This window comes from Chenopodium quinoa, unplaced genomic scaffold (assembly GCF_001683475.1).
Source record: "Chenopodium quinoa cultivar QQ74 unplaced genomic scaffold, ASM168347v1, whole genome shotgun sequence".
NCBI classification, from domain to species: domain Eukaryota; kingdom Viridiplantae; phylum Streptophyta; class Magnoliopsida; order Caryophyllales; family Amaranthaceae; genus Chenopodium; species Chenopodium quinoa.
The window spans coordinates 6,438,101-6,510,189 of record NW_018744367.1 but is presented as its reverse complement, the minus strand read 5'-3'; the positions used below and the strand labels follow the sequence as shown (position 1 = coordinate 6,510,189).

General features: G+C 39.7%; 1 protein-coding gene and 1 long non-coding RNA gene across 6 annotated transcripts in view; one reads left to right on the top strand and one right to left on the bottom strand.

Annotated features, from left to right (window-relative positions):
• The window catches only part of LOC110696611, a 15,429-nt gene extending 8,912 nt beyond the window's left edge, over positions 1 to 6,517 (bottom strand). The window contains exon 1 of one of the 2 annotated variants that reach the window (XM_021873950.1): positions 5,862 to 6,517. In XM_021873950.1, the coding sequence (XP_021729642.1) occupies positions 5,862 to 6,393 (532 nt within the window). In that variant the 5' untranslated portion in view covers positions 6,394 to 6,517. The remainder of the gene's footprint in view (positions 1 to 5,861) is intronic. The other variant, XM_021873949.1, reaches the window with a different exon arrangement.
• Positions 6,518 to 57,856: 51,339 nt separating this feature from the next.
• Positions 57,857 to 63,805, top strand: LOC110696610. 4 transcript variants are annotated; one of them, XR_002506345.1, is made up of 5 exons: positions 57,857 to 58,506; positions 59,160 to 59,277; positions 60,185 to 60,309; positions 60,560 to 62,260; positions 63,229 to 63,805. It is a non-coding gene; the product is annotated as an uncharacterized LOC110696610 (long non-coding RNA). The 4 variants fall into 4 exon arrangements; XR_002506344.1 differs by lacking the exon at positions 59,160 to 59,277 and having other exon boundaries at positions 60,560 to 60,706; positions 61,881 to 62,260; positions 63,229 to 63,630; XR_002506343.1 differs by lacking the exon at positions 59,160 to 59,277.
• The last annotated feature ends 8,284 nt before the right edge of the window (positions 63,806 to 72,089 follow it).

The window sequence follows — 72,089 nt, the reverse complement described above, 5'->3', positions numbered from 1 at the left end:
TCAAGAATAACCACAGCACAGGGCCCCACAAAATAAATGGGCCTGAGTTTTAGTACATACTTCTTTTTTTAAAATAAAAAATAAATAAAAAATTTACACCATTTTCCTTTTTAGGAAGTGCAAATTAATTGCACCATAGTTATTTTAAGTATGCTCCATACACTTTTTGTTTGTGTTCACACACCAAAAACCCATCTTACCCTTACTCAAATATTTACCCTTGTTACCTCACTTTTATTTACTTTCCTTTGTTTGTGCTACATGGGCATTTTTGTTACTTAATTCCTTTCTTAACCTTTGTATCCAACCCAAGTGGTGCAATTTGTGATGAACTGATTTTCTGGGTTTATAATTCTGATTTAATATGGCTAGTAAATAAAGATTAAAGCTTGAATATCGATTGAAAATGGCAAAGGTTTACAAAAGATAGGTTTAATAGCTTAAGGTTATCAATCTTCAATAGTGAGTTTAGTTCATAACTCTCCAAATGGCTTTAGGCCATGACTCTCCAATAGGTTCACACCAAATTCTGCCTGCCTTCTTCTTTCTTCCCTCTCTATTTATACTAAGGTTACAAACTACTAACCTAATAATACTAGACTTCCCAAATTGCCCATACTACATTTGATAACTACTAACATACTAAATTACCCATAATACCCTCCCTTAAGTCAGTTCATTACAATACCGGCCCCCTAAAGTTCCACCTTGTCCTCAAGGTGGTTTAAAATCAGCACTTAGTATTCGGCCTCGACAAAGATGGTCACTCTCATCCTTGATGCCCGGCTTCCACAACCTATCGAGCTCCTCGGTGGTGAATTCTCTAAATGTCTCTAGTGAAGAAAGAAGTGTGAGATAATCTTGGGAGCTATTAGATAACTCAGAGTGAGATTGTGTTGTGTCATAGCCTTGGGAGTTACTTGTAGAATAGTAGTAAGTGGACTTTGGTTGTTGACAGTAACTAAAGCTTGGTTCCCAGCCTTGGCAGATAAAAACAATGACATTCTTGCAACAGATGCCTAGCTTCCATTGTCTTTCCAATGCCTCGTTGGTAAGGCCTCTTACTTCCCCTGCTGGCAAAGCTGTGATGAAGTGTTCCTGGATGTTGCAAGGAGCTGTCAAGGAGTATAATACAGGTTGTAGATGTTGGCTTGGAGGAATTGATCTTGATTGTGTGAAGTTAGACATGAGCTTGGAAGACTGATTGAGAAGGTTGTGCTTGAACATTGATGGAGCAATGAGTGTAGGAGTTGACAAATGGGGCTGGACGGGTTTCATGGAGGGTGTAGGCTGAGAAATTAGATGATATAAAATGGGCTAAAGATTTTCATTTGTGATTGGGTTGTCTCCTTTTGGATTAGAGTTGTAATTAGGAGGTGTAAATTGTAGTGGAAGATTGGGCTTACTTGAAATTGGGCTGGGTTGAGTGTAGGGAGTACTTGGTTTTAAAATTGATGGTGGAGAACCAACATTCGACTTCACTTTTACTGAAAAAAGAGCACTGTACCTATTAATGCTGACGTCATATTTTAAGCTATTGTCTAGAATACCTGATACGAATACAAACATGGAGAACTTTCAAGATTTACTAATTTATGCATAAGGAAAGTTTGTCCCTAAACATTGATGCAAGCCTAGCAAGCAACGCACACTTTCTTGGATATCAAAGCAAAGCTACGGTTTGTTTAGTAGCTTTTCTTGTATTTAGATTATTTCTTTGATTAGTTTACTTAGATTTTGCTTACAAGTTTTTACCTTTCACTTGAAAGGGTTTTTCTTGGTTTAAGCATTAGGATTCTTTAAAAGTTATTTTAGTTAAGTTGTTAAGATATTTTTTTAGTTAGTTATAACTGATTTTGGGCATGTGGATTTAATTAAGGAAAGTTGTTAGAGTTGCTAAAACCGTGTAGCTTGATTTCCAAGCTAAACTAGTATTCTACTTGCAATAGAATTCTAGGACAGATAGAATTTGATTTAGGATTGAATTAGGGATTTGTCCTAATCTTTCTAGATTAATTAAACTTATAAATAGGGCTGTACACACATGCAAATTTCAGAATTGAAGTTAACACTTTCTTTAATTGATTGCGATCAATTGTTGTTTTAGTTTGTTTTAGTTAAAACATTCGTATAGAGCTAGTTAATTAGGTGGATTCTTAGTTAATTACTCTTGGTTTTGGTTTAATTCTTGGTGGATTTCCTGTATAGAATTACGCTTAAACACTTATCCTTGTGTTTGTTGATTTTTGGATCGATAATCACATCATCTTGGTATCACTTAGTAATGAAGCTTCCTGTCAATTGGCTCCACACGACTTTTAATAAAACCATCACAACCAACGCCTCTTCTGTCACGACTGCACCCTTCGCCACCTATCTCTTCGGCGCACCAACTACTCGGACCACCACCAGACCCACTACCTCCGGCACCGCCCCTCACGAAAATTCTGCCACTGCAGTTTGTGTTGCCAGCCATACAAACCACCTGTAAAATTCTGCCTTGCCCCACAAAAACCACCTGTAAAATCACCTTCAAAAGTGGTCAACCCACCACCAAAACCTCTAACACCGATATACTCACATACAAACCCACCTGAACATTCGTGCAATCTACCACCAGACGTGCCGGCAAAGCCACCTTGACCCCCACCGGTAAATCCATCTCTGAAATCACCAAGCCTTCCACTAGATTTGACTCCTCTAAAACCCCCGTCAAGGTTTTCCGAACTACCAACAGTTACACCCCCTACAAATCCCTTATCATCTTCCAATATAGGGTGTACCTGCTCCTCCTCTTCATTATCTGCTTTTTCAATTTCATCTTCCAATTTTGCTTGATAGTCTTCTTCCTTCATCTTCATTGGAGAACAGGCTTTGTTAGTGATTTTGTCCAAATTTCTTTGAACATTTCTGATGATTCTCTTCATGATTTCCTCTACCTCCTTTGAGAATATCTGAGATGACACCTTCGTTTCCTCTCCGGTCAGAACTGGAGTTGGTTGCTCCTGCTAGGACATTATAGATGACGAACCGAAACAACACACCAACACTACCTTCAGAACCTGCCACTCACGTATTGGTAGCCGCCTGTGTTCACATTCAAACCACTGCAAAGCTTCGCCACTAAGCCCAATGATGGCAGCCTTCAACTTCTCCCCTTTCAATTGAAAAAAATGAAAGTAATCCTCCATTTGGAAGATCCAGTCATCTAAGTTTCTTCAATTGAATTAGTGAATATGAAGCTCTTGCCGGATGTTTCGTTCTTCACTGGGATCTGAGATGCGAATGTCTCTTTTGCGTGAGATGTATGCAAACTCCTCTTGGATCCATCTCTGCATTTGCTGTGCAGCACACTCTCCGGCGACCAGCATTTTTTTTTTTAAAGGAACAACAAAAATCAGTAGCCTGACTTCCCAGAACAGAACTGCTCTGACACCAAGAGTGATAAACTGATTTTCTGGGTTTATAATTCTGATTTAATATGGCTAGTAAATAAAGATTAAAGCTTGAATATTGATTGAAAATGGCAAAGGTTTACAAAAGATAGGTTTAATAGCTTAAGGCTATCAATCTTCAATAGTGAGTTTAGTTCACAACTCTCCAAATGGCTTTAGGCCATGACTCTCCAATAGGTTCACACCAAATTCTGCCTGCCTTCTTCTTTCTTCCCTCTCTCTATTTATACTAAGGTTACAAACTACTAACCTAATAATACTAGACTTCCCAAATTGCCCATACTACATTTAATAACTACTAACATACTAAACTACCCATAATACCCTCCCCTAAGTCAGTTCATTACACAATGAAAACATGGAGGAAGTACTCCCTCCGTTTTTTTTAGATGCATCACTTAGTAATGCGCGGAGTTTTAGGAAAGTGATATAATATTGTAAGTGGGTGAATAATTTATTATAGTAAAAGTAAGATGGGGGTCATGAAAGAGAAAGTATGTTAGGGAGAGTAGATTATTTTATTATATAAGTGGGGACCATGGGGGAGAGAGAAATGATAAAATAATTTAAGTGGGGTTTAAAATAAGAGAGAAATGATAAAATATACTATAAAGTTACCAAATATAAAAGTGATGCATTTCACCCATAAAAAAAGAAAGTGATGCATTATAAAAAAAAAAAACAGAGGGAGTATTTAATATGTTAAAATTTATTATTATCGGCGATTGTCTTAATAACATAGTATGATGTACAGCTTTTGGTCAATATTGCCACGTCCCATGATCATATACTACAAGTATTTTTATTTTTTATTTTTTTTAATAGATAAGTTCAAAGTCATCAACTTTCCTCCTGCTGTTGATTGCAATATTACCAATACATAAACCACTCCCCAAAGCATCACATATTGTCTATCCTAGACTCCTACCCTTGAAGCTTCATCCAATTAATGATTACTACCACCTTTTTCGGTGATATTAAACAAATGTTCTAGCTTCATAGTTTACTTTTCTTTCACATCAATGAAAGGATTTATAATGTAATACATATTATTAATACGCATTATTTTAGCCAAGTTAAGCCAGTAGATTCAGTGTTCTTTTCTTAATAAGATGTCAAAAAAGTTATATAACAATCAATATCTCCATTTTCCATTCTTTTTGAAATGTCTCAAATACTGTTATTTCTTTCAATTTTCAGAACATGAGAAAAGAAAAATTCAAATTAAAAAAAAAAGTTCCCTTCAACTGAAAATTGACATAATGGGAATCAATCAACAAATTAACAGAGTTGGTGGCTTCAAGTACTGAGCAAATAGTTTTTATACTTTGTATGAGTTTGGAGAGTTGTGCATTTTCTTCTTAGTTTTAAAGGGCGCAAGGCGCTAAAAGCCCTTGGAGCCTAGGCGCAAGGCGAAGGCGCGTGCCTTTTGTAGGTGAGGCGCACTTTATTCATATAGAAAAGAAATAATAATTTCTATTGAATAAGTGTAAAAATGAAATTATGAGAAAAGGTGAAAGGGCCATGTGATCAATAACAAGGGTTCTTCAAATCGAATTATAGGATATGGGATTTCTCTCTTCACTAGAATCGAAGAAAACCTGTCCATAACAAAGTCTCATGGTATAGTTCAGGGAAAATAAAGTTACACTATAACTATTGATGCTTTAAAACATAAAGCGCAAAATAAGGCGCAAGAAGCAACCTAGAAAAAAGCACAAAGGTGCACACCTTTGGTAGGTCTTTGAGCCTCAAAGAGCTAAGGCGCCAACTCTCAAGCCTCACTATGCCTTGCGCCTAGGCGCGCCTAAGTTGCACTTTATAAAACTAAGATTTTCTTTGTGAGTAAATTCATGCTTCTTGTAGTTTGGGTACCTCAATGGTTTATTATTTGGTTTGTATGTAACTTGCTTAGCTCAAAATAATAGGAATCATTTTGTAATAAAATTGTGCCTTTTTCATTTTTTCTTGGTTTCATTTGACAAAATTAGCACAGGGCCTCCATTATTTTAGACAGTCCTGTTCATACATTGCATATTCGTAATTAAACTATCCCTATTCATCAATCAAGGAACTTACTAACAATTTTCAAAATTCAAGCAGCTGAAGAATTACTAGGTAAAATCAACAACATTTCCCACATAAAATCCTTCAATCAACAATATTTCCCACATAAACCAAATAAAAATACTTTCTTCAGAGAACTAAATATTCACCAACTTCACACAAATTTTTAGCATTGAAACCACTAAAATTAAACAATTTAACTCAAACAAATATAAACCCTCCCTTTCTTGTCAGTCGAAACAAATGATTTTTACGACTTACAAATAACACCCTTTGTTGAAAATAATAAGAAACAAAGATAGTAAAAAAAAAAAAAAAAAGAGTGATCAATAAACAAACCTGGTCCAAAAGCATAGAACTCCTGCCACTCCTTTTTCATCTTCTCAAAATCATCCGAAACCGGCAAATTAACACTAACCCTAAACTTAACCCCTTCCAAATTAACCTCCATACCATCCATCTTCTCTACCAAAACAATCCGCCATTCCAGAAACTTCTTTTCTAACACTTCCTCCAACCCGCCATCACCTCCATCAAAACCCTTGATCTTCTCAGCGGCGGAAACAATAAACCCTAAATCACGAATAAAAAGGGATGCAACAGCAACGGCGTCTTCGCGCTTACGCTTCTTGAGGTCTTTGAAGCGGCGAACAATGAGGTCTTCTTCGGGGATAGTGATAGGGATAGAAAAGGAGGATTTGAGGAAGTTGATGAGGGATCGCTTTAGCTTCCATTCGTCTAAGGGTGAAACGCTGGCGTCGGCGTGGTGGATTGTGAGGCGGAGTTTGATTCGAGGAGTGAGAGTGAGGCCGTTTGTGATTTCTACTGAGTCGGTTGGTGGGATGGAGTCTAGTGGTTTGGAACTATTCATGCTTTTCGAGTGGACTTTGCGAGTGGAAGTTTTCAAGATGCAGAGTGACACTATGAGGATGAGAAGTTCAATTTTTTACTCCCTTTCTCTCTTGTTTTTCGAAAATTGATACATCAATAAATTATTTTAAAATAGGAAGTTGAAAGGACACTTATCCTTTTTCTATTTTTCCTATTTTAAAATAATTTTTTTAAATAAAAAATAAAATCAATCATTCATCTCTTTAATCCCAATCCTTTAGTCATGTGTATTCAACAAAATAATTTTTTTCGTCAGAAAAAAGAAAAAAATAAATAAATATTTATATCAATCCCAATCCTATACCAAGAAAATAAACTCACGCCTTTTTTTCCTAATTTTTATGGGGTCTTCTTCTCCAATTGGCTCTAAAAACTTCCATCATCAACCCATGCCATCTGAAAGGACTAAATTAACAACATTAACCGCATCATCAATAATACAATCAACCATTTTTGTTTTGGGGTTTTCTGTGTCCTTCGGGAGAGTTACAACACCAAGACTGGAGTCCGGACGTCTAAACTTGCAAAACAACGGAGACTCTGGATGGGGGAGTTCCGCCTCCAACGAATCAAGTTAGAACCGGGATGAAGTCTGTAATAAATGTAGAAGTAAATGCTCTTCTCGAATTACGAGAGTGAGAGTGAGAGTAAATGATCTACACTTAATGTGCTCAGTTGGATAGTATTATTGTGAATGGTTTCCAATAGGGAAACATCTCCCTATTTATAGGATCTTAAAGCATGTGCCACGTGTCCAGAGGAGATTGGTCCTCATGAACCACTCTGAAGATGCCACGTGTCGCGCTCGGATTGGGCCACGTGGCATAGGGTATTTTTACCCTAATCATTTGCCCCTCACAAATGTGACATAGCAGGCCACGTGGCATTTGTGACACTTGTCACTCAATCATTGGCTAATGGCAATAACCGTTCGCCTTCTAGGATAGTTTACCTTGGTGACCCTTCGCATCACCCTCCTTTATATAGTCGTTCACCCCCCCCCTCATTTCGTCATTTTCCAAAGTTCAGAAAGAGAGAGACTCAGCTGGCTTCTAGAGAGAATTAGAGTGAAAAACCCGTCTGCTCTCACATTTAATCACATCCGGTAATACGTCTGTGATTTGGCAGACAGCACAGCTTCTTAGAAACCGCCTGAGGGGTTTGCAAGCAATCTCTTCATTATTCCAAAAGCACATACGGGTATACCGTATGTGCATCACTTAACTCAAGCTTCACTAACCGCTTGAGTACAGCCTAGCAAATTCAGCTACTTTCAGAGAGGGTACATCCGGTCAAGCGCCTGTGCCCCTTGCAAACCATCATCTAATTTCTACCTGCTACTTCAGCCGGTCAACATTTTGCTTCTTTCAGCTTACTTTTGAGGTATCGTCTCTACCTCCCTCAGTTCTTTCATGCATTTTCGTTTGTGCCTTATCTTCTTTTTCTTTTATAAAAGTAAATGGATTCACCAAATACACACACGGCACACCACGATGTAGAGGGCAACCGGTCCCTTGGTACGGCTGAGTCTAGGACTGAGGGAGCCTCCTCTGGGTACTAGAATTCCCCTTGTCAATCTCCCAATCCGACCATCTTCGTGTCTGTGCAGGACACTATGGCTAGAACTAAAAAGACGGTTGTAGACCCGGAGTATAGAGGGGAAAGCTCCAAAGAAGGTCCGCCTGAGATGGATCAGGCTGAGATGACAAGGGGATCTCCGAGAGGTACCCCAAGCACCCCCAGCGATGGAATTCTGGAGTCTGATAGCGGAGGCGGTGAAGATGTCGCCTCTATCTCCGAAGCCGAGAAGAGAGAGCCCTCCAATCAGGGAGACAGTAGTGAGGCCGCCTCTAGATCACGGTCTAAGCAAAACAGCAGCAGCTATCTTACACCGGTTGTAGTGAGCGAGGAAGAGGAAAGGCCCACCTGGAATAATAGGGGTGATCCCCTCCGAATTCAGGTCTCAGCCAGAGACAGGGCCAACATGGAGAAGCATCTGGCAACCTTTATCCACAAACGGCCTTTAGGACCGAGCTATACCATCCGGGTACCGCCTGAGCTGACCACCATAGCTTGGGAAGACAACCAGCACAATGCAAACGGATATTTTGGCTGCTATGAGGCGACCTTTCTAGCTGGTCTCCGCTTCCCTCTACACAACACAATAAAGGTCATCCTAAGAGAGTATGGCCTAGGCGTGTGGCAGTTAACCCCCAACTCTTAGGTTAACATCTTAGGCTACATCGCTGCCTGCGAAATGCAGAGCCTCCATCCCGGTTGGGAGGCCTTTGCCCACATGCATTACTTAAGCCGAAGTCCAGGCGGGTGGAGGGCATGGTATACTCTGATGACCTTAGACAAGCTGTCTAAGTGGCCAGATTGGAAAAATCGCTTCTATCTGGTCTCGGCCCCCACAAAGCAAGAGAACTCCGAGCTCCGGATCTACAACCGAAAGCCGAGCCTGCTAAGGCAAAAGTGCAAGTTGCCCCAAGTCCCGGATGAGGACTATGAGAGAATAATAGAGGCGGGGTTCTTTGAACTAACTACCACCTCCCTCTCATCCGGTGAATTAATAAGCATACCCAAGAATTGGGTACCCAAACACGAATTTATGAGGGATAAGGCCTTCTTGTCCGCTTACGGACTGAGCACTCAGTTCAAGAAATGTATGCCTCGAATGCATCCGGCACATTTTATGCCGCCTTTGTCACTTTTACTTGTGAAATTTTGGCATAATGGTCTAATCAGACGGTTTCTTTTTGCAGTGAACGCTTTAAGGATGTTTCTAGAAAGCAAAACCCCCGCAAGATCCGCCGCAGACATCCGCAAAGAAAATGCGGAAAAGAAGAAACCTTCCCTGGCGGCTAAAAACCATGTAAAAACGCCTGTCTCACTCTTTTCGAGCACTCATCAATATTAATTTACACCAGCTGACTGTAAAGACTTTAATTTTTACTCAGGATAAAAGCAAGGCGCCTCGATCGCTCACAAAGTTGATTAGGCCAAGGCCGGGGGGGGGGGGAAGTTGCTGCCCCCAGCAAGTCTCAAAAGACGTCTGCCCAAGCGGCACCGAGTCGCGTGACTGTTGAGGCAAGAGTGTCAAAAACACCAGCATGGGATTCGATCTCACCGCCCGGCAACCGGATGCCTCTGAGGCTCCCAAAACTACGGGTGTAGAGACACCTATAGTTATCGTGTCCCAAGGTACAGCAGATCCCTTCAACCCTCTAGTGCTTAGCAGACCCATGTGGGTCAAGTCACACTTTCAGCCAGCCAGAAGATTCTTCTAGCAGTCGACAATCTATAGGAGGAGCGTATGTAGCTTTCTCACCGTCTCTTTCTGGTGCAGATCTCTCCCCCCGGTGGCCGGACGTACAACAATACTCCTGGGCCATGTTGAAGGCCATCCCCACGGAGGAGAAGGAAGCGATCCCAGGGATCGGTGTCTTTAACGCCGATCGGGTCCTAGCTGGCCTAGCTGAGGTATGAGTTTTCATATTTCCTCTCTCCTTTCTTTTTTTTTTACTAACTTCTAATCCCGGCTGTGGTCATGCAGTCAATGCTGCGCGTGGAGGGGCTGAAAAAGGCCTATGCCAGGAAGCAAGAGGAGGTAAGACGGGTCAAAAGAGAGGCATTTGAGACCCATAACGTTGCTCAATATTCCATGATAGTGCACGAACTTGAAACTAATATTCAAATCATGCAACAGGCGGACTCCATCAAACGACTTCAGAAAACCCTCGATGAGACCAACACCAAACTCTTCAATCTTCAGGAGGCGTACAAAAATTCTGAAGATGAGCTTAAGAAGGCGGAGGAGGCTCTCGAATCTTTAAAGGGCGCCAAGAAAGAGAACTTCTCCCTCAAAGCTAAAAATGAACGCCTAAAGAAGGAGGCGGCTACTGCCAGCAAAATTTTTGAGACCACTCTTCATGCTGAGCAGAGCCGGATCATCGAGGAGAATGAGCAAGACTGTGAAAGCCGCATGAAAATGGCCTAGTCCCTTGTGCATCCAGAGACGGAGTACGCCGTCTGGGAGCAGGCCTACAAATATGCAGATCTTGCCATTCTGGCCAAAGTGGAGAACAAGCCGGAGCTTGAGCTGTATGAGGAGTGGGCAAAGAAGGAGATTGAGGCCATGCAAGCTGATGCGGGCTCTAATGGGGATGAGGAGGAGAACCAAGCGGAAAATCAGGAGAATCCTGCCTCAAAACCAGCCGCCACAGACGCGCCTTGCCTGCCTCCTCATGCTTAAGCTTTCTTATTTTTATTCCCTTCTCCGGCCTGCTCGGCGTGTATCTTTGTAATCTAACAATGTTCTTTCTTTTCTCCTGGATGTGCATCCGGTTAAAAATTTGCTCTCGGCCTTCTGGTCGGGTTTGATTAATGATTATTTGCCGACTGTGTCGGTTTTACAAGTTTGATTTCTAATTAATTAATTTTTTTAATATATAATTCCGTTGAATTTTCGCATGTTGCATTTTTACTAATTTTCGCCAAGTAGCTGCCTCCATGCGGTCATCCAGATGTCCTAGATATACTTGCCCCTGGACGGATGTATGCTTGGTTGATTATTGTGGAATTTTAAACTGAGTAGACATCCGTCTACCAAACATTCGGGATAATTATGAAAAATACCGGCTGCGATTCACCTTGTAAACCAGTTTTGGCTAGTTAGTTCAATGTTAGACAGACGGGCATAGACTGTGTGTAGGTACTTTGAACAGAAGCGACTTAGCCACTAAGGTTAGGCGTAAATCTTTAAATTAGCCGTCTGTGGTGCCGTTGAGCAACAGACTGTTTTATCCAACCAAATCAATAGTCTCTGGTTGTATTGGAACAGGCGGGAGACAAGTTGCCAAGGCTTCATTTAAATTTTCAAACGGTTGAGTTATCTTAATCTAGACACTCTGTTAGGCCGCTTGTATTTTTGTTTATAGAGCAATGTACCACCCAAATGGGAGATGCTCTCTTCGAAGAATTCACCCCGATGAGGTGTCGCCGGGTGCATAATGTTGGAGTAGGCACTTAGCTGTAACATCTGGCCATTGGCCTCCTGAGTATGGTCATAAAAGAACGACCTAGCCGCTTGATCCTTGGACTTAGCTTAATGTTGCTCATGTAGGAGCAGATATAGAAAAAATTAAACATACCCGATTGCGCATTGCACAGATGATTTACATATACAGAAAGCAAGTAAAATGTTCTGCAAACAAATCTACTTCATTGATATACTTTATTTACAAAAAATTACACAAATCTAAGAAGTAGTACTTTTTCAAGTTATCCACATTTCAAGTTCTGGCTAGCTGCCTAGCTATCGTCTGGTGTCTCCAGGCGGTAGGTGCCGCCTCTAACTTCCTCATAGATCCAGTAGGGGTCTTCCCAATTAGGAGTTAACTTTCCTTGCTCATTGGCCCTACCGGTTGCCTCCATTTTTCACAACCAAAGTCCCCCACTTTTAGGGGCCGCTTGTGCACTCGTTTATTGTAGGCTCTGGTCATTCTCAGATGGTATATCTCATGATGCAAGACGGCATTGCCCCTATGCTCAGGGAGCGAATCCAATGCTAGACGCATGGCCTCCTAGTTGGCCTCTTCATCATAGAGCATGACTTGGAGTGTTGGCTCGTAGTGTTTAATAGGTAGGACAGCTTCAGTGTCGTATGTCATGAGAAACGGGGTTTCCCCGATTTCCCCCTTTTTAGTTGTTCTCATGGTCAACAAACGGGGTTTTCTATGTCATTCGGGAGAGTTACAACATCAAGACTAGAGTCCGGACGTCTGTACCTGCAAAACAACGGAGACTCCGGATGGGGGAGTTCCGCCTCCAACGATCAAGTTAGAACCGGGATGGAGTCTGTAATAAATGCGGAAGTAAATGCTCTTCTCGAATTACGAGAGTGAGAGTAAATGATCTGCACTTAATGTGCTAAGTTGGATGGTATTAATTGTGAATGGTTTCCAATAGGGAAACATCTTTCTATTTATAGGATATGAAAGCATGTGCCACGTGTCCAGAGGAGATTGGTCCTCATGAACCACTCTGAAGATGCCGCATGTCGCGCTCGGATTGGGCCACGTGGCATAGGGTATTTTTACCCTAATCAATTTTCATTGGCGTCTTTTGGCTTCTCTCAATCTAACTATATAATGTTTCCATCTTTATTAATATTTATATGATAGTTATCAATTAAATATATTGAACTTTATCCTGTTTAAGCATTCTACTATATATTTGAAGATCAAGGTACAATCATTTTATTTATTTATTTTTCTATATTATTTTGCTTATCGGTTAATTAGTATGGTCGACATATCAATTTTAAAAATTTCAATCATTCAAATTTTAATTGCCTGATTTGGTTCATGTTTATAGTAATTTCAAGTTTTCAAAGTCATAAATATTTTGGAAGCTTCAAATTGTGGTACGAATTCAAATTTATTGAAGAGTTGCAGTCTAATTTTTCACCAGGTTATTTTAAAATTAAGAACTTTTCCCTATTTTCTAAATTGGAAATCACTTTCTTCATTCTTCCCCTCTCCATTCTCTTCCACTTCCCTAATTCTGTAATTGATACATTCTAAATTATACTTTGTTGCAGAGCCCTTAAGACGATTGTTTAGTTTCGTATATTAATTGCTATAAATTTCTTATTCAATTTATTCGTCAAAATCAAAGTTAGTTTTTTGCTTTAATTTCGTTATAATGATTTAGTAGGAATATATGGTTGAACGATGTTATTGATGTATAAAAAATTGATTTTGGGGCCATCTGTTAGTATATTATTTTAATGGATGAATTTTGTTTCTGCAGTATTAATCATACTTTGGATGGGATTTTTTGGTTCAAGACTGTATTTGACGATAACATTGATTCAATTTTTTCACTACTTTGCATGTAGTTGTTGAAGGTTTCATTTTTTTAGTATTTTTGTTCACTTTTCAACTAATTTAAACTGCATTTTGATGTTAATCTTTACTTATACTTTCACTTATAATGCATTGTTTGATTGTTTTTGATAGTCGTGGATCCATTCTAGGTTGCGATTTTACTTGGTGATTGAATATTGGTGTCTCTTTTCTTGCAAAATGCTGAAAATCAATATTGAGGTTTTAGATGAATATTTTGCATGTGAGTTTTTGCGCTTATTGTGAGTTTGGAGTATAAAGTTGAAATCCCGTATTATTTTATTAATGTTGTGTGTCAAAAAATAAAAATATTTTATTAATGTTTATTTTATTGTCTATTTTTTAAAAAAATAGAATTAATAACTATTATATATAAAGTTTATTTTAAACAAACAAAAACTACAATACAAAAAACAGTCGTGCATTCCTATAAAAAAAAGTTCTACATCACACGGGTATAAAACTACTTCTTTGTTTACATCTCTTCCCTTACTTAATTACCAACCCTTGAACCCTTGTCCTTGTGCAACCAAGGCCTTGTTCTTTTGAGCTTTTGGGCAGAGTAGGCAGGCAGAGCAGGTTTCAACATTATTATTATTATTATTATTATTATTATTATTATTATTATAATTCTTCTTCTTCTTCTTCTTCTTCTTCTTCTTATTATTATTATTATTATTATTATTATTATTATTATTATTATTATTATTATCGCATTATTATTATTATATTATTATTATTATTATTATTATATTATTAATAATAATAATATTGTTATTATTGTTATAATTATTATTATTACTATTATTATTATTATCGCATTATCTTATTATTATTATTATTTTAATATTATTATTATCATTATTATTATTATTGTTTGGGGGTAAAAAACCCCTAACAATCGGACCACTGTTAACGCAACATGTGTCCCAATAGCCTGCTGACACGTGTCACCAAACCCTAGAAAGGGATTGAACTCCTTCTCTATAAATAGAGGAGCCATCCTCATTTATAAACAACAGAAAAAACACAATACACAAAAAAGAGAACATACATTGAATCCACATTCAATATTCTCAAAAACCAAGCAATCCTCATTGCAAAATCCTCCTGACTCGGGAGGGGTTATTTCTTTCCGCACTATACTCCTCAAACACGTTCTAACTTGATCGTCGGAGGCGGAACTCCCACCTTGGGAGTCTCCATTATTTTGCAGGTACAGGCAGCTGGAGGTCAGTCTCGGTGTTGTAACTCTCCCGCAGGACACATCAAAAAACCCCGAAACATGTGGCGCCGTCTGTGGGGAGAGTACCACTGAGATGGCTTCACAGCAGTCCGTACTACCTCTTGACAGGAGGAGGACTACGGTTGAGTTCAAAAACCGAGTGCCTCTTCCCTATCCTAAGCGTCTGAGCCGGCTTAAACGCCGTCCTACCCAAACATAAAAAAAAAGTGGAGATATTATACAATAAAGAGGGAGTGGGCCGGCCAAATGGGCCAACTACATCATCCTATAACCTTTTAGTGAAAGGACTGCACTCATGTCTCATTTACTACAAGACAGCTGGCTTGTCCATGCATTTTATTCACAAAATTCCACTAGTTCATTAAACTAGTGGAGTTACATTTTCTACGAGTTTGATTTTGTAAATTTGAGCTACCAGCTTGCTTGCATTATGATGGTGGCCGACACTATGCAAAAAAATAAGAAAAAGAGCATGGAGCACTCAAATACATATTATACATGTGTAACATGGTATTATATTACTAAGCCACACGACATTACTTCATTAACCATGGCATCAAAGCTCACAAGCATGACATCATGCCGGTTGTGAGGGATGATGTGTCACGCTATCATGGTTCAAGGAGTCAGCCAGCTTCATGCCTCTTGACAAGTAGCATGCACACGGCTTTTTCAAGCTATTATTGACAATAAATTCACATGGCTCCTTGAGAGCAATATTCCACCTTTACACTTACAATGAAGCTGACTATGTATGAGAACTAAGTATCCATCAAAACCGGATGATTAAGCCATTAAGAGTAGCCGACAAACACCATCTCTCATACGAAACAGCCAGCCTTGATTTGAAGAGCATACAGCCGGCATTATTTCATTCCATTGGCCACGTTATGAGCTCTTAATAGCAAAGGGGTCAGCCGTCATTAGCATGCATGAGTTGGGCACCCAAGCACCCGGCTGTGTACACTTTTAATAGTCAAGTCATACATCCGGATGGGGGTGCTAGAGCTGTTGCTGCTCTATGCCATTATCAATAGGGTCAGCCGGTATCTGGATAGGAAATCAACGTGATCATTTGGAAGCTTAAGCATGCTTGCAATGAGCTTATTTCGAGCACACACATGCGGCAATTCCGTTTGTGTGCAAACCGTCTGTGTGTGCATGGCTGTTTGCCTTCCGCAAATAACTCGCGCACACAGCCAGGAAGCAAACCCCCTCATAATGTGAACAAAACCGGCTGTTAGCACAGGCGCTACATCAAGGTAGCAATTCAAGCGGCACCCAAGTACCCGGTTGTGTGTACTTTTGTAAAAGACCGGTTGAGCATCATGCGTATGGGCGTCAAGCATGTGGTACAATGCTATCAAGCGACATTGTGCTCATTGGTAGCCAAGAAGCCAGCAAGCACCTCATTGCATATACAGGTGGCACTTAGTGCGCATAAGAGGTTCAACATAGCAGCAAGCCGGTTGTGCAATTTGCATAAGAAGTCCGGCATTACACCTAAGAATTATCCTAGCCATGCATCCGGCACGTCAAGGACCGGCTGTAGGTGCTAGAGCTGCTGCTACTCTATGCTATTATCAATAGAATTAAACCGGCAATAAATCGGATGTATGAATTCAAGACAAGCCAAGCTTCAGCCAGCTCCACCTATGCATCCGGCACAGCTACGCATGGGTTAGGCGGTCCTCAACCGGCTGCACTTCTTGAAGAGGAGGCTGGTTGTGACCCACTAGGTGGCGAAGCAGTCTAGCTATGCTCAGCACACTCGTTCACCGGCTACATGAATAGCCTCATTATTAAGCTGGACAGGCGGCAATTTGCTCCATTCCAGCCAGGCGGCCTTCTATACAAAAAATAAATGCGCCTGACCAAGGCCCTAAGCCGAGGGTGTTCAATTGCGAAGCAGCATAACAGCCGGCCAACCACGCCTCTGGCTGTATACTCATGTTTCACCCTCTTGTCAAAGTTGATTGAGCATGGTTGGACGGCACTCATGCGGCCTACAAACCGGCTGTGTGCTCTTGCATAGAAGGTCGGTTGGGGCTCTTGCAAATAGGCTTCATCAAGCTTTGAATGCAAGAAAATGTGAGGCCCCTAGCAAACCCACCATCCATGCATGCGGCATGAATAAACCGGATGTATGTGCAGTGGTTGCTTCGGTTTTGAGGTTGTCAATAGGGTCAGCCAGTAATAGGACCGGATGCTTGTTCATTACAAGCAATAGGTCAAGGAGTGAATGGTTTGGGTTTTGCCATATACATGTGGTTAACGCAAGCTCGCGAGAAATGATGCGGTACTCCCTTAATCCGACTGAGCATACGTTTGCAAGACCGAGGCTAGCTCTAACCACACACCCGACAATTTTTTATGGCTGTGTGTGTATGGATTAATAATTGTTCAAATAATGAACACTTGATGGCAGCAGCCGCTCGAACTAAGCTTCAAGCTGCTGATGCAGCCAGCCCAATCCAAATCCCCAAGCATTCATCCTGCACCAAGCACCACTCCCCAGTTGTGTGCACTTGTGTAGAGGGCCGGTTGGGGATCATGCAAATGGGCATTATCAAAAATTATTACACCCCGGCTCGTCGCTCCAAGCACATACAACCGGTATCCCTCTTGACTGAAATAAAGCTGGTTGTGAGTGCATGTACAAAAAAAAAAAAAAAAAAAAAAAAAGAGGACCGGATGTATGTATAGCAAGCTGCCCTTGTTCCATGCCTTTGTCGCAAGACCCAGTCGGCAAATCAAGCACCCATCCCCTGACCAGGCAGCATCCGGTTGTATGTGCAAGCAATGTGATGCTCCCGGCAGGCACCGCAACCAACCAGGCGGCTAGCCTTCTCCAACCAGTTGTGTATAAAACGGGTGTGGGTGTATAATCAATGTTAGCCGGCTGTGTGTAGGCCAAGCAACCACGAAGGAGCCAACTGCCCAAGGAAATTAGACTAATCCGCCTGTACATGCGTGATTGAAGCCATGAGCAAACGGTTGTATATGCATGAGCGGAGTCTCGTTAATTAAATGCAAATCCCAACAAGCATGCTAAAGCATTATTGTTATTAAAATAAATGATTAATCATTATTAAAATAATGGATTGATCATTATTATGATTATTTTACTATTAGTCAAATGGTTAGTCATTGCAATGATTATTCTAATCATTAAAAAAAAAAAGTAACTGGCTGTGTATATTCGAGGTAAGCCTTGAAATTTCCGGATGGATAGTGTATGTATGCATTACGGTATTGAAACCGGTATTTGGTACATCTTTGCTAAGCCTCCTGTATATATGGAGCCTGAGCAACAAGCTTACCGGTTGGGTGTGTCACACCATGGAAACCGGCTGAGTGTACAAAGGTCAATACAACCTCATGAGAAGTGTGGGGCTAGAAGCTTTTCTGCGTTTGTAGGGTTTGAAGCATTGCCTCCTGTGAAGCCTTGTCTTCTGTATGCATTGCCTCCTGTGAGGCCTCGCCTTCTGTATGCATTTCCTCCTGTGAAGCCCTGCCTTCTGTATGCATTGCCTCCTTTGAAGCTCTGTCTTCTGTATGCATTGTCTCCTGTCAAGCTCGCCTTCTGTATGCATTTCCTCCTGTGAAGCCCTGCCTTCTGTATGCATTGCCTCCTTTGAAGCTTTGTCTTCTGTATGCATTGCCTAATGTCAAGCTCGCCTTCTGTATGCATTTCCTCCTGTGAAGCCCTGCCTTCTGTATGCATTGCCTCCTTTGAAGCTCTGTCTTCTGTATGCATTGCCTCTTGTCAAGCTCGCCTTCTGTATGCATTTCCTCCTGTGAAGCCTTGCCTTCTGTATGCATTGCCTCCTTTGAAGCTTTGTCTTCTGTATGCATTGCCTCCTGTCAAGCTCACCTTCTGTATGCATTTCCTCCTGTGAAGCCCTGCCTTCTGTATGCATTGCCTCCTTTGAAGCTGTTTTCTGTATGCATTGCCTCCTGTGAAGCTCGCCTTCTGTATACATTGCCTCTTGTGAGGCCTCGCCTTCTGTATGCATTTCCTCCTGTGAAGCCCTGCCTTCTGTATGCATTGCCTCCTGAGAAGCCCTGCCTTTTCAGTATGCATTGCTTCCTGTGAAGCCCTGCCTCTTGTATAAGTGTTGCCTCATGTATGCCTTCTGTATGCATTGCCTCCTGTGAAGCCCTGCCTTCTGTATGCATTGCCTCCTGAGAAGCCCTGCCTTTTGTATGCATTGCTTCCTGTGAAGCCCTGCCTCTTGTATAAGTGTTGCCTCCTGTATGGGTTGGCTACACAAGTGTTTACCAAGCCGAACCAAGGAAAGGTTGGATGAAGGTAGCCTGAGTCTCGCTCTCCAGCCTCCTGTGGTCACGCGCTACAGCAGCTTGATTATACTTAATAAAACCGTTTGTATATATGGGTCGAAATTAAGCTACTCAAATCAAACCGTCTGGGGTATCATCAAGTAGAGCCTCAGAAGAATGCCTGGGTACTTCAACAAATTATTGCTCTTTTCTCTGAGGCTTGGTTTTGTGAGTTAGCAGGAGGCATTTCAATGCCGACCATCATGTTGGCATCCTCCACCGGAAGGTATCATTCTAACAAACTCAATACGAGTATTGTGTACATCCTTACTTAGCTTTCAATACCGCATTTTACTTGGGTTTTTGAAAACATTTTATATTGGTTCAAGTCTCCTTAAAGGCAGCATACCGATCGCAAGAGGTCTAAAAAAGTATGCTGAGCAGGCTTAAGTAGAACCATCGCCTGTGCAATGTGCAGGCGGCAAAATTTAAAACAATCCGTCTGCCCTAGCAGGCGTCCGACGACGCCCATACGGGCGAATTCGTCGAAGAGAACATCTCCCTTCCGGGTAGTACATTGTTCTAGCGATCAAACGAAGGCTAATGGCCGGATGATCCTATTGAGGCCAATGCCGGAGTCATGCCATAACCAGCGTTGCTAAAAGCATCCCCTACGGTTATGCGATCGTATGATCAAGCGAAGGCCAATGGCCGGATGATCTTCCTTCATATATAAAAAGCCCTATGCAAAAACATAGGCGGCAAATGTAAAAAATGGCATCCGGCGACGCCCATGTGGGTGAATTCGCCGAAGAGAACAATTCCCTTCCGGGTGGTACATTGTTCTAGCGGTCATAACTCAACGGCTTTAAACCGGCTAAGGTTAAAGATAACTCACGTTTGAATGATCCATTGTAACCAAGATATAAACCGGCTGTCACTACAAAGCAGTACAAAAGGCATTTGAAATCTTGGTCATACCATAACCAGCGTTGCTTTGAAGCATCCTATACGGTTATGCCCTCGTATGATCAAACAAACGGCCAATGGCCTAATTGATCAAAATAAAAGCCAACGACCATATAATATTACATGCAAAACCTCCACGTGATGGCCGACAGTCCGCCTAGGATGGGGCTATTAGCATAGTGGGGCTAAAAGCAATAATCGTCGACATATGTCTAGTTCAGCGGCAATCATTATTATGATTTGATTAACTCGGAAAATGTCATACCATTCAAGGTATCAAATTTTCCAAGTCAATCAAATCTCTCCCCAAATTGAACTAGACAAATGCCGACAAAAGAGGCTCAAGCAGTCACGTTTTCGAAAGAAGCAATCCCACTGCTAAGTGAGATTACTCCTTCCGAGGGGCTAATGTTTGGGGGTAAAAAACCCTAACAATCGGACCACTGTTAACGCAACATGTGTCCTAATAGCCTGCTGACACGTGTCACCAAACCCTAGAAAGGGATTGAATTCCTTCTCTATAAATAGAGGAGCCATCCTCATTTATAAACAACAAAAAAACACAATACACAAAAAAGAGAACATACATTGAATCCACATTCAATATTCTCAAAAACCAAGCAATCCTCATTGCAAAATCCTCCTGACTCGGGAGGGGTTATTTCTTTCCGCACTATACTCCTTGTTTCGGGGTTTTCTGATGTCCTGCGGGAGAGTTACAATTCCGAGACTGGAACCGGACGCCTGTACCTGCAAAATAACGGAGACTCCTGAGAGCTCCGCCTCCAACGGTCAAGTTAGTACCTGATTAAGGAGTAATTAATACAGAAATTAAAGTAATGAGATCTCTCTAGGTGAGAGTGCTTAGTGTTGGTAATCTGCGTCGTTAGCGAGATTAGCCGGTTGTTAATAACTCTGTTCTTCTCTGCTTGATTTCTTGATTATTCGATTGTTTGATTAATAAGGATTAATTGAGTATTTATAGCCTTGAGAAGCGTGCAACTCTCTAGGTTTAAGGTAAACCTAGGGCTGATCGGGCCTCTAGACTGGATTGGGCCTTGATGGTCGGTTTTCCCATTTGGCATGGGGGGACACGTGGCGTGTCTAAAGTGGTCCGTAGAGGACGTATCTGTGATTGACACGTGGCAGGCTCCTGTTGTCCTTCGTGAAGGACACGTGGCGGAACCTGGTTGGTCCACTTGTCAGACGGTGATTGGTGGATAAAAATCCCCTAATCATTTGCCCCTCACAGGTGGCACGTGACTGGTTACGTGTCGCCTGTGACAGGTGTCGCACGGTGATAGGCGACGGCCTGTTACAGGTGTCACCTTGCAAACGGCCGAGAGATTTTCCCGCCCAAATTTTGAATTTGGAAGCGACCTTTCGCCTTCTCACCTTGCCTATATAAGGAAGTGCTGACTTCGGTCATTTTCACATTTGAGAACTTTGCGAGAACATTCGGACCCCTGAACTTGCTCTGACATTTCGGACTTTTTTCTGCCTACCGCCTGTTCTGACAAGCCGACTGACCCGAACTTCCAGGACTTCATCAACCGTCACTCGTTCAGGTAACTCAGTTCTCTTACTCTTAATTTTCTTTTTATTTTTTGAAATGGCACCACGGAAGCACACGACACGACCTAAGTTAGTGATCAGCCGGTCACCGGGGACGGCTGAATCTAGGACTAGGAGTGCCGCCTGCCCTTTTCTGGACCCATCTTTGCTCTTTATACAAAGTCCGACTGTATCTGTGTCTATGCAGAACGTGATGGCCAGAACGAAACAGACTGCTAAGATATCAAACTCAGACGGCTCCTTCCAAAGGGTGCTCCTTAGTGAAACATCTGACCAGGCGCCAGATGTAGAACGAGGCGACTGTCAAGCCGACAGTTCTGAGAGAGGGGCCAAGGTGTTCCCTTCCCATCTTACCGTTGACATGTCTAACTTTCCTTCTGCTCCTTCTAAGGGAGAGGAGGCGGGCCCCTCTAGGAGAGGGGAGGTGATAAGCCTTCTTATCATGGGTTGAGAGAAGCATTTTAGGGTGTGTTTTGATGCTTTATATGTACTTTTGTTAGCTTTTGTGAGTTTTGGGCTGTGATCTCACTTATGTGCAAAAGGCGGGATTTATGAGTATAAGTGAGTGAGTGAGCTCGGGAACCAATGAAGAGTTATGTAAGAAGGATGGACCTTGGCTCGTGATTTGAGAGTTGTGATGGAGCATGGAAGAGCAAGGAAGAAAGCTTGAGGAAAAGGTGAAGCAAAGCAAGAAGAAGAAGCAAGGAAAGAAGGCGAAAACAGCAGGAACCGCTGCCAGGGCCGCTGGCAGCTGGCCAGAGCCGCTGGCAGCGGGTATACCAGAGTGAGGGGCTGCCAGAGCAGCTGCCAGCGGGTCCAGAGCAGCTGGCAGCGGCTCTGGCAGAAATTCGGGCTGTTTTGGTTAATTTTCAGCAATTTGGCTTTGTTTTGGCTCGTGTTTTGGATATTATTTTATTATTATTATTGTGTTATGTTATTAAAATATAGAAACATATAAATAGCTTAGTTTTAATTAAGTTTGAAGTGAGAAAAAGGAGAATTAAGTTTTGAGAAAAAAAAGCTTTCTAGGGTTTTCTTGGAATTTTCAGAATTCTTTGTTTTTGTTTGGAATTAGAATCCATGGAAGCTTAATCTTCCGGATTCTTGGTTAAAGATTGAAGCTTTTAGCTACGAATTGTGAGATCTTTCTTCTCTTAATATCTATTGAATATATATTGTTCCTTGAATTAATTTCATGATTTGCTTTAATCAATTGCTAGGTTAGAATTATTTGATTCGCTTGCATCTAATTAATCTTTCCAAAGTAGCAACTTTAGGTTATTGATGCATGCTTTTGGTTGATAACTTGAAGAGGGAATAATATTATTGAAGAAATTAGACCGCTTGTGTTAATTTATTCAATCCTTGTTGATTTCTCCGTTTATTTTCTTCTTGTGGATAATTTAGAGCGCTTGTCTTGAATTGTGCATTGGAAAGGGTTAGAAAGGAGCGCTTTGCTATTTCTAACTATTTATGAGAATTTAGAATCTAGGAATTCTACAACAAGGTGTTCAATAGAGCTTGATTGAGGAGACTTCTATGATCAATTTGTATGTTCATTAGTGGATTTCGCATAACCAAGACCGTTCTTCTCATTGATTACCTATTCATTACGTTCGTTGTTCTTACTTAGTTCATTTATCATCATTGCTCGTGAAAACCCCCCTCGTTACTTAGGTTACTACCGTCCTAGAGTATTTCCACTTAGGTTTCCAGTTATTAGTCCCTTTTTCCTTGTGGATTCGAACTCGACTTCCCTAACTACGTTTATTTGCAGTTAGCTTAGTTGTGATATTTTTGGTTGCATACGACTGAGGCACACCAAATTTTGGCGCCGTTGCCGGGGACTTAGGCGTTACCGTTTAATTGTTTATCTTAGTAGAATTTATTTTAGGATTGTTCTTAGCTATTTTTTTCTTTGTTTGTTCGCTAGGGTATGATAAGTACCCGTTCTGCTAACAAAGAAGTTTTGCAGTTTGATCCAGAAATTGAAAGAAATATTTCCAGGTTGTGAAGAGAGGCAAGAACAAACCCCAGTGAATCAACATACATCTTCAACATTCAAGAAGAGGAAGTGATGGCAGAAAATCGAACACTGAGAGAGCTAACAGCTCCTAACTTGAACCAACAGCCGTTGTGCATCGCATATCAGCAGTTGGAGGAAGGTGCTAATGTTGAGATCAAATCTGGTCTAATTCATCTATTGCCGGCATTCCATGGCATGAAGGGTGAAGATCCAAATAAACATCTGGCAGAATTTCATGTGGTATGTACTAGCATGAAACCGATTGGGATGACTGATGAGCAAATTCAGTTGAGAGCATTTCCTTTTTCTCTCAAAGATGCAGCGAAGGATTGGTTTTATTATCTTCCCCCAGGGAGCATAACAAATTGGGCAGGTTTGAAGAAGTGTTTCTTAGAGAAGTATTACCCAGCCACTATTTCTGCAAGCCTTAAGAAAGCTATCAGCAATGTGGATCAGAAGGAAGATGAGTCCTTGTATGAGTATTGGGAGAGATTCAAGAGATTGTGTGCTAGTTGTCCGTACCATGGGTATTCCGATCAAGACCTCATCCTATACTTCTATGGAGGTCTAACAGATGATGATTTGAGGATGGTGAATGCAGCAAGTGGTGGAGGGCTAGTGAATAAGACTCCAGGAGATGCAACTAGGCTGATTGCAGAGCTAGCAGAGAATTCTAGGCAGTTTAGTCAGAGAACTCCCACGCGCCGGGTGAATGCAGCAAATTCAAATACAACTGAGTTAGAGAGTCAAGTAGCTGATTTGACTTCTATGATGCGTGAGTTCATGGTGAACTCAAGGAATCCACAGCAACTGAATGCTTGTGGTTTATGCACCTCCACAGGACATCCCACTGATGCATGTCCTCAATTACAAGAGGAACAGAATGAGCAGGCCAATGCAATGGGTTTCCAAGGGCAAGGTCCTCAGAGAAGATATGATCCATATTCGAATACATACAATCCAGGATGGAGGGATCATCCAAATTTGAGATATGGGAATTCCCAGGGGAACCAACAACAACAGCAAAATGCTCAAGGCCAGCAGCAATATCAGCAATATAGGGCACCATTGGCCAAACCTCAAGGCCAAAGCTCAAATTCGAATGATATGTCAACTGATGAAATGATTAGATCACTAACTTCTAATGTTTCTACTATGCAGCAAAACATGGTGCAATTCCAGCAAGAGACTAAATCCAGTATTCAGAATTTGGAAAGTCAAGTGAGTCAAATTTCAAGTGCAGTGAGCAGACTTGAAGCTAAGGATTCGGGAAAACTTCCATCTCAAACGGAGTTGAATCCTAAGCAACAAGCCAACGCTATTACATTGAGAAATGGCAAGGAGCTGAAAGAGACTGAAATTGCAACTAAGAGGGCTGAAGAGTTGATTGGAGCTGAGGAGAAGGAAGTGGAACATGAAGCTGTAGCAAATCCTCCCACTTTTCCATCTTATGAACCCACACCACCTTTTCCTGAAGCTTTGAAAGAAACGAAGAGGTATGAGAAGGACAAAGATATCTATGAAACATTCAGCAAGTGTGAGGTAAACATTCCCCTTTTGAATTTAATAAAGAGTGTTCCTCGATTCGCTAAATTTTTGAAAGAACTTTGTACTATTAAGAGGAAGCACAGGTTAGGAGGGAAGGAAAAAGTGAAAGTCAGTGCTCATGTTTCTGCAGTTTTCCAAAAGAAACTTCCTGAAAAATGCAGTGACCCTGGTATGTTTACTGTTCCAGTTACAATAGGGGACACCACTTTTCGTAGAGCAATGTTGGATTTGGGTGCATCAATTAATGTTATTCCATATTCACTGTTCAAATCTTTGGAACTTGGACCCTTACATGACACCGGGGTAGTGATTCAATTAGCTGATAGATCAAATGTTTATCCTAAGGGAGTAGTGGAAGATGTGCTTGTGAAAGTTGATGAACTAATTTTTCCTGCTGATTTTTATGTGCTTGATATGGAACATGATAGACAAGCAGTACCCATCTTGTTAGGAAGACCTTTCTTGAAAAGTGCTAGGACTAAAATTGATGTTTTTACTGGTTCTTTGACTATGGAGTTTGATGGACAAGAAATTGTGTATAACATCTATGATTCCATGAAATACCCTGTTGACACTCATTCTTTGTGTTCCATTGATATCATTGATCCTATAGTGCAGGATGTCTTCAATGTTGAGGGCGAGGATGCGCTCCTCACTTCCATTTCTAATGATTTATCTGCTGATTGTTTGGATATTCCTTTGCCTAATAGTGTGCAGATGATGATAGCAGAGTTGAATGGTCATTCCAAGCTTCCACTTAGACCACCAGGTTCGACACCTACCCCATTGACAGTGCCTACTGATAAACTCTTACCTTCTGTTTTGCAGGCACCCCAGGTGGAGCTAAAACCACTTCCTGATCATTTGAAATATGTGTTCCTTGGTCAGAACGATACTTTACCTGTTATAATTTCAAGCAAATTGACCAAGGAGCAAGAGGACAAGTTGGTGACAGTGCTGAAAGAGCACAAGTTAGCTATTGGATGGACCATTGCAGACATTAAGGGAATAAGTCCATCCACTTGCATGCATCGTATTCTGTTAGAAGATGATGCCAAACCTGTGAGGCAACCTCAGCGTCGCCTAAATCCTCCCATGATGGACGTGGTAAAGAAGGAGATCATAAAATTATTGCAAATAGGAATGATATTTCCTATATCTGATAGTAAATGGGTCAGTCCTACGCAGGTGGTTCCTAAGAAAAGTGGTGTGACTGTGGTAGAAAATCAACAGGGTGAAAGGGTTCCTACTAGAGTTCAAAATGGTTGGCGAGTTTGCATTGATTATCGTAGGTTGAATGCAGTAACTAGGAAAGACCATTTCCCTTTACCTTTTATTGACCAAATGATTGAAAGACTTGCAGGGAAATCCTATTACTGTTTCCTTGATGGGTATTCTGGGTACTTTCAAGTGCCCATTGCACCTGAAGATCAGGAAAAGACAACTTTTACATGTCCTTTTGGCACATTTGCTTATCGCCGTATGCCTTTTGGCCTATGTAATGCACCTGCAACCTTTCAGAGATGCATGATGAGCATCTTTTCTGAGTTTGTTGAGCATTTCATGGAGGTATTTATGGATGATTTCACTGTGTATGGTGATTCTTTTGATAAATGCTTGCATCACTTATCTATGGTCCTCAAAAGATGTATTGACTCTAACCTTGTCTTGAATTCTGAGAAATGTCATTTTATGGTCCAACAGGGCATTGTGTTAGGTCATGTAGTTTCTTCTAGAGGTATTGAGGTTGATAAGGCTAAGATTGACACTATTCAGTCTCTTCCTTATCCTACTAATGTGCGTGAAGTGCGTTCTTTTCTTGGCCATGCAGGTTTCTATCGTAGGTTCATTGAGGGATTCTCAAAGCTTGCAAATGCTATGTGCAAATTGCTGCAGAAAGATGTGAAATTCCACTTTGATGATGATTGCAAGAAGGCTTTCGACGAATTGAAGGCTAAGCTCATTTCTGCCCCTATCATTCAAGCCCCAGATTGGTCTCGACCATTTGAGATAATGTGTGATGCGAGTGATTATGCAGTTGGAGCTGTTTTAGGCCAGAAAGTAGGGAGGGCATCTCATGTGATCTATTATGCCTCAATGACCCTCAATTCAGCCCAACGAAACTACACTACCACAGAAAAAGAGTTGTTAGCTGTAGTATTTGCTCTAGAAAAGTTTCGATCTTATTTGCTTGGTACTAAAGTAATTGTTTTCACTGATCATGCAGCTCTTCGCCACTTGATGACGAAGAAAGAGGCCAAACCAAGACTAATAAGATGGATTCTGCTCTTATGTGAGTTTAGTTAGAAATCAAGGACAAGATAGGCGCGGAAAATCTAGTTGCTGATCATTTGAGTCGTTTGACCCATATTGTTGATCAACCATCATTCCAATATCAAATCCTAGGAGAATTTCCGGATGAATCTCTATTTGCTCTTAAGGATTTGCGCCCTTGGTTTGCTAACATTGTGAATTTTCTAGTTTCTCAACAGTTTCCTCCAGGTTTCACAAAGTCTCAAAAGGACAAGCTTCGAACTGATGCGAAGTACTATGCATGGGATGATCCATACTTGTGGAAGTTCTGCTCCGATCAAATCATTCGCAGATGCATTCCCGAAAATGAGGTGATCCCCATTCTCACCTTCTGTCATTCTCATGCTTGTGGAGGACACTTTGGAGCCAAACGCACAGCAAGGAAGGTTCTCGACTGTGGTTTTTACTGGCCAAGTTTGTTTCGAGATTCCTATGGATTTTGTAAATCCTGTGATAATTGCCAGAGAGTAGGTAACATTTCCCAGAAAAGTGAAATGCCCCAATCCTCTCTTCTATATTGTGAAATATTCGATGTTTGGGGTATAGATTTCATGGGACCATTCCCTATTTCTTACGGTTTTACTTATATACTTCTTGCTTGTGATTATGTGTCGAAGTGGGTGGAAGCAATACCCACTAGGACTGATGACTCTAAAGTGGTTTCAGGTTTTATCAAAGCTTACATATTTTCTAGGTTTGGAATCCCAAGGGCGTTGATAAGTGACCGTGGAACACACTTTTGCAACCGTACAGTGAGTGCTTTGTTGAGGAAGTACTCTGTTCACCACAAAATCTCCACGGCTTATCACCCACAAACCAATGGGCAAGCCGAGGTGTCCAATAGAGAGGTGAAGTCAATTCTGCAGAAAACGGTGAATCCGGATAGGAAGGATTGGAGTTTGAGGTTGGAGGATGCTCTATGGGCGTACCGCACCGCATACAAAACACCTATCGGGATGTCCCCTTACCGCCTTGTCTTCGGAAAACCGTGCCATCTTCCGGTTGAGCTTGAGCATAAAGCATATTGGGCGGTTAAGTCATTCAACATGCAAATGGATGAAGCAGGTGAACATCGGAAATTGCAACTCCAAGAACTAGAGGAGATCCGGCTTGAGTCCTATGAGAATGCAGATATTTATAAAGCAAAGACCAAGCTATGGCATGATCGAATGATCACGCGGAAGGAGTTTAAAGTCGGTGACAAAGTACTCCTATATCAATCCCGACTTAGATTATTTCCGGGAAAACTTCGGTCCCGTTGGGAGGGCCCTTTTCAAGTGGTGAATGTATATCCGCATGGAGCAGTTGAAATTCAAAGCCTCGAGACCGATAAGATTTTCAAAGTCAATGGCCAAAGGCTCAAACCCTACTTCGAGGGTTTCAAAACCGAGAACGTGGAGTGCATCGATCTCTACGAGCCATCAATGGAGTAGCGAAGTGGGATGAGCCGCGTCGAGCCAACGACGTAAAACAAAGGCGCTAATCGGGAGGCAACCCGATCGAAACCTTTTCCCCATTTCTTTTCGTATTTTGTTTTTTATTTTTTTTTATTTTTTTTTTTTGGTGATGTGAAGTGTTTCTTTTTATTGTTTTTGTGTAGGGGAGGCCTCGGGAGCGATTGTTACGCGCGAAAAGCAGCAAAACCAGCTAAAAAAACAGACAAAGGGGAGCAAGTGCTGCTGCAACCGCTGGCAGCTGCTCTGCAGCCGCTACCAGCGGCCCTCCCATCACCCCAGAACCCCTCTGTCTGCCTTAGCCGCTGGCAGCTGCTCCCAAGCCGCTGCCAGCGGGCCCCCCCTCTACGTTTTGTTAATTTCAAAAAAAAAAAAAAAAAAAAATTAAAAAAAAAAAATAAAAAAAATAATAATAATAAAAAAAAATCACCAAAATCTGCCAGAGCCGCTGGCAGCGGGCCTCAAGCCGCTACCAGCGGCTCCTACAGCTCTCCCCGATTTTTTTTCCCCTTATTTCCCCCTATTTCCATCTTCTTCCTTCATTATCCCCCAATTCACATCAACCCTAAGCATTTTCTCCTCCTTCTCTCTACTCTTTCACTCCCACACTCCAATTCCACATCTACCCTAGCAATTCTCCTTCCCCAAATCCTTACCTTCCATCAATTCCCTTCACAAATACAACCTAGGTTTTCCATTTGCTCTTGATTCCAAGGGTGACATTGAGTGGTTGTGAGGTTGTGCAACGTGAACTTCTTGTAATTGAAGGTGAGGGTGAAGATTCAAGCATACAACTAAAGTCATGGGAAGGGATAACAAGAGGTCCAAGGCTTCATCTCCATCAAGACCCTCAAGGGGCAAGAAGCAAGGGGCTTCTTCAAGTCAAGGGGAGGCACCTCCATTGCCTCAAGGGGATGGTTTCATGGGTGTTCGGTTGCATTCCAAGGAGAAGGGCGTATGGACTAAGCTTCAACAACCCCGACGAACGGTGCAATGCACCAAGTTCTTTGACTTAGAAGCTTTACAAGAGCTAGAGATGGAGGAAGTAGTGCGGCTCTTGCTAAGGAACGTGGGTCTCGAGAATTTCATGACCAAATGCGCTCCCACCTATGTCAGGTATACATATGAATTCCTTTCAACGCTTACTAAAGGACGTGAACAAATATCCTTTAATTTGAACAATAGGAATTATGTGATGTCTTATGATGATTTGCGTATGGCATTTGGTTGGGATGCACCCCCATTGGTGAACCGTTGGGGTGATCATAGCTCATACTCGTCCCGAGTATTTTGGAGGGCTATAACTGGTTGTGAGGTTGATCCTCACGGTGATCATAGCTTCAAAATCACCCACCCATGCCTTAGACTGGTGCATAGGTTTATATCGTCCACTATTCTATGCCAAGGGGAGGCCACTAAGGTCCCCAAAGTCACATTGTCGTATTTGTGGGCGATGACCCCTGAAGGTGTCGGTACGCCCAATTGGGTGGAGATTTTTGTTGATAGTTGTGTAAAGGTGAAGTCCAACTCCAGTGGCCATATTAGTATGGGTGGCATGGTCTCTTTGCTAGCCTGTTATTTGAATGTTCCACCCCCTGAGGATCTTGTGCCAGTAGACTCGACATACTTGACATATAACATCATGACTCTGGTCAAGATCGGTTTATTATCGCGTTCCCCCGTCGCCGGTAGTTATTTCTGGCGATACGGACCGCAGGGTTTGAACTATTTGAGACTTCCTCGTCCCGAGGGACGAGCATTACCTTTTGGCCCTACTGCTGCAGACTTTTTCCTTCCGCCCGACCCGGATGTTGCTTCTTATTTGGGAGATGCTGAAATCATAGTTGAGAACATGGGAGAGGAGAATCCCGATGTTCATATGGGCGGAGAGTTTGTTGATGAGGAAGGGGGTGAGGATGCTGCTGGAGTGCAGCACGATGATTGGCCTCGATGGAGGGCTGATGTGGATGATAGACTAGAGGAGGTGTGCGATGGGATGCACGAGCTGCTTGCATATCAAAGAAGCATGAGTCGGTTTTACACCACTCAGTATCCGCAGTATGAGCCTCCAACTGAGGCGTTCATGGATCATTTGGCATCCCGTGCTTTGCGTCGTTCCGAGAGGCGTGCTTCTCGGGGCGATGCCGGCTCTTCTGGCTCTGGAGGTCCCTCTCATTGAGATGGTAACGATTTTCTTCCTTTTCCCTTACTTTTGGTTTCATTGTAGTTGTTCTTGCATCGAGGACAATGCTTCATTCAAGTAGGGGGGGGGAAGAAATTCTTGCATATATTCTTTGAATTTTGTATAGTTATCTTGATTTCATGTTTTGTATAACTATCTTAATTGTGGTTCAATGAAGCAAGCTTGAAAAAATAAAAAAACAGAAAAAAGTATGAAAAAAAAAAAGAAAGAAAGAAAAAAGAAAAAGAAACCCGCTAAGTCGAAAACCTGAAAAGGCGGCTTAGGCAAAAATGGGGGCCCGGTTAGGTTGAAAACCCGAAAGGGCGACCTAAGCAAAAAAGTGGCTAATGAGTGGGTGAGAAAGTGAGATTTGGAAAAAGATGAGAGGCTAGGATGAAAACCCGAAAGGGCTCCTAGGCAAAATGAGAGAAAAAAGAGAGAAATGTTCATGAATTTGATTTTTCAAGGAAATTTCGCATCTATTTGCCGGAGTCGGTGTCATAAGGGGAGGAGATATAAGGAGGTGTCGGGGTAGGTTTCATCTTGGTGATTTTGGGAGATAGTTGAGATTTTGGGGGAATTTGTTGATCATCTTAGGAATTTGAGAGCATGAGTTGTTTGTTTTCACTCTTGAATGTGGAAGTGTTTTTATGAGATTTTTGGTTAAGTTGAGTTTTTGTTTGCCCAATTTTATCAAAAATTTCATTTCTTTAGGCGGTTGAGAATATTCATACTCATGGCTATGCGTTTATCGTTCCAAGTTGATTTTGGGGATGAATTGATAAATAAGAAAAAAGGGAGATTCAAAGTGTGAATTATGGGGGAGTGTGATTGTGATTGGTTGATAAGTACTAGGATGTTTTGTTGAGTTTGAGTGCATAGAGCTAGTTTGATTCCACCATCTTCTGTTTTGAACCTTAGTGAGGAGGATGTGTTTTATTCTCTAAGTTTACTCGAGGGCGAGTAAAGGTTCAAGCATGGGGGAATTTGATAAGCCTTCTTATCATGGGTTGAGAGAAGCATTTTAGGGTGTGTTTTGATGCTTTATATGTACTTTTGTTAGCTTTTGTGAGTTTTGGGCTGTGATCTCACTTATGTGCAAAAGGCGGGATTTATGAGTATAAGTGAGTGAGTGAGCTCGGGAACCAATGAAGAGTTATGTAAGAAGGATGGACCTTGGCTCGTGATTTGAGAGTTGTGATGGAGCATGGAAGAGCAAGGAAGAAAGCTTGAGGAAAAGGTGAAGCAAAGCAAGAAGAAGAAGCAAGGAAAGAAGGCGAAAACAGCAGGAACCGCTGCCAGGGCCGCTGGCAGCTGGCCAGAGCCGCTGGCAGCGGGTATACCAGAGTGAGGGGCTGCCAGAGCAGCTGCCAGCGGGTCTGGCAGAAATTCGGGCTGTTTTGGTTAATTTTCAGCAATTTGGCTTTGTTTTGGCTCGTGTTTTGGATATTATTTTATTATTATTATTGTGTTATGTTATTAAAATATAGAAACATATAAATAGCTTAGTTTTAATTAAGTTTGAAGTGAGAAAAAGGAGAATTAAGTTTTGAGAAAAAAAAGCTTTCTAGGGTTTTCTTGGAATTTTCAGAATTCTTTGTTTTTGTTTTGGAATTAGAATCCATGGAAGCTTAATCTTCCGGATTCTTGGTTAAAGATTGAAGCTTTTAGCTACGAATTGTGAGATCTTTCTTCTCTTAATATCTATTGAATATATATTGTTCCTTGAATTAATTTCATGATTTGCTTTAATCAATTGCTAGGTTAGAATTATTTGATTCGCTTGCATCTAATTAATCTTTCCAAAGTAGCAACTTTAGGTTATTGATGCATGCTTTTGGTTGATAACTTGAAGAGGGAATAATATTATTGAAGAAATTAGACCGCTTGTGTTAATTTATTCAATCCTTGTTGATTTCTCCGTTTATTTTCTTCTTGTGGATAATTTAGAGCGCTTGTCTTGAATTGTGCATTGGAAAGGGTTAGAAAGGAGCGCTTTGCTATTTCTAACTATTTATGAGAATTTAGAATCTAGGAATTCTACAACAAGGTGTTCAATAGAGCTTGATTGAGGAGACTTCTATGATCAATTTGTATGTTCATTAGTGGATTTCGCATAACCAAGACCGTTCTTCTCATTGATTACCTATTCATTACGTTCGTTGTTCTTACTTAGTTCATTTATCATCATTGCTCGTGAAAACCCCCCTCGTTACTTAGGTTACTACCGTCCTAGAGTATTTCCACTTAGGTTTCCAGTTATTAGTCCCTTTTTCCCTGTGGATTCGAACTCGACTTCCCTAACTACGTTTATTTGCAGTTAGCTTAGTTGTGATATTTTTGGTTGCATACGACTGAGGCACACCAGGAGGAGTCGTCCTCTTCGGACTCGTCAGAGGACGAGTCCGAGTCCAGCTCTTCTGGCCACAGTTCTCCTGGCTCAGAAGAAAAACATAGCCGCCTACAAGAGGCGAGACGTTCTCATGCAGTTGAGAAGGGGGACAATTGGGCGGAGCCGTCCGCCTCTTACAGAGAGGAAAACGCCCCCTACTACTGCAGGGTACCCCGGGGCCGGATCGCAACCATGCAAGACAACGTGGCGAGCTTTATTGCTAACCACAAAATGGGCCCGGAATTTTTACTGTTCGTGCCGGATCCAGAAGACACTGTCGTCTGGCCGGCTGGTACCAGCTATGGTGACGGCTGCTTTGGCTGCTATGTGGCGGCCATCAAAGCTGGACTGCGCTTCCCATTACATCCGGCTGTTCAGCGGATTTTAGATGGGTATGATCTGGGGTTATGGCAGTTAGCCCCCAACTCTTGGGTAAACGTACTCGGCTATGTGGCCGGGTGCGAAATGTACGGGGTGGAGCCAAGCTTTGAGGCTTTCGCCCACATGAACTATCTCAGCCGGACCCCTAAGTCGGGAGGTACCGGCTGGTACCAACTAACAAGCCATAGGGGTTACCTCATGACGAGAGGTAAGGCGAACAAATGGAAGGATTGGCGGAACACCTTCCTTATTATCGAGGGTTCAGACACGGAGCTGAACAAACGCTTTAACAAGTGGAATAGGGATCCGCCTCTTCTCGCAGGCGGCCGCAGCATGCCGCCTGTTCCCCCAAAGGCTAAAAAAGAGATCCTAGACAAAGGACTCTTCAAAGTAGAGACTAGGGTGAACTCTACTTCAGGGGTACGAGAGCAAGTACCCCTAAACTGCGTCCCGAGCTTCAAGTGGCTCTATGACGAGTACTTTTTGGCCGCCTGTGGCCTCAGCAGTCGGTGCTCTAGAGGTAGCCGGCCTGACAAATACTCTGTTTTTTCACGCCTTGTTTACTTGGGATCTTTACTAACTTTGCTGTTTATTTCTTGCAGCTGACGCCATGAGTAAAATAACAGCATCTAAGACTGCGGCGGCCATGTTGCGGGCCTCGCTCATGAAGCAGTCGTATGCCGACTCCCCCAACAAAGAGGCACCCTTGGTAAACTTCGAAAACTCTTCCTCTTTTAGTTGTCTTATGCAAATACTAACTCTTTTTGTTTTCAGTCTGGTACTCCAAGGGCTTCTTCCTCGCAACAGCCGGACCCCAAGGCCCGGAGGACGACTGTTGCAAGCTCTCCTGGGTCTTCCAGGAAAACAGTGGCGGCTGAGAAGCAGCCGGCCACTTCTTCAAAAACCCAGGCGGGGCCGCCTAGATGTATGGACCCTCACTTGTAAAAACTCACCCTTGCTTCCTTCTTGACTAGGTCTAACTTGTTTTTTCCTTTCGCTTAATGCAGCCGGCCCCCAGGGACTTGACTTGGTTGAGGTAGCCAAGTCTATGGTTAAAGTAGTTCCTCCATCTGACAGGGAGGCGGTCAGGGGTGCCGGCACCCTTGACCTTGATGGAATTTCAGGGGTCCTTGCTGAGGTATACTTAGCATTTTTTGAGCTTTTGAGTTCCGGGACGCCTGTTATCCTTTTTGTTTGGAAACTGACGCCTGTTTTTCTTTGTACTTAGGCCCTGCTCCGCGTCAACAGCCTTCGCAAGCCGATTGATCGGAAAAACAAAGAGGTAAAGGCCGCAAAGGCTATGGCCGCCTCCAGCTGTGATAAGGCAATGTTTCAAATTGCCCAAAATGAAGTACTGACCATTGATCTTCTTTATTATCAGGCGCAGGCTACCGCCGCTGTTCGGGCTCAGTTAGAGGCGGCCCAAAAGAAGGTTGATGAGCTGGAGGGGACCGTCACCAACCTTAAGGCCGAGCTGAAACCTCTTCGCCAAAAAATGCACTCTTACGAAGCCATGGAGAAATCTTTGGCCACGGTAAAAGAACGCCTGGTGAATCAAGAGAAGAGTCTTACCCAAGAGCTCTCGGATAAGGCCGAGCAAGAGAAACAAGAGCTCGTCCGGGAGATGGTGGAAGACTCCGCTCAAATCCAGCGCATGACCTGGGAACGACTGTTCCCCAGTGCCGACTTTGCCTCATGGGAAAGAACGTACCGCCAGTGTTCGGAAATATATAATCAACAGATCCTGGCGGCTGCTGAAGAAGAGGCGTTGGACGGTGCGTTGGAGGAGGAAGAGCCGGTTGTGGCGCTTGTGCCACTTGGGGGTAAGGCATCAAAAGAGGGTGCAGCTAAGGCCGAGTCCAGCAAGAAGAGTGCTGACCAGGCGGCAGCTGCTGATACTGAACTGTCCCCTTCTTAAGCTTTAAGTATTTTTTCTTTTCACGGCCTGCGTGCCGTTTGCTTTGTAATTACCCGGCCAGGGGGCCGGGGTTTTGAATATTCTGCTGGTCTTTAATGGCCGGCTCATTTTTAATCAAATCTTTGTTTTGGTTCAAATTTGTCTAAGTATTTTTAATTTGTTCACTAGACCGACTGTTGTGTATGGCCGAACGTTAAGACAGGTACAAATAGTGAGTATGCCGCCTATGCCCCTGGACGACTGGTTGTCTGTTTCCAGGATAGATGATCAGTCGGCCATTTATTCAATCGGTATTCGAACTCTATTCAATTTGTCTGACCAAGTAAATAGAATTACCTAGTCGCCAAGGAATTAAGTAGGAAAACAAGCGGCGGGTACCGGTTGTTTCCCTTTATTGCCAATGTTGGCTTTTAACTCGTAATTTGTTAACCTAGCAAGAGTATTGGTTGAGAGCCTTTGTTTATTAAAAACAAGTGGACGACTCATACCTTTTAGGCTCCATACTAAGTTTGAGTGACTATTAAGTTAACATAGGAGTTACTTAGTCTTCGTCACAATCTTGATTGAGTAGTAGAGGTACCAGGCGGCGGAGGCCGGCTAGACCCCTTGATTCGCCAATGTTTGTTGGCTATTAACCCAATAGGTTATCCAGTAGGAATAGGGGTTCGAGTGCCCTTGTTTGTTTAAAACAGGCGGACGACTCAAACTTTTTAGATTCCATACCAAATTTGAAGGAGTGACTATGAGTTAACTTTGGAGTTACTCAGTCGCCGTCACTTTTGTTTGAGAAGTAGAGGTACCAGGCGGCGTAGGCCGGCTAGACCCCTTGATTCGCCAATGTTTGTTGGCTATTAACTCAATAGGTACCCCCTGCATTTATCCCAAGTAATACAGGCGGTCATCTGACTCAGATGTCAACTGCTACCACTGGTTTGGTTAGTGATAGAGTTATCCTTGTCTCAAAAACGGCTACGTGGTTGCCCTTGGGGACAGTCGTATAGGTGCCGTGTAATTAGTTTATAGAACAATGTTCCACCCAAAAGGAAGCTGCTCTCTGCGACGAATTTCATCCGGAGGGATGCCGTCGGACGCCTGCTATGATGTTGGGACAGGTCGAATTAGTTTTGTAGATTTGATCAGTTGGCTTGGCGCCTGGTCTGATCATTCGGCCGGTGGCCTTGGTAAGTTCTTGGTGAACGTAGGTGCTAAGTAAAAGAAGGGTAGCCGCCTGTTAGGCACAGGGTCGGCCAGGCCCTAATCTTTTTAGCTAAGTATTGTGAGTAAAATACTCGATGGAGAGTAGCCGACTGTAAAGGAAACAGACGGCATGCCCCTCTGAAGAGGGAGTAAAAAACTCAATGGAGAGTAGCCGACTGTAAAGGTACAGACGGCATGCCCCTCTGAAGATAGAGTGAAACTCCATGGAGAGTAGTCGACTGTAAAGGTACAGACGGCATGCCCCTCGTAATACAAAATTGAATAGTAAGTGCAAACTTTATTAAGTAGCTCTTTACTTTACATCATTCAGAAGAAATACTTTTTAAGGTTATCTACATTCCAAGTTCGGGGCAACGGTTGTCCGTCTGGTGTTTCCAGACGGTAGGTACCGTCCCTGACTTCCTCATAGATTCGGTAGGGTCCTTCCCAGTTGGGAGTTAGTTTGCCAGACTCATTAGCCCTACCGACTGCTTCCATCTTTCTAAGTACAAAATCCCCTACTTTGAGTGGACGCCTGTGTACTTTTTTGTTGTATGATCTAGTCATTCTCAGGCGATAGATCTCATGGCGCAAGACAGCATTGCCCCTCTTTTCAGGAAGTGAGTCTAATGCCAGGCGCATGGCTTCCCAGTTTGCCTCTTCGTCATATAGCATTACTCGAAGAGTCGGCTCGTAGTGTTCTATTGGAAGAACAGCTTCTGCACCATAAGTTAGGAGGAATGGAGTTTCTCCAGTCGCCCCTTTTTCAGTCGTCCTAATGGCCCAGAGAACATGTGGTAGTTCATCTGCCCATAGGCCGCCTGCTCGTTACAGACTTGGATGCCATCTCTGAAGTACTCTCCCCACAGACGGCGCCAAATGTTTCGGGGTTTTCTGATGTCCTGCGGGAGAGTTACAATTCCGAGACTGGAACCGGACGCCTGTACCTGCAAAATAACGGAGACTCCTGAGAGCTCCGCCTTCAACGGTCAAGTTAGTACCTGATTAAGGAGTAATTAATACAGAAATTAAAGTAATGAGATCTCTCTAGGTGAGAGTGCTTAGTGTTGGTAATCTGCGTCGTTAGCGAGATTAGCCGGTTGTTAATAACTCTGTTCTTCTCTGCTTGATTTCTTGATTATTCGATTGTTTGATTAATAAGGATTAATTGAGTATTTATAGCCTTGAGAAGCGTGCAACTCTCTAGGTTTAAGGTAAACCTAGGGCTGATCGGGCCTCTAGACTGGATTGGGCCTTGATGGCCGGTTTTCCCATTTGGCATGGGGGGACACGTGGCGTGTCTAAAGTGGTCCGTAGAGGACGTATCTGTGATTGACACGTGGCAGGCTCCTGTTGTCCTTCGTGAAGGACACGTGGCGGAACCTGGTTGGTCCACTTGTCAGACGGTGATTGGTGGATAAAAATCCCCTAATCACTCCTCAAACACGTTCTAACTTGATCGTCGGAGGCGGAACTCCTACCTTGGGAGTCTCCGTTGTTTTGCAGGTACAGGCAGCTGGAGGTCAGTCTCGGTGTTGTAACTCTCCCGCAGGACACATCAAAAAACCCCGAAACAATTATTATTATTATTATTATTATTATTATTATTATAATAATAAAAATAATAATAATAATAATAATAATAATAATAATAATAATAATAATAATAATAATAATAATAATAATAATAATAATAATAATAATAATAATAAAAACACACAAAGTTATACAACCTACAATAAATAAGTGGGAAGCCGAGATACTATCTGGGCCACCACTCCTCTAGCTATTGCAAAACCTACCCTAGTGAAAATATGAGCTGCAGAATGAGCCCCAATGTCTTGCGTTGCCGAGAACCTCTGAACCCGCTTCAACAACGCAATAGACTCCTTCTCTAATTCCCCAAAAGAAGAAAAGGAGAAGGGAATGAAAACATATCCAATCAACCGACAACTAGCTTCATACTTCACCCGCTTTCGATGAGCCGCATCAGCCACAACCCGTCCAGGAACAAAGTCAGATAGCCCTATCTGTGTCAAAGGAGAAGACCCTGTTAAATCCACACATACATCGCAACCACGATCCCAGGAATAAAGCAACACATCTGCAGGTCTGAGGGCCTCGTCATTTCCTCTAGACAACCCTATGTCAACCTCTTTTCTTGCCGAAATACCAGATCTATAGCAAATATCAACAAGGGTATCTTGGACAACATTATGCTGATGCTTAATACCCACAATGCCAGTACAAGACACCGCATGATCACCGAAAATATCCCCGGTAAAAACCCGAGAACAAGCAGAGCACGGCGCCGAGATAGAGAACAATGGAACACCCATCCGGTAGCACAACACACAACGGTAGGTCTTTGCGTTCATCGTCCGACCCAACCCAGAAATAGGGACCGCCCGAAGCCAAGAAGAGGAGTGATCTCCCTGCTGCGATTTCCACAATGCCGATTGCCGAGGAGACAAAGAAAAGGCGGATTCTGTAGAAGCGGTAACCTTTGTGAAATATATATCTGCCAATTTCTTCATGAGTTTAGGGGCAGCGACCTCACTAGGATTACACATAATGTCAGACTCCACCGTTCTATTGAACAAGCTCAACGCATCCTCAAAGGCTCGACCAAGGCCAACAACGCCAGCATGCCGTAAAAGCCTTGTCTGCAACCCAGCAGACTGTAACCGGGAAGCAAGAAAAGAAAAATGACGAACATCACATGCTGAATAAACACTAAGCCCACCATACACAAAAGGCAAGGTAGTAAGCGCCACTGCCAATCGCCAAACCCCGGCCCTGAAGCGGTAACAATACGCTCCAAGGAAGATCTAAGAGCCCCATCGAATGTGCGTTGAGCCTTCTCAAATGTACTAGGAGGACAAGTACACAATGCAAAGTAGAGCTTAGAAACTCTGGTACAAGCCCTAAGAAACAACAGCTCGCACTGAGGATCATCAAGCTTAGCAACCCTATCCATAAGCGCAATGGTCTTGGTCCCCCTCTGCATCACAAGCTCACCTCCAAAACCGGAATCAGAATTAGCGGGACCACCTAGCAACTTAACACCACGCAAGGGTCGAGCAATATTAGGTGGAAAGACACCCACAAGCCTGCTTCAAGGGTCTTCTGTAGGCCGGAAAACTTCAGTCTTTACCACGTTAAGATGTAACCTAAACCGAGGCCTTTCCTCCATAATCAACTGCAGATCATTCCCCACCACCAACGTGTCACCAATAACCGTACCATCATCCAAATACCAAGCCTGAAGACATACATCAAAGGTGTCTTTGATTTTACACACCAGGGGCTGTAAAACCAAAGCAAAAAGCAGGGGACCGAGGGGATCACCCTACTGCACCCCCTGAGACGACCATAAGGTGTGGTCCCCATAATACAATCTAGCTGGATTAGAGTAGCAGAATTCAACCCATCGTGAAAGGCCCGGACAACGACGACGAACTTCACTTAACATGACCGCACGATCAACTAGATTGAAGGCATTTCGAAAATCCACCAATAACATAGAAAGACCAACATCGGAACCCCGATCCTCAATCAACCGATTCACAGCATGAAGAATCACCTCACCTCCCGAAGAAACTCTAATACCAAATTGGAGACCATCAAAGTAGCCTCTTAAAGACTGACAAACCATAACAGCACCGACCTTCGAAACCAGACGCCGCCAAACAGTACCCACAGCTATAGGACGTATACCACCACTAGGCTTGACAAGTGGTGTAAGAGGAGCAATAACAATATACCCTCCTAGCTCCATAGGGCACTTTCCAGCTAGAAAGAGATTAACCACCTCAGAATTAGAGTCAACTAACTCATCTGATACAGCCACAACAGCACCACTCAAGTAATCCATAAGGTGTTGAGCACGTAAACCATCCCTACCACATGATGTGCCACGTGGAAAACTCTTAATCCGGTCCAAAACAACATCAGAAGTAGTAACGAGATGAAGGCCATCAACAGGTATATCAGGCAAGGATGGAGCAGGAGAAGTAGGGTGTTTAGACTGTAAATCTGCAAGAGTGGCGTCATTATAAGGAGCAACGCCTGACAAAGAAAGAACCCGGACTGGAGTAGTGTAATGGTCGTCACAAATCTTCCTACGACATTGCTTGATATTACGCTCCTCCAAATCAAGGTCCTCATCACCAACTACTGATAAAGTAGGAGAATCCTCTGCCAAAGTATCCCTCACAAGCTGCAAATTACCCCCTGGTGTACTCCAAGAACAAATAGCACGGGAAATACTCTCTTCTTGATGCCGACGTTTTACTGAAAACCTAGACTCAGAGCAGCTCCGTGGGCGAAAGGTTTTAAGGATGCAAAGAGGTAACACCAACAAAGAGACCCAACTAGAAATGTCATCAGGCCTAGAGATCACCATATCAAGGGCACCTTTTAGAATCCGAGAAAACCCTAAACGACACTTGGGAGGTATAGATTTCACAGTACGAAATCCCTTGGAGAATAAACAATCAAGGAGAGCCACATCAAAACCACAATGTTGATCTTGCACCAAACCACCTATGCGCCCAAGCTGAGCCGGAGAAGAGGGAGCTTGCGGCTTAGAGAAACCATGAAGCACAAAACGAACAATACCATCTCCTTCATCCGGGGAAGACACAATCTCACTCAGACTATGGACGACACTTCGTACGATGCGTATGCGTTTTGTAGCAAACCCCACATAACCAAATTCCCATACGCGAAAAAGTAACTTCAACCTCAGTATAAACGGCCAAATTAGAAGAAAGAGAATGTCGTGTGATATCCCGCGCATCAATACAAAAATGACGATCACAAAAATTCTTGATAAGAGAACTTTTAGTAAGACCACTGCCACTTCCATCTTGACAACCACTAAGACCCACAAAGGGGCAATGAAACCTCACCCGAGCAACCGACATAGCTACACACAACCGCCACCAAAAACAACAAGCGATAACACCTTAAAACACCAACAAAAACAGCCAACAAAAACAACCCAAAACAACAACCAACAAAGCACCCAAAACAGCAAGCAACAAAGCCCCCAAAACGACCCTTCAATACCGCACTAAAACAGCATCCAAAACTGCAACAAAACCGCACCAAAACAGCAGAAAACAGAGGCCGTTGCCTGACCAATTAACGCCAGAAAAGCAGCATGATTGCTGCCACAAGAACCCCCAGAAACAGGCCCCTAAACGCGCTTGCAATGCAACCAGAAAAAGCCACCAGAACCGACCAGAAAATTGCACCGAAACCCGCCAGAGAACTGCACCCAAATCGTACCCAAACAGAACACCAAATTGCACCCACGACAGTCCACCAAACTACACCCAAAACGACCACCAAACAGCACCTAAAACGCGCAATAAACTACCCAAAACCAGTCCTAAAACAGCCGAGAAACTTACCTGAAGCGCCTTATAAAAAAACCCAATTTTGTTACCTTAAAAAGGACGCCTGAAAACCTGATAAAATCACTAGAGCACTAGCTGAAAGCTTCCTGAAAAGTACCCTGAAAAAAGTCGAGCAAAACCACCAGAATTCCGCCTGAAAAGCTCCCGAAAATGGACGTGCAAAACCACAAGTAAATGCGTGAAATTCACCCCGAACCACCAGAATTCCGCCGGTGAAACACCTGAAGAACGCCCGGAAGAAGAGTCGCCGTCGATAGCCCTCTAACTGACCTAAAACCGCCGGTACTTCGCCGTGAAACGCTGCCGGAAATTGACGTGGATGCTGCCTACCCTAACGCCCCTCAACGAGAGGATTATTTTTATTATTATTATTATTATTATTATTGTTATTATTATTATTATAATTATTATTTTTTATTATTATTATTATTATTATTATTGTTATTATTATTATTATTATTGTTATTATTGTAATTATTATTATTATTATTTTATTATTATTATTATTATTATTATTATTATTTTTATAATTATTATTATTCTTATTCTTCTTATTCTTCTTCTTCTTCTTCTTCTTCTTCTTCTTATTATTATTATTATTATTATTATTATTATTATTATTATTATTATTAATATTATTACTATTATTATTCTTATTGTTATTATTATTATTATTATTATTTGTATTCTTACTAATATTATTATTATAATTACTATTATTATTATTATTATTATCTCATTATTATCATTAGTTTTATTATTATTATTATTATTATTATTATTATTATTATTATTATTATTATTATTATTATTGCTGTTGTTGTTGTTGTTGTTGTTGTTGTTGTTGTTGTTGTTGTTGTTGTTTCGGGGTTTTTTGATGTGTCCTGCGGGAGAGTTACAACACCGAGACTGACCTCCAGCTGCCTGTACCTGCAAAACAACGGAGACTCCCAAGGGTGGGAGTTCCGTCTCCGACGATCAAGTTAGAACGTGTTTGAGGAGTATAATGCCGAAAGTGGTAACCCCTTCTGGGTCAGGAGGGTTCTGCAATAACGATTGCTCGATAACCCCTCCTGAGTCAGGAGGGTTTTGTAGGTGATTACCCCTCCTGAGTTAGGAGGGTTCCGCAATGAAGATTGCTCGGTTTTTGAGTGCATTGAATGAGTATTCAATGTAGGTTGTGTTTTTTGTTTTTGTTGGATTGTTGGTTGTAAGTCGTTTTGCAAATGAGGATGGTTCCTCTATTTATAGAGAAGGAGTTCAATCCCTTTCTAGGGTTTGGTGACACGTGTCAGTAGAGGGTTGGTTCCCTTTGGGCCTCTCTAAGGGTGACACGTGTCAGCAGGCTATTGGGACACATGTTGCGTTAACAGTGGTCCGATTGTTAGGGGTTTTTTTACCCCCAAACAATTATTATTATTATTATTATTATTTTAAATATTATTATCATAATTATTAATAATAATAATATTGTTATTATTTTTAAAATTATTATTATTACTATTATTATCATTATTATCGCATTATTTTATTATTATTATTATTATTATTACTATTATTAGTATTATTACTATTATTATTATCGCATTATTATCATTAATTATTATTATTATTATCATTATTATTATTTTTTTAATATTTTTATTATTATTATTTTATTATTATTTTTTTAATTATTATTTATTATATTATCGCATTATTTTATTATTATTATTATTATTGTTGTTGTTGTTGTTGTTGTTGTTGTTGTTGTTGTTGTTGTTGTTGTTGTTGTTGTTGTTGTTGTCATTATTATTATTTGATTTTTATTAGATTTTTGTACTCATTTTATAGCATTTAATAATGTGTTAAATAATATAAAATGTTAATTATTATCATTAACTATTATTTATTATTATCAATTAATATTATATATTAATTATTTTATTATTTTAAAATATTATTTATTATTATAATTAAATATTAATTATCATTATCTATAAATATTAGTTATTATTATTAAATATTAATATTAATTATTATTATTTTTATTAAATATTAATTATTTATATTAATTATTATTTTTAAGTAGAGCAGAGCAGAGCAGCTCAAAAGAACAAGGCCCAAGTAAATAATTGATGCCAAAAAGACACAATGAGGCTTGGTGAAAATTGATAGATTCTACTCCATACCTTTTTTAAATAGAAAAATCTGTTTCAATAACTTTAGTTTTGGTCGACTTTCTTTTGACAATCCCTAACTTTCAAACTCAGCAGGTTTCATGATCTGCTCCAAAGACTAAAGAGCATAGGAAGGAAAGAATCTTAAACTACCAAAAACACCCTACTCAATCAACATACAACACCATCCATTATATAGCAACGGAGTACTAAGTAGGAAGTTGTAGAAGGAGTCTCTAAACAACTGCAGCTTTCTCATCGTATTCAACCAAGACACGGGGGGGAGGGATCCATGAGGAGGAGAATGCATATAACCATTAGGCATCGGCATATACGGCGATCGCAATGCTTGCTACCCAGGCATCATTGGTTGTTGTTGTTGCCCAAGCATCAATGGTTGTTGCTGCGTGAAGCAGAACTCACTCTAGGTGGTGGAAGCCCTTGATTGGTGGATGATCAATCAAAGAACATAGTCCATGGTTTCTCTTCTTGGATCTACATTCTCCATAGGTGGATGATTGGCCAAGAAATCTACCAACGCTTGTCCTTTAACAGACTTTTCAGGTACATAGATCAGCTCAAATTGTGACAGATGCATCCCCCATTTACACAACCTTCCTTTGATGAAAGGATGATCTAATAAGTAATTGAGTACATCTGTTGGTGAAATAATCTCTATAGGAAAAGCCATGAAATAATGATTAAGTTTGATGGAAGCATTATACAAACTCATACACCATCTCTCTACATTGGTATATCTTGTTTCAGTATCATGTAAAATCCTACTCAGGGAGAAAATTGTCCGCTCATGACCCTGTTCATTCTCTTGGGTTAACATGCTTGCAATAGAATCTTTTGTAGCTGAAAGATATAACCTTAATGACTTTCCATTCTGTTTAGGAGGAATTAATAATGGTAAAGTAGCTAGTTTCTTCTTAATTTGTTCGAAAGCTTCTTGATGCTCTGCCTCCCACTTAAACTCTTCTCCTTGTTTGAGCTTGAGGAGAGGGGAAAAAACTTTTGTTTTTCCAACCAAGTTAGCGATAAATCTTCGAACATAATTAATTTGTCCAAGGAACTTCTGTAATTCCTTTTTGTTGGTTAGAGGGAATGCCTCAAGAACAGCCGTAGCTTTGTTCTGATTAACTTCTATACCATTTATATGAATTAGGAACCCCATAAAGTAGCTTTAACCCCGAAGGAACATTTTAGGGGATTCATCTTTAGATTGAACTTTCCCATCCTTTCAAAAGCCAGAATAAGGTGTTTCAAATGCTTTGATAAGTCATAGGATTTTACCAAAACATCGTCTATGTAAACCTCCATAAAATCACCTGTCATATCATCAAATATGAGATTCATAGCTTTTTTATAACGCCCCGTATTTTTGAACCACTATTTTATGTGTGTTTCAACCTATCAAACCTAGTTTCTAATTTAAATCTCAATTTCTAAATTGAAATGTTAATTTTAATTCTTAAAATTGTTATTTTGATTAAGGGTCATCCCAAGCTTTTAAAACCCTAATTATAATGTTTTGACAAAATGATTACAAGATATTATTTAAAAGGTTTTATATTTGAGTTTTAATCATTTCAATTGTATTTGACTTGTCTGAATTGATATTTGCCTTAAAGGGTGATTCCTTAAGTTTTAGCGTCCATTCAGTAAGTGTTACAGTTAAATTATATGTAATTTTGATATTTAGCCTGTTGCAACTGATACAGGTCATCATGGGTGTTTCCCTGACTGGAGTGCCAATTTGATAGGTATGAAATGATTTTAAGGTTTTACGACGTTTTACATTCAATCATATCAATATCGATAAATAAAGTTGAATTGGGTGATTCCTTCAACTCGTTTATCAAATTGATATTGTTTATAAACTATTCTTTAATTTATATTTATTTAACTCATTATAATGTCCTTTTATTTATTAGGTCATTATAAATATTATTAGTTTCGCATCTCACCTTTTTATATTGCTTTTCTGTAAAAAATGAACTTTATGTATAATTTTGTATCGTGATTTAAATTATTGTTTTCATTATTATCGTTGTTATTATTATTATTATTATTATTATTATTATTATTATTATTATTATTATTATTATTATTATTGAGATATCAATAATATAATTTATTATTATCATTTTTAAACGGGATTCAAATTGCCTCCCGTTACATTCCCTTCCTAATCTAGTTTCGGGCCAACTAGAATTTGTTTATGGGTCGAGTTTTGCCTTTAAGCTTTCAAGACTAAATAGATTAAGATAGACTTGTTTATTAGATTCTTTAATCCCATTCTTAAGCCTAAAGTAATCATTCAATCAAGCCCAAAAGAAAAGCCTTGAACCTATATGTTATGAGGCTTGTCTGTGAGCTTTAATTGAGCCCATTTTAGGCTGATTTACACAGCAGCTTTGAGGGATTAGTGGCTGATCATTTTACCCTAAGTAACCTCCTCTAATCAATGGTAATAACACCTAATTATGGTTGCTTAACTCCTCTTCTCCTTCCCTTTTTACGTACAAATAGCAAGCTTTCATCAGTTTTTCTTCATCAAAAAAACACAGCACATATCCTTCTCCCTTCAATTTTTCGTGGGTTTCAAGGGCTAAATCAAGGGCACAACCAAGCCCTATTTGCTGTCATCAAGTCTCAAAAAGACGTGCATGGTTTCCTCCATTGAAGTGTGGGAAACGCAGGCATTTAAGGTGGCAGATTTGGGTGTGTACTGAGCGTGGCTGCCATGGTGGTTTGAGTGCTTCTTCTCCTCCTTTTTGTTTTGATTTTTGGTGGCCTATACATCAAGATAACTAGCCTTTCTTCCCTTAGATTAGAAATACTAGGTTTTAGGGTTGAATTGATAGGAAGAAATCATGGTAGGGTTAGATTGATTTGTTGGTTTTCGTTCTTGATATGTATGTCAGATTTTCTTATACAATTAAGGTGATTTTGGGTGTTTGAATCATGTTTTCCATGCTTGAATTATCTTATTATCAATCCCTAATTGGTGTATGATATTTTGATATAATTGTATTAGGTTTTGTGATGACTTTTGAGTACTTAAAATCTAATTATATAACCTGATTATGTTTGTATAAGACTGCAGTTTCTGTGGTGATTTTTGGGTCGTGACTAAGCCCTAATTTAAATGATTTTATTTTATATTATTGTAGAATATTGTTTTACGGTCGATTTGATATATTATGGGTAAAATTCGGAGGTGTTTAAGGCCACCAAATGATTGATTTTGTGAGACAAGCTATGCTGCCAACGTGAATTAAGACGTGATATTAGATGGAGTTTATGAGCATGTAAATATCTTATTTTTTTGACCAATTGAATATATCATCTAGATTATCATGTTAGGATATTTAGGAGTTTATACCATAGTGAAATTCCATGTTTTTGGGAAAATTCTATCTTTTAATGAGCATGTATATTCTAAAATCTTGACTGCTGGCAGCATGTTTAATATATGTTCATAGGTCTTAAATTAATTGTCTTAGATTGATTCTATTGCCTAATTTGAATTAGTATCATGTTAGGATATTCCCTAATTGATTTGGCATGATTTTATGTAATTTTGGATAGTTTAAAGTGCCTAAATTAGTGCAACATAGCTGCTGCCCCTATAATCTGCTAGGCGTGTGACAGATGGTGACTTTCAGTTGTGTATTCCTTGTTTTCTAAGCACAAATGCATGTTTAACATGGTCTATTATGTTTTTAGAGTGTATACTATAATGGGCTAAGCTTAGTTTCATGTTTAAGGTGGGTTTTTGGGTGATTTGGTTGGTGCTGCCCTACGTTAGTGTAGGGGCTGCTGTAAATATGATTTTATTTGGACATGTTCTCTCTTGAATTTTAAGTCCAAAATGGTTGTATATAATGCCTATTTAGTATATGTACCCTAATTTTTATTTCGCATTTGAAGCATGTTTGGTTGGGTATTTATGATAATTTTTGGACTTATATGTTGCTGCCCCGTTTTGGTTGTTTTATGAAATTGTAGTTTGGATTTTTGGTTTTATCAAATGAATTTATGGAATTTTTATTATAACTATTACCTATTAGTTGAAATTTATATTTTAAATAAGTGATGTGTGAATTTTTGGGTATTATAAACCCCTAAAGACAATATTTTGATGTGTGTTTGAATGTGAGTGAGTTGCTATTATATTGTCGACGTCGTAATGCTTTAGAGAAGAATAACATTGTCTTTAGCATTACTTCGCCAGGAGTTGTGAATGTAATTAATTGTTGAATTCTGATAATTAATTATATTCCCGAACTTAGATGATACATTTTATGGTTTATTAAGTTGAAATGTGTTTTGAAATGAATTTCAATTGAATTTAAGAAATATGATTTTCTTGTGCTGTTTGAATTGAGTGTAAGAACATTTTGGGCTTCTCTGCAGATTTCTGAGTGAAATATATTATATTAAGTATTTTAATTGATTTTGAATTGTGTGTAGGGCCATAGTCGGGTGTGAGGCCAAGTTGCTTCCTGATGGTTAACGAACATGTTAACTACCTTGATTGCGAGTCTTAGGTAGCTCAACCTGGGTTAATTGTTGTCGTCTAGGGTGTGTAAGACCTTATAGGCATCTACCCATAAATGAGAGTTGGCCAACCTTAGACACGGTCTTCTGCGAGATGACCAGGGGTTCGTCCTAACAAACCTTAGGAAGTGGATTGAGAAGCCACTAGCGTTCCCTCCATGCCAGTTCTGCTGTTTTGAATTTTTTGAGTTTGAATTATTGAAAGTATGAAATTATTACTTATTTTGAAGTTTATATAAATTATGATTGAAATTAAGTGATTTAATATCGATTTCTCGTTTTAGGTTTATTATGAAATATTTCATAGTTTGTATGGGTTGATGGTTTTAAATGATTTCCTTGGAGTTTTCAAGTTGTTTGTGGTTGTGGTTTCTTTATGTTAATTAAGTCTAAGATATTCTATTTCTGATTTAAGGGAGAACTGTTGGTTGTTCCCCACTGATTGTGGAACATTGTTGTAATTTGCAGGTTCTATTTGTTTATTTGATCTATGTGACGATGGGTTGGGAGTTGAAAGTTTAGAAACCAACTTTTGGGCTTGTACGCCTTTGTTGTTAGTTGATTGTTTAAGTACTTTGAAATTGGTTTAAGTTTGATTTCAGTTTGGCTGATAAGGGTTGTTCTGCCCTTGGCTTTTGTATGTAATTGGTTTGTCTAAGTTAATGTTCGTTTGATTATTTCTTTTTCATCACTAAGTTTGCGCTTAGGTTAAAACAACTTAATTTGGATGATTGAATGATTTAAACTTAACTTTTAGACCTAGGTAAAGCTTAACTTTGCTAATCAAGGTTAAGTGGCCTCCCGTTCAGGCGTAATTCCGCTAACGCTTCCAATTCTTAAAAATGAAAAAATGGGGTGTTACATCTTTGATATGTTGCCCCTAAGTTCTTAAGTCCAAATGACATCGCCACATACTCATAGAGTCCCAAAGAACTTGGACATCTAAATGTAGTCTTTGAGCGATCGTCTTCAACGATCCTTATTTGATGATACCCAACAAAACCATCTAGTGTTGATACAAACTCATGTCTTGATGAGACATCTATCAACATATTATTAGGTTTTACGATGCGCGAGCACCATGCGAAACCAAAATCGGCCCGGACCACATGCATAATTAATACAACTAACTAATAAACATGCAATTAATAAAGCAATAAACACATAAGAGAGAGAGAGAGAGATAAGGGAAAAGACCATCTTCCCCCGAAGCGTGCTTCACCTAAACAGGAGCACGACCCTCGAAAAGCCCAAGACATACACGCGCGAATCCTCCTACTTCGCACACCCGCGCGCCCGAGCAAGGTTCCTATCTCATAGCTTAGACAAGACTGAACCAAAAAGGGAGTTTTATGAACTTAAAGGTTTTCTCACGCTTAAGGGAGATGCCTTATTAAGTTCTACTCAAAAGTGTATAAATTCCCAACTCCCAAGGTTGGTATTTATAGGCAAAGCATTCTCAATTCCCACAATAATCTTTCCATGTGTGAGAGTTGGTAAGGTGAGAAAATAAGCAATTAATTTAATTCTAAATTAAATTAAATAGCATGAACAATAAGCAAACGATAAGGGTCAATCCAAGGGAGGGGTCCAAAAATAAAACAACCTTTGATTTATTCAAAAATAACATGACCTTTGATGCACTTCTTCCATAAATAGAACAAATGAAAATGTGACCGATTTGTGTAGGTAAACTAATGACGTGGCATGTGACCGTTAGGTCATTTGACCTTTTTAAAAAGAACTCCCCTTTTTTTATTTTTTCTGAAATTTGTGTCACCATGTCTTCAAGAAGGAAAAATTCAGCCACATCAGGTTCTTCCTCTAACACAAAAACATTTAGGTAAGGGAGAATTCTTTGTAATTGTGGGAAGGAAGCTGTGATTAGGACGGTGAGGAATGGGTCGAATTTGGGCATGAAGTTCTATGGGTGTCGATTGTGGCCAGTAGGTGTTTTAATTATATGTTGTGTTGGTGTTTTTGATCTATTTAATTGAGTAATAATGCATGTAATTTTCATGTAGGACACAAATTGTGACAAGTTTAAATGGGTGAATGAGCATAGTGATATGGAGGACCATCAATTAAAGATTTTAGAAAAGGATACTATTATTCTGGAAATGGAGGTTGAACAAAAAAGAGATGAACAAATTAAGAAGTTGCAGTTGAAGAAAGATAATTTGGAGGAAGAAATCCAAGACATGAAGAATGAAGGGTTTGAAATGAGGGTAGAGTTGATGAGGAGTTCAAGGAATGAAAAGAATTTGTTTATGGCATTAGTCTTCTCTTGGAATTTTTTTGCTGTTGTTGTTTTTCTGTCAAATAAGTGATTATGATATGATGATGTTCATTGTATGAGAAGTACTTTAGTTGTGATGTTAGGTGAATTTACTTTTGAGATTAATGGAATGTGATTGGTTCATTTTGCTGGTTTGTATCAAACTTTTACTAAACATGCATCTAATCAACAAAATAACATAACTTTATGAATAATGCATTAACAGTTGGCTACTAACGTATTAATGAAATACATGAAAGTACTAAGTTCAAGAACTCCAAAATAACATGCTAATTAGGGTGCACCAAAACTGTACAAAAAGATGAAAGTTGGTGCACCAAAGTACTACAAACACTATTCAAAAACTACAAAGACCAAGTACTATGTTCATAAACATATTTGATCCAAAATAATGGAAGCCACTTAAGAAGAAAAAATGGCCCTGAAATACTACAAGTTGATGCTGTCACTGTTGTTGCTAATCTATGGTTGAGGTTTGGCTAGCTTGTGCTCCCAAGGCCCTTATAAATCACAAACACCAACAGCACCATACTTGTTCTAAAGGGCTGCCATCTGCATGAAATAACACACCAACACCAATAGGTAAATGCTGCCTTCCTCTACCTCTTCCTCTAGCTCTCCCCATGCCTCTTCCCTGGCCTAGGTTACTAGCACCAGTAGCTTCATTTGCTACACTAGACTTGCCCCTACCTCTCCTACCTGATCCCCTACCTCTGGTAGTGGTTTGAGAGAGAGATCTAACACCTTGCCCCCCAAGTATCATCTTACCACCCTTGCCTAGCTGAGTGGGATGTGCTAATGTACTGTGATGGGCTGATCCTAGCAAAGGGGTTGAACAAGAAGCAATATGTGAAGGTTGGGAAGGAGTTGCAGCAGCAGCATTCAAATTTTGTGAAGGGGTTGCAGCAGAATCTGGTGTGGCATCTTTTCTTGGCCTTCCCTTTGGCCTTTTTGTAGCTGGCTATGTAGGAACATAACTTCCTTTGTCTGAGCAGCTTCTCTTGTTGTGACCCTTATTTTGACAAATGTTGCAGGTCATTTCAATCCCTGACCTAGACAATGACCCTGGCTTCTTTGTGGATTCTTTAGGGTGTTTGATCCTATTTTTCCTAGGCCTACCAGGCCCAATTTTGATAAGAGGTGGGTCCAAATTGCAAGGCACTCTTGGCCACTACCTTTCTCCTTCACATGGTGGTATTTTACCACTGTATACCTTGGAGTAGGTCTCAACTTTGTAGCAATCATCAACATAGTCCTCAGCTACTTTGTTTTGAAAATAAATACAAGTTATGGCATGGCAGCAAGGTATTCCTACCATATTCCATTTCCTACAGCTACAAGTTCTAGCAACTAAATCAACATTAAGTTGATCTAAAATATGGCTAAAATATGCCTAACATTGATTAAGCTGTCAGAGGAAGGTAAGACTTCACAGTAGGCATGCAACCTTCTCTTTTTCTTTCTCTAACCTAGCTTGAATTCTAGGACACAACACAGAAGTGCATTTTTCCATCTCTTGTCTTTTGGACACTAATATTTGCATTAATGCAGCCCTAATATCTTCTAACATGTAGATTATGTGTTTTGTTCTAGCATTAATAATGTAGGCATTGAAAGTTTCTCCCATATTATTAGTAGTGGCATCAATCTTTACAGATGGATCTAGGTATGTCCTACAGAACAAGTTAGGGTTATACCTCCTAAAAGCGAGGGCAACATTTGTATTCAATTGAGTCAAGTCATCAATTGCATCATTAAGTCAGCCAAGTTGTATGACTTGGCAATCTTCTAAAATAACAGCTTCACCTCATCACCCTTGTATGTCCAGTGCCAGTGGGGAAAAATATTCCTAGCACAGTGCCTGTGCTCTGCTTTTGGAAGCACAACATCCACATCATGTAATATAGCCTGCAAGCATTCAGAAATAAGATAAGTCAGGCATGCAACACACAAAGTAAGCCAAGAAAACAACATAGTACAGAACGGAATTAAAAAACAAAGACAAACCTGATGTTCATCAGAGATGATTGCAACTCCACTCCCTTCTCCAAGATCTAGGCAGGATTGCAAGTGTGTAAAGAACCAGACCCAAGAAAAGTTGTTCTCCTCATCAACAACAACCCAACATATTGGGTACATCTGGTCATTAGGGTCCTTTCCTACTACAGTCATACCTGACCTCCCAAAAATGTTTTAAGGAAGGCAGCATCAACACATATCACCCTCCTACATCCTGTCTTCCAGCCTTCCTTGACTCCATCAAAAATAGGTGAAAAGCCTTTTGAACATTGGTGTTGATATGCTTGGCGGTGGATTAATTACCAATTCTAACATTGTCCCAGGGCTTGCAAGCCTCAAAGCCTCAATGTACCTCTCCACTTTCATGTAATGTTCCTTCATTAAACCATGAAGCATCCTATATGCATGATACTTTACCTTATATGCAAAGTCCCTCATCACAATCACTCTGTAAGCTCCTCTTATAGTTTCAATTATCTCCTTAGCTGGTCAATGTGGCCTTGCTTTGAACACCTCAAGCCTCTGACTTGCCACCCAAGTGGACTTAAGCTGCCTATTTTTGTTCATGTTTCTGTGGCATGTATGAGATCCAACCACTCTCTTAACTAACTAAGTTGCATCCTTGGAATGCATAGAGAAATACACATAAAAAGGACAACTTCCTACACACTTCACTCCTAGTTGTTGTTAGTCCTTGTTGCTAATGATGTACCTCAAATCCCTCCCCTACATCACTACATACTTACTCATTACTTCCTTAAAATCTCCTCTATTTGCAAACCTCTAGCCCACCTTCCAGATGAATTTGCTGAAATTAGTGTCTCTCTTAACTAATTCACCCTTCTTTGGCTTGTTACTACCTTCAGCCTCATCCTCACTTACAGTTGGAGTGTTAATATCCTCCTCACTGTCCTCAACATCACTGTTGAAACCCCCAAGTGATGTTGTGCTAACTATGGTTGGTATATTCTTAGGCTAATTACCCATATTCCTTTCACAAGCTTCTTTTTGCAACTGTTGAGCTATGTCAACCAACTTTGAATTGTAATTATTCACTCTGTCTCTTGCTTCTCTACATTCATCATCACTGTCATCAGATTCACCTTGAATGAACTCAGTTGCTTCTATTGCTCTGTTAGCTATACTGGATCTACTTCAACCTCTAGATCTATATCTTCTAGCCTGAAATCTCCCTCTACTAGACTAGCATTTGCAACATATTCATCATCTTCCTCATCTTCATACTCATACCCCTCATAGAACTTTTGATACTCCAGATCAAATTCAGGATCTTCATCCTTACTAGACCCCTCACCATCAGGTAACAGTTCATTCCACTTCAAAGGGCTTTCAGGTCTATTATCCTCCCACTCATAATCATTAAGAAACCGTGAGCATATGTTAGCCAAATCAGCTGTGGATGAGTTTATGTTTGGCAAATCAGCTGTGGATATAAACTCTAGTGTAGGAAATTGAGAAAGAGGGTTTTGAGAAGGGCTTTCAGAGGGGGGGGGGGGCTCAATTTGTTTCTCTCTCAGATTTGCTTTTAAGGCTTTATCTTGGGTGGTTAGTTCAGTCAAAGATGGGTATGAAAGAGCATATCTTGAAATAGATTTAGGTGTGGGGGAAGCAACATTTAAAGTTGATGTGTAAGGTACTTTAGGGGTCGATGTGGAAGCATCTTTGTGTTTCCTAGGGCTTCTCCTCGGTACCTCAACCAGTTTTGTTTGTGGTCCCTTCTTTGGGGTCATCTTTTTCCTTTTATTGACTTTTGGGGGAGGTGGATTTTCTTCTTCTTTTTCAGCTGTTAGAGAAGGGATTTGGTTTGGGATTGGGTTTGACACTTGTTTCACAATAGGTGGCTCAAGTGGTGACAAATTAGGGGGCTCATCATAGTGTAGGAAATAATAGTCCACATACCTAGTTTTTTTTGGCAATCTCAATCAATTCAAGCACTTTTATATCTCCATCTATTCTCCTCAACCCATTCTCCAAACTCAGCCCTGGAACTAAGTAATTCATTCCAGCCACAGATATATACCCACACTTATTAGCATACTCAAGCATCTCCCAGTAACACAACAAATCAGGGTCCATAATAAAATTCCTTCCATTTCCCCTACATACACCAACTCACCATTACGAACTATTTTAAAAGAACCACCATGCCAGAACCAAATTGTCACATTGTCAAAAAAGGTTGACATTTTAACATATACAATGTAATTATGTTACAAACATCAAATTACTTTCTTTATCACTAATATAAGCATTTCAACATCAACATCATTAATTTAACCTTAGCAATTCAACATCAAGCCCTACACTAACACACTAGTAATTTTACCTTAGAATTCAACATCAAGCCCTACACTAACACACCGCAATCAATTCCAAAGTGAAAAAACAACAATTTAAAAAAAAAATTACATGAAATTGAATTTAAAAACCTAGAAATTTAACAAATTTCACAAATCGTAACATCGCATTGATCATTACCAAAACTGGAAAGCTTGATTAGGGGTGAATTCTGTACCTTTTTTGCGTAATTTGGGGACCAAAGACTAGAACTTTAACTTCTTCTCTTCACTAGAACGTCGTTTTCAATTAGGTGGGGTTGGTTTGCACAATTGATTGAAGATCTGGCAATTTGGTTGAGGCATCTTTAATGGAGAGTACAGAGTAGGAGGGAGACAAAAAGTAAAAGAGAGGGAAAAGAATTAAAGAGGGAAACCGGTAGTTGGGGGAAATAAACACCACGTAGGCTTCCTTAGGAGGGAAATGAAAGTCAATGCTTGACTTTCTCCCAAACACCAAGTCACAGTCGGTCACTAGTCATTTGTTCTATTTATGGAAGAAGTGCATCAAAGGTCATGTTATTTTGGAATAAATCAAAGGTTGTTTTATTTTTGGAAGATGGTTGAAAGCTCATGCTATTCTTGACAATTTTTCCTTATTAATATCTAGAATAGTCCTATCTACTTGTCTGGCAACCGCTTGTTGAGAATTGGAGCCAAAATTTCTTAACTCACCAGTTAACTCTAGCGGTTTCTTCCACCATGACACGATAGTAGTTGTCAAACTGCTCTATAATATTTTCTATTAAATCTTCTATCATATTTTTTACATTATTTACATATTTCGTATATATAGTATTGAGTAAATTTCTGGTGGGAGAATGACTTTCTCCTTTGTTGAGAACTAACTCCTCTTTCCTTTGTGTTTGAGGCTCGAGTTGTTCAAAAGACTGTACCATATACTTCGTATTCAGTTTGTAGTTGGTTTTCTAGATTTTGTTGATCCTTTAAAACGGTTTCAGGATTGTATTTAGATGAATTAGCATCTTCGTGAATGTTTCCTTTATGTGCTGAATGCTTAGGTGCCATGGGAAAACTTTTAAATACTCAGAGTTAAATGGATTTAATTTAATGTCATGTTCTCCCACTGTGGTCGTTAAAAACTTGTTGAGGTAATTATTGTTCTTTTTCAACAAGTCAAGTACCCTATCTTGTTCTAGAGTATTAGGTGGTTGCCACTCTTGTTACCGGTTTTCAAAGATTGATAACCTCACTAACGTAACACAACAAACCAGTAAGGAAGTTTCCCTCAAAGAAGTTAAACAAGTTAGATTGCAAAAGAAACGAGTAGATAAGCATATGACAAAATATGCAAATGTTTTACATTAATTGAAAGATAAAGTCAGGGCTACAGTTTACAAGTTGAATGAGAGGTTACCTCTATGTTCATACAATTGGAAAGGGCGATTGATCTTCAATACATGCTAAGAAACTAAATTATTGTTTGGCTACTAAGCCAAGGAAATCTAAGGAAGCTAAGAAAAAAGCTTATAGAAAATGAAATGCTTTTGTTGATTGATTGTTGATGTCGTTCTCTTGCTCATCCACTTCTATTTATAGACAAATTTAGTGCGGTTTTACCGGTTAACTCCGAAAACCGTTAGAAGGTTATAACTCTTGTGCTAATTCCTCTTTTTAAATTAGAAATGTCATGTTTGATCCGTAACTGGTCTTGTTCTTCTCCTTGGGCCTTTTAACTGGGCCTCATCCATTATCCACACTTTCATTGTTAGACTAAAGCCTTGACAGAATTGTTCACTCTTCCTTGGTCAACAAGTCAAAATTAAAGAAAGTCAAGATTTTTAACTTTGGCTGTAACAAACATAAAGGTCGTCACAAGTGCAAATCTCATCCGTCCCTCCTTTAAGGTGAAATATTAAGTATTGATGGGTATAGTGAGCTCATGCTCCATCCACACTTTTAATCTAGTCATTGATGATTTTGTTAAAAAAAAAAATAGTGATTAATGTACTTTTTTTATTTTTTATTTTAATTAATTATTCATCCCAAAAGAGAGAATATATGTTACTGTTACCATGAACAGACGAACAGTGAGAGTGTATATGCTCCATTGTCCTTATTCTTTCAGTGTATTTGCGATTCTGCCATTCCTTTCATTATTTGCTTTTTTTTTTTTTTTTTTTTTTTTTTTTTTTTTTTTTTTATTAAATGGAAATTACAGAAGAAAGGGAACGACAGAGAGGAGGTGAGACAATGTTCCTTGATTTATGGCATGAGATGGTTTGCATGTGTTTATAGTTTAGGTTTTTTTTTTTTTTTTTTTAATTTTTTTTTTAATTTTTTTTTTTAATTTTTTATAAATTTGGGGTGGAATGTCATTCAAGGTCTGATTTAATTTGGAAGAGGTATATTTGCTCTTTCATTATTTTACACCGTTATTGTGATTTTTGATTTGGATTTTTGTTTATTTACTCCTAATTTTCTCTCTCTTCACTCCAAACGACATTTTTAATCTGCATGTAAGCTTTGCAAATACCTGTAATTCATCTTCATTGTTGAAGATTATGGTGTTGACTTTATCAATTAACTGGTGGTGAAATAGTTTATGAGTTTCGGAAATCGAGGAATAAATTGGGGGAAATTTTTATAGGGTTTTTCGAAGCTATGTTATTGTGATGTCATTAGTTTTATTAATTTGGTGCATAAATGCTCTTTCCCGGGGATATAGGGTTTCGCGTTGCTGTATACTTCAGTTTTTGGGTTTTTCCGGTGGTATTCTTCGTTCTCCGGCGAAAATGGCGGATTGCGGTGGCTAGAGAGCAGGAGATCTATCGATTGCTTGTTTTGGCATCAGAAGAGGCTGCTCGAGCTGAGATTGAGGCTATTTTTCACACAATTAAGGTACAATTTTGTCGCATTTTTCTGTCATTTTGGTTACAATGTCAGATTAATTGGGTTATATGTGTGGGATGAATTGGGTTATTTTTATTGGCTTAAGAAAGAGATATGTGGGATAAAAAAATACTACTTCTATTAAAATCAATTATAAAATCAGAAATTCATATTATACCACATAAATTGGATTACCCATAATAAATTGAGGAAATTTACTGCTAGAGATCTATAAATCGTCATATTAGAGCAGGGTCAGTCAATTAGATTCCAGACCGTGATAGATATTGATGGAACTTTAGCAGATATTTGTTGATTGTGTTGCTCTGATGCTGAGCATTTTTTTTCATCTGTTTCGAAATTTGTGGATAATTTTAAGACATTTAATTTGCTATGTTTTGATAAGTTTATAGTTGAGTATAAGTTTTTAATATGTTTGTGTATTGCGATTATTTGGGCATGTTGTTGTTTTCTTTGATTTTTCAACAATTTTAGCTTGTAAAGTTGCTAATTTTGATGATTAAATTGCTGATTACCCAGATTATTACACAATTGTCGTTTAAAAGTATGGATGCCCAGAGGATTTAAAAAAAAAAGTATATGCCCAGATTATTGTCTAGGAATCTTCCTTTCTTAATGCTTAGTTATTTAATTATTCATAGGCTGAATCTCTTGTCAAAGTTTAGCAAGATATGAGAGATACCAGGTCTCGGTTCTCAAACCGAGATTTCATTTGCTGGAACTTTTGTTGGCAGTGCTATTGCTGCTTAGTTTGCTGAGGTAAATAAAAAAATTCACCATTAATATATTTTCCAATATTTTTATAAATTCATACATATTTTTGTTGTGGAAAAATGGTGTTTAATTTATTTTGTGGTGATTTGAATGTAATATTCTTTGTTATTTTCTTGCTTTATGTTTGATAACCAGAGTCTTTTTAGTGGTTGGCCAGCCAGAAATGGTGAGGCTTTGTAGCTGGGGTTTGGCATCCCTAGCATCTGTTTTCTTACTCTGTTAACATGTATTGTATTTAATTGGTCCTTGGATCTGTTTTGGTTTACTAAAAATGCACTCCTTTCTGTAACTTGTATGGGCATGTGATAGAAGGCTATATAAGCTAAGTTAGCTGAATTTTCTTTCATCAAAAATCTTATTTTATGAGCATAGAGAATGTAGAATCTCACCTTTCATACTTCTAAAAACTGCTTTTTAGAGTAGACATCTTGAATACAGAGTATGTTATAATGGTAGTCCAGCTCTGTTACTTAGGTAGTAGAGGTGTAGTAAAATACTGTTAATGGCATGTGAAATGAATAAGTTTGACATGTGATGATCCTAACCTGCACGAATTATACTAACAAAAGCCCAAAACTTTGTGATCTGATGTCTTTTCAACTGAAAGAAATATTCAATTTTGCCTCAAATTCCCTTAAGTGCTGGTTGATCAATAACTACATAGAATGCTAGCAATTCTGATCTAAAATTAATGGCTTAGTTTTTTTTTATTTTTTTTTAATTTATACATCTGTAGTTTTTGATTCTGTTGTTCCGACTCTTCTGAGTATGTTTATACTTCAATATAAAGTCGTAAGATTTTCTTATTTCTGTTCTGTACTTTATTTGCTTGTTTATAAGTTCTTTAATATCAGCCATTTTCTTGAATGATCATTCAAAGTTTGTTCTGCAGAAATTGATTGGCTTCATTAGCTCCCATGTTCCGTCTATCTGCAAAGTACTCCGTTCTTTATTAGTGTACTGAATTTTTGAATGTGTATTGGGAATTTGGGATTCCTATCCTCGAAACATGCAAAAGTAAGTCCATTAGAGCATTTACTAGGTATCTTTTTTTGCCCTTGCCCATGAATAAATATTTCGTAGTAGCCTCATTAGATCGGCGAGGCCCACTCTTAGTTGTTGTGTATCTTTTTTAATTTATGCTTTAATTAATTGTCGGGGGGATCCTATTTTTGAAACATGCAAAAGTAATTCCGTTAGAGCGTTTAGGTAGATTTTTTCATCTTTTTTGATTTAGGATTTAATTGGTTATGTTGATTTTTGATAGAGAGCCAATTGCAAGGGCACTTAAACAGGGTAAGGCTAGCAAGAAGAGAGCAAGACCTGGTGAAAGTTATAGGTCTCGGCCTAGAATAGGCAGTTTATCCAAGATTAGATTAAAGAGATTCAAGAGCTTGTGCCCAATGTAGCAAAGGTATGTCTCCAGTGCAGTTGTGGAAAGTAGTGCTTTTAGATGATCCCTCTTAATTTTTTTTTTTTTTTTTTGTTAACATATATTGATATGATCCCTCTTAATTTTGCATTGTATCATTGATTCACTGCCGGAGCAGACAATCGAACATGTGGTTTTCATGCAGAATGTTACAGATAGCACCATAACTTTCTTTGTTTTGTTCGTTGTTTCTTTTAAATCTCTCTGTTGATCTCTTGGTTTTCAAGTTGGTTCAGGAGATTAATTATTAAGTATGAAATTTGATATCAAAGATGTATATCGGCTCTGAGCACATAAGTTAATATATGTTGGTGTTTGCCAGATTAGCGAGTTCAAGCTCGAAAAATTCTGAAAAGTCAAAGAGTTCAGGCTCTTCACTCTTTTGTAGGGTGTACTGTAAAACATCAACCTCAGAATGTGCAACCTCACCGATCTAATGAGATAGTGAGTTTTATTAAGAGACTAAAAATTTGCACAACTATGGACTATTGAGAGAAAACAAGAAAGAGTGGGAAGGGGAAGGAGAGGAGGGAAGCAAATAGGAATTGACTTGATAAAATTTGTAATATAATATAAAAGACAAAGAGGGAGAGAGGATGGGAGACAAAGAGGGTAGGAAAAAGTGAGCAGTTTCAAGGGACCATTCTAATGTCTTAGACATGTAAGTAAGTAAGAAGAAACTTTCTCATCTCACATAACCATAAAAGACAAGGAGAGGAAAAGGGAGTGGGGGAGCAAGCAGTACGGGCATATAAATTTTTCGAAGCTAGAAAGAGAAAGAGGGGGTAGGGGGGAGAGGAAAAGTGAAAGGGATAAAGAGAAGAGGGCAAGGCTGCGAAGGAGCCGGGGGAGAATGTGAAGGTAAAATTTAGAAAAAGAGGATGCAAGAGTTTGTTCAACTTAATGAATTTTTCAACTTGAGTAACTTTTGATTTTCTATTGTGCTGTTGTTTATATTGTGCTATATCTATGATCAAGTTATATGCTCCATAGTCTATACTCTCAATGGATCGGAATTATCTGATATATTAAAGACAAGAGAAGTGAATCCTCAAAATTGTTACAATATCACTGTTTCTTAATCTTCTGTTTAGCCATCCTCACAAATTTTGATTTTTCCATACCTCTGTGTAAATAACCTACTATTGGTTCACAGTCGATAACATCTTCACCGTCTAAAGTACCGATGAGTCAGAGAACACCATGCATTGATGGATGGTGAGGGCCCATATTGACTATCATGAAGTCTTTTCTGGTAGTTGGTACAGTCATAGGTTTTTCTCCGATTCATTCTTTCACAAATTCATTTTTGCAACTAATGGTATCACCAGCTGTAAAAGCTTTTCTAACAAAGGCATAAAGTTTGTGACAGTTTGTGTGTGGTATGAAAAGAAGACATGCATGATCACCCTTTTTGGTTTGAAAAGGGCTCGTAAAAAGGATTGCTGCTATCCTAGAGCCGGCTGATGAAATTGGATAAATAGGTAAATGGTGATATCAATGAGGAAGAGATCACTTAAGAGGCAGGAGATATAGGTGAGCTTCTGATTTCTCCATTGGTGTCTGGTCTTTGTTGTCCATGCCTGATGCCTGCAAATTTCACTAAAAGGATTTTTCTAAAATCTGAATATCTTTTTTGTTTGTTTTTCTCAAGTGTGTTTAAAAGTAACAAATTTATCAAGTGACTCAATGAGTTGGAGTCCATTACACTTTTAATTCTAACCCTTCATCAATCAATATGTTAAATTAGATTTTTTTGTTTTTTTGGAGCTTTTTGAAAAAATTCTATTCTAAATGTTATGTAGAATCATTTATGAGTATTCACCTAATAAATTGTAACTTGATTAACTAGGTAAACTCCTAGGGTTTTCATAACATATGAGAATCTAGAGGAAAAAATGCAAGGGAGAAGGAGAGGGTGTCTGTTAGGGATAAGGATATAAAAAGAGATTGAGAGTATGAAGTAGTAAATTTTAAAATGGCAACGGTTCGAACTTATTTCTTAAGAGAGTCCATAATTGCTTTCTATATAAAACCTTGTTAAGAATTATTTTGTTAAGATTGTTTTATGTAGAATTCGCAGTAACTGGTTTACACTTAATCAACAATGGTTCTATATAAACACGTCTTTTAATAGTTGGCTGAGAAAATAGTTATATATGAACACATGTAGGGATCCAACACATATTTCTGTTGGTGCTGCATAGGTGTTGTAATGCCCTGTTACTCTAGCTTTGGGACTTTCAGTGCTTTCTTTGGGGCACTTGATTACTTAAGTATCTTGTTTGGACTTTGGAATAACCTTGGTGAACAAAGTAAATTGTACTCATATACTTAATGGTGCTAATTGCCGTTTGTATCCTTCATGTCCTGGATCAAATTGCCTGCATGCTTACTCTTTTTTGCCTTTTTTTTTTCCCAATATTTTTTTGGAATATACACCATTATTCACTGTATAGTATGTTCTAAGACTTTTGACTAAGGAATGCTTCTTGAATGCACAGTTGAGAGAATTTGAAGAGAGTAATGAAACATACCAATTAATTAAACAAGATTCAGCTATTCAAGAGGCACATTTATGGAAGATTGAGCTTGGGAAGGCTAGAGAACGTAATGTAATATTAGAAGGTTGTGAGAGCAGAGAAGGGTGAGGATTACAAAAATGGATTTTGAAACCAGGATAAAAGAAGCACAGAAGGAATCAACAGCTTTGCAAATGCTCATTATATTTCAACTTTTGGATGTTTCACTATATACTACTTCATGTATCCCCCAAATTTTAAACTTCATCCTAACTAATTCTTTGGCCGGATGAGCTTAAGTTATGGGTCAGCTTAGAATAGCAAATAAGCTAATTTTGCAGTTTTTTCACAATTTTTATTAGTCCGTTTAGTTTAATCTCATTACAAGCATAGTCTCCAGTTAGAATTTAGTTTCCTATTTGATGCATTCCCTCCATCCTTAATTTTTTGTCTCATTTCCAATATTTGGGTCAAATATTTAATACTTGACCATTAATTATCATTGATCTATAAGAGATGATATAGTAATGAGGGATTATGTTAGATTCATCTTATTATATATCTTATTTATATCAAATGTTCATACTTTTTATGCACATGTAATTAGATATAATTAGATATGTACATTTTAAAACGCGTTTTGAAGATCGAGAAAAGTTAAATAAGGTTATTATATAGGAATGTGAAGAGTAATATATAGTACTTTATTATTGTTATTTTTGTAACAATTTAGTTACCACTTTGTGTAAGTGATAAAGCCATTAAAAAGGAGCAAGGAAAAGAGACAGTGTTGAACGAGATAATATTGTGAAATAAAAAGCAACAAAATGCTTTTTAGATGTAATTAAGGAGAAGTGATCAAAGGAACAAAATGCTCTTTAGACAGTGTTGAAAGAGAAAGATAAGGGAATGAGAAACAAAGTAAGCAAAAAGGGGGAATTTCAACAATTAGATTTGGACAAGATTATTTTAATAATTATTAATTGTTATTAATTAACCAACGTGGTTATGTAACAATTATGAAAAAGTCAAATGATTAGTATCACCTTTAGCATAAAAATTTGAACAAGGTGATAGAATCGTGCTAGATTCATGAGAAAATAGTTTTTTAAATTTAATGTTTGTAAAACCGTAATAACATATAGTTTTAGAGAGAGAGAAGGAGAGAGAGAAAGAGAGAGAGAGAGAGAAAGGAGAGGGGAGGGAAACAGGAAGAGTAGGAGAGGGCTAGCAAGAGAGGGGCCGAGGGAAGAAGAGAGAAACAAAAAGAGGAAGACAGAGTAGAGAAGGAAAGGGAAAGATAGATAAAGAAAGAAAGAGGATAGGAGAAAAAATGAGGGGCCAGGAGAAAGAGAGAAAGAGGAAATCAGGAAAGAATATGGCCGGGATAAAAAGAAAGAAGAGCCATGAAAGATAGAGTTGGCAGGCCGAAAGAGAGAGAGGGCATGCAAGAAAAAGTAAAGGGCCGAGAGAGAGAAAGAAGGACTGAGAAGGAGCTGGGAAAAGAGAGAGAGATCGGCTGGAAAAAAGAAAGATAAAGAGGGGAGCTGAGAAGGAAAGAAAATAAGATAGAGAGAGGAATAGAAAGAGAAAGAGAAATAGGGCTAGGAGAGATAATAAGGTCGAAAGAGGAAGAAATAGCGATAAAGAGAGAAAGGGGCCGAGAGATTGGATGATAAAGAGGGAGAGGGAGAAAGAAAAGGGTTAGGAGAGAAGGAAAACGAGAGAGGGAGGTTGGAAGAAAGATGGAGATAAAGAGAAGCAAGGAGAGATAGAGGGAACATGGGGAGAGAGAAGGAGATTGGCCAGGGAAAAAAGATCAAATGCAACCTATAATTTTCAAAGCTTTTAGATGATGGAACAAGTAAAAGAAGGAATAGCAAAGAAAGTGAGAAAAAGAGTTTGGGCCAATAAAGGAAGGATTAAGTGAAAGAGGAGCAAGTGCGACCAATAATTTTCAAATCCATTAAAAAAAATAAGAGGGGGCATGGGAACAGGACTAGGGAGGAGATAAAGGGAAAGAGGGAGAATAAGTGTGTGTTTATATCACCTAAGAAAATCATGGCAATTATATTAATAAGAGAGAAAAATAACTTATTTAAATAGGATCAATTAGCTTTGGAGAGATGAGGGACCAATTAAGAAAGATCACATAAAAAATAATCAAGGCAATTAGCTTAGAATAAAGAGAGAAATATCACTTAAGAAAATCAGAGCAATACGCTTAGAAAAACACATTTAGCTTAGGAAAAGGCTTACGCTAAAATGCGAGAGAGATGGAAAGAGAGAGAGAGAGAGAGAGAGAGAGAGAGAGAGAAAGACCACTAAAGAAATATAACTTAAGAAAAATTAGGGCAATCAGCTTAGAAAAACATAATTAGCTTAGGTAGAGAGAGAGAGAGAAGAGAGAGCACTAATTAGCTTAGGAAAAGGCTTACAAAAATGATGGCCACATAAGCTAATTACATTTTCTTAAGCTAAGTTATTAAGAAAATCACTAGAGAGATAGAGAGACCACTTTAGAAATATCATTTGAGAGAAACCAATTAAGGAAAATCATTTAACAAATATAGAGATACCACTTAAGAAAGATCACTTAAGAAAATAAGAGCAATTAGCTAAGGAAAAAGAGTTACTAAATCCTAGAAAAAGAGAAAGAGAGAGATCACTTAAGAAGAAAGACTACTCAAGAAGAAAGGAAGATCACTTAAGATGAAAGATCACCTAGAAAGATCAATTAAGAAGAAATAACAATTAAGAAAAACACTTAATAAAAAAGGTAACTTAAGAAAAGAAATATCCCCTAAGAAAATCAAGAGACCACTTAAGAAAGATCACTTGAGAAGATCAAGACAATGAGGGCAATTAGCTTAAAATAGGGAGAGAGTGAGAAAGAGACCATTTAAGAATGAAATATCACTTAATTAAGAAAAAGGATCATTTAAGAAAACCGGGGAAAATATCTTAGGAAGAAGAGAGAGAGAAAGAGAGGGGGAGAGAGAGAGAGAGAGACCACTTACCAAATATCACTTTAGAAAATTAGGGTAATCAAATTAGGACAATGTGAAAGATCACTTAAGAAAAATCAAGGCAATTAGTTTAGGAGAGAGATTAAGAGACTACTCATGAAAGATTACTAAAGAAAGTTAGGGCAATCAGCTAAAGCAAAAGGCTTACTAATATGCGCGTGCGAGAGAGAGAGAGAGAGAGAGAGAGAGAGAGAGAGACCACTTAAAAAATAACTTAAGAAAATCATGGAAATAACTTATGAGAAAGAGAGAGACCACTTAAGGTAGATCATTTCAGAAAATCAAGTCAATTATTATATGAGAGAGAGAGAGAGAGAGAGAGAGAGAGAGAGAGAGAGAGAAGAGAGAGAGAGAGAGAGAGAGAGAGAGAGAGACCACTTAAAAAATAACTTAAGAAAATCATGGAAATAACTTATGAGAAAGAGAGAGACCACTTAAGGAAGATCATTTCAGAAAATCAAGTCAATTATTATATGTGTGTGTGAGAGAGAGAGAGAGAGAGAGAGAGAGAGAGAGAGAGAGAGAGAGAGAGAGAGAGAGAGAGAGAGAGATGCCACTTATGAAAGATCACTTAAGAAAATTAGGGCAATTAGTTTTGGAGAGAGAAAGACCACTTAAGGGAAATAGGGCAATTAGCTTAGGAAAATAGAGGATATGTACACAACAACAATGAGGGAAGAAGAGATAGGAAAAACTTAAAGACAAGTGATAAAAGGATAGGGGAAAGCTAACATGAATTGACTTTATAATATCAACAAAACCATAAAAACAATTTAGATATAAATTTAATTAATACTTTTATAGCAGTAAAACACCAAAAAAAAAAATACTTTAATTAATACTAACATATTTTTGTAAGTAAAATAGAGGAGGAAATATTGAATCTTTTTAAGAGAGCATTATTAGAGGCAATAATCTAAGGTATATTATGGTAATTGGTAACCATGGGGAATTTTTCTAGATTTCGCAAAAGGCATTGAATATGAAGAAAATTGTTAGATGCTAGGTTTTTATTTTTTATTTTATTTTATTTATTTATTTATAATAGGATTGTTTGATGCTAGAATTTATTAAATAGAATGTGTTATATGAATGAGTTTCAGTTCTTAAGTAAATAAATTGTAAAAAATTGTCACATATGAAAATTTAATATTCGTTTAGACTAATCCATAGTTTTAATCTAAGTGTTTTTGCTACTATTTTATTATTCCACTTAGGGGTTAGACATTTCGGGAAGAAATTGTTTAGTTGCGTAGATTAGCAAAATATTGTTGTGCTCAATTCGTGCAAAGTAATATGATTATATGATAACCAATTGTACTTTACAAGCTATACGACCATACTTATGATAATAGTTACCAATTTTTATGTGCTAAAGAAAGATGGGTCGTGAGAGAAAGAAGGGTAGGTAGAGAAAGAGAGAAGGGGAGGCTTACTAAAATGCTAATTTATTAAGAAAGATCACTTGAGAGAGAGAGAAAGAGAGAGAGAGAGAGAGAGAGAGGGAGCACTTAAGAAAGATCATGTTGGGCTTCATAGTGTCCAACACTACGCGGAAGAGAAACCCGCCCAAGACTCTCCCACTAATTAAAGCAACTAAACATGCAATCACATAATTAAACAACAAAAGAGAGAGAAAGAGAAAAGACGTTCTTACCCTCAAAGCGTGCTTCGCTCGATCACGATCTCTTACTTGAAAGCTTAACCTCGCAAGTGCGAAGGCCTCCTACGGCTCGCACCCTTGACCCGACCCGAGCGATCTTTATCCTGAAGGTTAGTCGGGACTTGACCAAATAAAAAACTAGAGTATTACGAACTTAAAGGTTTTCTCACTAATGATGAGATGCCTTATTGAGTTCAACTCAAGTGATTTTTCCCAAACCCAAAACTTGGGTATTTATAGGGAAGGGAGCCTTGATCTCCCTTCTTCCATCAATGTGGGAAATTTGCATTTTCCCTAAATTTTATTTTAATAAAAAAACAAAACGAAATGCAAGGCAATCAACAAGCTTCAAGTGTCATGTGGAGAGCATGGGTAGGTGAGGACCACCAAAAGGGGGGACCAAAGCACCTTGCTCCCCAAGCCAAACACCAAGAAAATGGTTCCCTCCCTTGACTAGGCTGACCACGCCACATGGCTGGCTGGCAGCCTGCCATGGCTGCCAAGGCTGCCAGCTGGCACCTAGCACCAAGGCTGGGCTGCCAGCTAGCACACGCATGCAAGCAGCAAGCAGGCCACACATGCGTTGCGAGTTGCTGTTGCGATGCGTGCTGCTACTGCTTGGTGCTGCTACACTAGTGAGCACGCATAGCACACGCATACACAACACGTTGCTGCGATGCTTGTGCTGTGCGAGTGCGCTGCTGCTGCATTGCTTGCTGTTGGGTGCGTGGCCAAGCACACTAGCACGCTAGCATGCTTGCGGCCAGCAGCACCAGCTATGCTAGCATGCTTGGCCTAGCACACAATGCATGTTAGGCTTGCGGCATGCTTTGCGATGCGCTTGGTAGCTTAGGCTAGCCTAGCACTTGTATGGCTAGGACAATGCGAGGCTACGGCCTAGCTCGTACTTGTCGTTTGCTTGATTTCTCGTCTCGTCGAATTATAAACTCGACTCGACTTATGACGCTCGGTCTTGACGCTCTAAGCTTGATATCCGACGTCTTTGTTCGTAATACTCTAATGACTCATCTAATCCTTAGGATTGATTCGTCGTCTCCGATCGGTAATTCAATTGTGGTGCGACCCAAAGGGTTCAGTCAAGATTAAGCCGTAATATTAATTATGCATTAATATTACTGATCGGAAGCGGCCTCCACCTAGGCATTCTGATCACTTGACCTCACTGAAGAATTAGCTTTCTAATAATTCCGAACCCTTTATCGAAATAATACACTTGTTGGAAGGACACCATTTCTTTCAATCTCCAACTTGTCCATCCGAACAAGTGTGCAATTAGTGTATAGCCCATTTCCTATGTCACTTAATGTCTCTTCATGAACGATAAGGTAAGATTCTTCATCATCCTTATTACGTCCAGAAGTGTTTCTCGATTTCTGAGTTCGACTGTCAATAAGCAGATGATTTCTAAAATCCATCTGAGCACGACCATGCATTTTCATAGTCTCGCTCTTCGAGAGGCCTCGTAAACAACAAAGACATGTTCCCTATTGTTAATAGGGGGACATTCCCAGTCTTGCATTGTTAGCTTCCCTTACTAAGAGGACTTAGCCACCCGAGTGTTGCCGTTATAATTCCCATTTACGGCAGACGTTTGACAACATCAAAATGACTAGTACTCAAATAAGAGAACTTACAATACTCATGGTCGAGGAAAAAGGTTCCGATAGCTATAATGAAAAATATACTTATGACGATTTTATATCTCTTAAAGTATTCTCATAGGTCGATCCGGTATAGTTCTAAACCAATACCTGTGCAAATGATTTATGACAATCATGACCTCGTAGCACAAGAAACGGTGCTATAAATCATACTACACACTAATCTCAAGTGGTCATTAATCGTCCATCGTTTAAATGACCTTGATTAGGGATAATTTTTGATTGAAATATTCAATGTTCACTTAACAGGTGTTTCTTTATCCAAGACATGGTCTTGATACCCTGTTTTGAATATTCTCAGAAATCGAATGGACTCATTATTTACTTCTAAACCACAATTAAATAGAAATGGAGTAATTATAAATTTGTAGAAAATTTAGTTGCTCCAAAACCGAATGGTTCAACATAGTGTTTTACATTAAGACATCAAGTTTAATTAAACACATATACAGGGAAATCAAAGCTAATCTCCAACATGCTTGATTCCCATTGCCTCAACGTGCTTGTTGTTCTTCACTTGAGGCAAAGGTTTAGTTCATGGATCGGCTACATTGTCGTCCGTTCTAATCTTACAAATTCCGATTTCACCCTCGGACTTCCATTCCCTTATCATGTGAAATCGTCGTTTGACATGTTTGACCTTCTGATGTTCCCTTAGCTCCCTGGCCTGAGCAATAGCTCCATTTTTATCACAATAGAGGTCTAGTGGACCCTTAATGGAGGGTACAACATCAAGTTCACTAATGAACGTACGAATCCAAACTGCCTCCTTAGCTGCTTCCGAAGCTGCCAAGTATTCGGCTTCAGTTGTAGAATCTGCAGTGGTGCTTTGCTTAGCACTCTTCCAACTAAACGCTGACTGTGACTTGGAGTCGTCTCTGTCAGTCTAGAAGCTTGCGTTGGTATAACCTTCAACAACCAAATCATTACTACCACCATAGACCAAGAACTTATCCTTGTTCCTTTTCAGGTAATTTAGGATATTCTTGGCCGCAGTCCAATGCGCCTCTCTTGGGTCTGATTGGTATCGGCTCGTAGCACTGAAGGCATACGATACATCCGGCCTAGTACATATAATGGCATACATGATCGATCTAATAAGTGAAGAATATGGAATCTGACTCATCCTCTCTTGCTCATCAGGTGTCTGTGGACACTGCTTCTTGCTGAGAGTTATGCCATGTGACATGGGTAGGTGCCCTCTCTTGGCCCCTTCCATGTTAAATCGTGCCAGTACCTTATCAATATAAGTACTTTGGCTCAATCCAATCATCCTTTTAGATATATCCCTATAGATCTTGATGCCCAATATGTACTGTGCCTCTCCCAAGTCCTTCATTGAAAAGCACTTTCCAAGCCAACCCTTTACGGACTCTAACAGTTTAGTGCTGTTTCCAATGAGTAATATGTCATCAACATATAAGACGAGGAATGCGATGTCACTCCCACTGACCTTCTTGTAAACACAAGACTCATCTGGATTCTTGATAAAACCAAACTTACTAATGGCTTTATCGAATTGCAGATTCCAACTTCTGCTTGCCTACTTTAGTCCATAAATGGACTTCTTAAGCTTGCAATCCTTCCTAGCATTTCTTGGATCAACAAAACCTTTTGGATGTGTTATATACCCAGTTTCTTCCAAAATCCCACTAAGGAAAGTGGTTTTGACATCCATTTGCCATATTTCATAATCATAATATGCATCAATCGCTAGGATAATCCGGACGGACTTAAGCATGGCGACTGGCGAAAAGATTTCATCATAATCAACGCCGTAAATTTTCATGTAACCTTTTTCCACCAATCTAGCTTTGTATATAGATACATTTCTGTTTGGGGTAAAATTGCCCCAGCCACGTGGCCCAATGGCTGAGCGACACGTGGCACCTTGCCATTGGTCAGCAGGGCTCCAATTCCCTGCTGACACGTGTCCTAGGTACCCTAAAAGGGGAACCAATGCTCCCCACTATAAATAGTGGGAGTATCCTCATTAATGGGACAGATCCCACTTATATGCAATTGCATTCAATACACTTACACCAAAACCGAGCAATATTAATTGCGGAATTCTCCCATTACGCGAGAAGTAATTACCCTTTTTCGCACTTTCTTCCTCCCGTACATCACTGACCTGATCGTCGGAGGCGGAGCTCCACCCAATCGGAGTCTTCGTGGTTTTGCAGGTACAGGGGGCTGAAGGGCATTCTTGGAATTGTAACTCTCCCGCAGGACACATAAAAAAACCCCGAAACATTTGGCGCCGTCTGTGGGGAGAGTACTTCTGAGATGGCTTCTAACCCTGTACCACCGGATCAGGACAAGCGGCCATCGGCCGAGCCTGAGGTCCAGACGGACCATGAAAGCGGTGACGATTACGGACTCGACACCTATGTGGCCCTAGACGGGTCCTTCAGAACAAAGCACGCCCGTTCCAGGGATAAGAAGGAACGGGATAACATCCAAGCT